Consider the following 52428-nt stretch of genomic DNA (forward strand, 5'->3'; position numbering starts at 1 on the left):
AGCATACCATTCACAGAGTACATGGGGAGAAAGAAATGACAGAGTGCAGAATGTAGTGTTACATTCATAACTAGTCTGCAGCGAAAGATCAATATAAGGTAGGTCCATTCAAAAGTCTGATGGCAGCAGGGAAGATGCGGTTCTTGAGTTGGTTGATACATGATCTCAGACGTTTGTATCTTTTTCCTGTTGGAAGAAGATGGAAGAGAGTATGTCTGGGGTGCGTGGGGGTCTTTGATTATGCTGGCTGCTCTTCTTATTCGTGATGGGAAGTGCAGACGGAGTCAATGGATGGGAGGCTGATTTGTGTGATGGACTGCGCTACTATAAGAACTGTTCGTAGTTTAAGGCGGTCTTGGTAAGAGCAGGAGCCATACCAAGCTGTGATACATCTGGAAAGGGTATTTTCTTTGGTGCATCTGAAAAACTTGGTGAGAGTCATAGCGGAAATCATAGAAATTATAGAAACCCGACAGTGCAGAAAGAGGCCATCTGGCCCATCGGGTCTGCACCGACCACAATCCCACTCAGGCCCTACCCATATCCCTACACATTTACCCGCTAATCCCTCTAACCTACACATCTCAGGACACTAACGGGCAATTTTAGCACGGCCAATCAACCTAACCCGCACATCTTTGGACTGTGGGAGGAAACCGGAGCACCCGGAGGAAACCCACGCAGACACGAGGAGAATGTGCAAACTCCACACAGGCAAGGCTGAATTTCCTTAGCCTTCTGAGAAATTAGAGGTCTTACTTAACTATAGTGTCAGGGTGGAAGGACCAGGACAAGTTATTGGTGATCTCGACACCCAGAAACCTGAAGCTCTCAACAATTTCCATTTCATCCCCATTGATGTAGACAGGGGCATGTCCTCCACGATGCTTCCTGAAGTTAATGACAATCCCCTTTGTTTGGTTGACATTGAGGGAGAGATTATTGTCGTTGCACTAATTTACCAGATTCTCCATCGCATTCCTATAGTCCGTCTCATCATTGTTTGAGCTCCGATCCACTATGGTGGTACCATCAGCAAACTTGAAAATAGAGTTGAAGCGGAATTTGGCCACACAGTCATAAGTGTATAAGGAGCATCATCAGGGGTTGAGGATACAGCCTTGTGGGGCACTGGTGTTGAGAATAATCGTGGAGGAGGTGTCGTTGCTTATCTTTACTAATTGCGGTCTGTGGGTTAAGAAGTCTAGGATGCAGTCGCAGAGGGAGGAACCAAGCCCTAGCCATGGTGTTTGAAGATGGGTTTTGTAGGAATAATGGTGTTGAAGGCTGAGCTGTAATCAATAAATGGGAATCTGACATGTGTCTTTGTTATCCAGGTGTTCCAGGGTTGAGTACACGGTCAGGGAGATGGCATCTACTGTGGACCTGTTGCAGCAGTAGGTGAACTGTAGTGGATTCAGGCAATCTGGGAGGCTGGAGCTGATCCATGCCATGGCTAACCTTTCGAAGCAGTTCATAATGATGGATGTCAGAGCTACCAGGCAATAGTCATGAAGGCATGATGCCTGGCTTTTCTTTGGTACAGGGATGATGTCATCTTCTTGAAGCAGATAGGGACCTCAGACTGGTGAAAGGAGAGGTTAAAGATGTCTGCGAATACCCCTGCCAGCTGGTCTGCGCAGGATCTGAGTGCCTGTCCCCGTACCCCATCCAGGCCAGTTGCTTTCCGCGGGTTGACTTTCAAGAAGGCTGATCTGAAGTCTGTGATGGTGACCTCGGAGACAGGTTCGGCCAAGTCTCTCAGAGTGGAGGGCAACCTCTCTCTTCCTCAAAACAGACATAGAATGCATTGAGCTCATCAGGGAGAGGGGCATTGTCGCTGGCAATTCTACATTCCTTCATCTGGTAGCCTGTTATGTCTTTCAGACCTTACCATAAACGCTGGGAGTCCATGTGGCGAGCCGAGGACTCTAGCTTGGTCCGGTACTGGCACTTGGCATCTTTGATGATTCCCTGTAAATCACATCTGGATTTCTTTACAGTTCAGGGTCCCCTGACTGGAACCCCTCGGACCTGGACTTCAGGAAGCAGTGGATATCCCTGTTCATCCATGCTTTCTGGTTGGGAAAAACATGGATTTGCTTCTTTGGCTCAGTCTTCTCTGCAATTACTAATGAAGTCAGTTACTGTAGTGACGTACTCATTCAGGGTGCTTGCAGAGTTTTTAAATATTGACCAGTGCATTGACTCGAAGCAGTCACCTAGGAGATCATCCGATTCCTCAGACCAACAATGCGTGACTTTCTTTAATCGGATTCTCCTGCTTCAGTTTTTTGCTTGTAAGCTGGGAGCAGGAGCACAGCCTTGTGATCTGATTTGCCAAAGTTTGGGCGGGCGATAGAACGGTAGGCATGTTTGGTTTTTGTGTAACAGTGGTCGAGGATGTTTGGGCCTCTTGTGGGACAGGTGACATGTTGGTAGTACCTTGGTAAGACACTCTTGAGATTGGCCTGGTTGAAGTCCCCGGCCTCGATGAACAAGGCCTCGGGATATTTTGTCTCAAGGCTGTTTGTGGTGGTAGATATTTAATCCAGCGCGACCTTCATGTCTGCCTGGGGTGGAATGTAAACTGCTGTCAGGATAACAGAGGTGAACTCCCGTGGAAGGTTGTCGGGGCAGCATTTCAGCGTCAGGTATTCTAGGTCCGAGGAGCAGAAACTCGCCAGTGTTGTGACACCGGAGCACCAAGAGGTGTTGATTAGAAGGCAGACGCCACCTGCGCAAGCCTTATCTGAGGCCGCTGTACGGTCCATTTGGTGGATGGAGAAGCCCTGTGGTTGTAGGGCACTGTCCGGTGAAGCAGGTGTGGTCTGTGTCTCCGTGAAACAGAGCACACAGCAGTCTCTCAGTTCCCTTTGAAAAGTGAGTCTGGTTTTAAGTTCATCTAGATTGTGTTCCAGAGATTGATCATTTGCCAGGAGTAAGCTGGGGAGGGGGGCCTTGGAACCACATTGTTTCAGTCTCACCTGCAAGCCTGCGCGTTTCCCACGCTTCCTGGGGTGGCTGCTTCCTGTCGTGCCTGTGAGACGGTGTTTAGTCTGTGGGATCAAGGGTGTAGCTGTATCCTGTTTCCGCTTTGGTTGGTGTGTGGGTGGAGGATTTGTTGCCATGGTCACGGTTTCTGCGTCGGCAGTCGGGTCTGAGCGGTCGGGAGTTCCGGGTCGCTGTCGGGCTGCGGTTTGAGTTTGGAGGGTGTTCACACCACACTCCGGCGTGGACGGGTTGAAGGTCGGTTAGTGGATGGGGTCTCGAGTCATGGCTGGGTCCACGTGTTCGGGTTCTCCGGGTCACTGCCAGGTTGGGGTCTTCCTTCCGAGGTCAGAGGATCTCTAGTCTTGCAAATAAATTTAAAAGAGCAGTTTTAGTAATTTATAAATCTCACTACATAATCATAATGAACAGCCACAAAGGAACCCCAGTGATACAAACATTGTCAATGTGTGACTGCAGGCCTCAGTGTCTGTGTACGAGATGCATGATCAGTGGCGGTAGGCGCTATGACAATTCAATGACATTCAGATAGAACTGAAACCCTGCACTGCTCCATGAATGGGATAACCGGATGGAGCAGGGACATTTGTAATGTTCATATTTCCATTCATTGCTCCCGTGTGATTAACCAGATCGTAATCAAAACCAACCAGTCTCTGTTTAAAATGTGTCCATCCTCGTTCTCACCTGGTGCCTGCAAGAGCTGCTCTTTGTCTAACTCCCCACATCCTGACTGTCTGCCTCTGTTTCCAATCTTCACTGTCCAATAACAACACTCACGTTGTTTTGTTTCTTAAAGACTTGATTAGCTGTAAGTATTTGCATTCCAACCATTATTCATGTAAATTGAGTTTGTGTCTTTATATGCCCTGTTTGTGAACAGAATTCCCACTCACCTGAAGGAGGGGCTTGGAGCTCCGAAAGCTTGTGTGGCTTTTGCTACCAAATAAACCTGTTGGACTTTAACCTGGTGTTGTTAAACTTCTTACTGCAATAACAACAAACCAGGGGAGACTGGAACTAGAGTCATTACCGTATGGAAGGAGGCCATTCGCCACATCCAGTCCATGCTGGTTCTCCGTGGAGCAATCCAGTCAGTCCCATTCACCTGCTCTATCCCCATCGCCCGACAAGTTTATTTCCCTCAAATGTCCCTCCAAATTCCTCTTTGATATAATTCATCGTCTCGGCTTCCAACCTCAGAGACAGCAACTTCCAGGTTGTCACTCGCTGCATGAGAAGTTCTTCCACACATCCCCTTTCTGACTCTTCCAAAACCTTCAACTTGTGCCCCCTAGTCCTTATACTATCAGTGAATGGAATCAGCTTTTCTTTGTCTACCTGAACCACACCAGCCATAATCCTGTCCACCTCGATCAGATCTCTCTCTCAATCTGCTTTGCTCCAAAAAGATCAACCCCAGCTTCTGCAACCTAACTTTGTGGCTAAAACCCCTCATTGCTGAAACCATTCTGGTCAATCTCCTCTGCACCCGCTGAACCACCGTCACATGTTTCCTCAAGTGTGCTGAGCAGAACTGGACTCAATGCTTCAGCTGTGATCCAATCAGAGTTTTCTAAAGGCTCAGCATAACTTGCATGATTCTGTACTCAATGCCTGTGTCCTCATGGAGAGGGTCACTCATGTGGACGAGGAGGGTTTGAACTAAACTGGCACGGGATGTGCACCATTATATAGAAGTGGAAAAGAGGAATATCTGGAGAAAGAAAAAGAAAATCACCGGCTCCAACGCACGCCTCCCTGATGAGCTCAATGCATTCTGTGCCCGCTCTGAGCAAGAGGTCAGCGAGAGCACGCCCTCCACCCTGGAAGCCTGAGATGAATCTGTATCCGAGGTCACCATTGCAAATGTCAGAGCAGCTTTCTCAGAGGTCAACCCAAGGAAAGTGACTGCCTCGGATGGGGTACCCGGACAAGCACTCAGATCCTGCCTGGATCAGCTGGCGGGGGCATTCGCAGACATCTTCAACCTCTTTTTACAACAATCTCAGGTCCCTGCCTGCTTCAAGACAACGAGCATCATCCCAGTACCAAAGAAAAGCTAAGCAGCGTGCCTCAATGACCATTATCCAGTGGCTCAGACATCCATCATTAGGAAGTGCATCGAAAGATTAGACATGGCACAAATCAATTCCAGCCTCCCAGACTATCTGGATCTACTACAGTTCGCCTACCAGCGCAACAATACACAGCAGACGCCATCTCCCTGCCCCTGCACTCAGCCCTGGAACACCTAGATAACAAAGACACTTACAGCAGACTTCTATTTATTGACTACAGCTCAGCCTTCAACACCATTATTCCTGCAAAACTCATCTCCAAACTCCGTGGCCTGGACCTCGGCTCCTCCCTCTACGACTGGATACGGAACTTCCTAACCCACAGACCACAATCAGGAAGAATAAGCAACAACACCTCCTCCACGATCATCCCCAACACAGGTGCCCCACAAGGCTGTGTTCTCAGCCCCCTACTATACTCCTGATACGCCTGTGACTGTGTGGCCAAATTCCCCTCCAATTCGATTTTCAAGTTTGCTGACGACACCACCGCAGTGGGCCGGATCGCAAACAATGATGAGAGAGTTCAGGAACAAGATAGAGAATCTCGTGAACTGGTGCGGTGACAATAATCTGTCCCCCAATGTCAACAAAATGAAGGAGATTGTCATCTACTTCAGGAAACATAAGAGAGAACATGCCGCTGTCTACGTTAACGGGGACGAAGTAGAAATGGTCGAGAGCTTCATGTTTTTAGGTGTCCAGATCACCAACAACCTGTCCTGGTCCCCTCATGCCGACACTATAGTTAAGAAAGCACCACCAACGTCTATACTTTCTCAGAAGACTAAAGAAATTTAGCACATCAGCTACGACTCTCACCAACTGTTAGAGATGCACCATAGAAAGCATTATTTTTGGCTGTATCACAACTTGGTTTGGCTCCTGCTCTGCCCAAGACTGCAAGAAACTACAAAATGTTGTGAATGTCGCCCAATCCATCACGCAAACCAGCCTCCTATCCATTGACTCTGTCTACACTTCCTGCTGCCAGCCAGCAGAATTCAGGACCCCACTCACCCCAGACATTATCGCTTCCACCTTCTTCCGTTGGGAAAAAGATAGAAAAGTCTGAGGTCACGTACCAACCGACTCAAGAACAGTTTCTTCCCTGCTGCTGCCAGACTTTTGAATGGACCTACCTTGCATTAAGTTGATCTTTCTCTACACCCTAGCTATGACTACATTCTGCACTCTCTCCTTTCCTTCTCTATGAAAGTTATGCTTAGTCTATATGGCGCGCGAGAAACAGTAATTTTCACTATATACTCATACACGTGAAAATAATAAATCAAATCATATAAGGTAGGAGTATATGAAGAAGGAATCTCAGTGGAATACAAGGATAGGTTTGGAAAGCATGTGTGTAATCACACAAAGTGTCATCGAGTCAGAGGTTTACAGCATGGAAACAGGCCCTTTGGCCCAACTGGCCCATGCCACCCCGTTTTTTAACCCCTAAACTAGTCCCAATTACCTGCATTTGGCCCATATCCCTCTATACCCATCTTACCCATGTAACTGTCTAAACACTTCTTAACAGACAAAATTGTACCCACCTCTACTACTACTGTGGCAGCTTGTTCCAGACACTTATCACCCTCTGGGTGAAAACATTGCCCCTCTGGACTCTTTTATATCTCTCCCCTCTCACCTTAAACCGATGCCCTCTCGTTTTAGACTCCCCTACCTTTTGGAAAAGATATCGACTATCTCGCTGCCCCTCATTATTTTATAACACTCTATAACATCACCCCTCAGCCTTGTATGCTTCAGAGAAAAAAGTCCCAGTCTATTCAGCCTCTCCTTATAATTCAAACCATCAGGTCACGGTAGCATCCTATAAATCTTTTCTGCACTCTTTCTTATTTAATAATATCCTTTCTATAATGTGACCAGAACTGTACACAGTATTCCAAGTGTGGCCTGATCAATAGAACCATAGAACCATAGAAAATTACAGCTCAGAAACAGGCCTTTTGGCCCTTCTTGTCTGTGCCGAACCATTTTTTGCTTAGTCCCACTGACCTGCACTTTGACCATATCCCTCCACACCCCTCTCATCCATGAACCCGTCCAAGTTTTTCTTAAATGTTAAAAGTGACCCCGCATTTACCACTTTATCCGGCAGCTCATTCCACACTCCCACCACTCTCTGCGTGAAGAGGCCCCCCCCCGTGGGGCGGCACGGTAGCACAGTGGTTAGCACTGCTGCTTCACAGCTCCAGGGACCTGGGTTCGATTCCCGGCTTGGGTCACTGTCTGTGTGGAGTTTGCACATTCTCCTCGTGTCTGCGTGGGTTTCCTCCGGGTGCTCCGGTTTCCTCCCACAGTCCAAAGATGTGCGGGTTAGGTTGATTGGCCAGGTTAAAAATTGCCCCTTAGAGTCCTGAGATGTGTAGGTTTGAGGGATTAGCGGGTAGATATGTGGGGGTAGGGCCTGGGTGGGATTGTGGTCGGTGCAGACCCGATGGGCCGAATGGCCTCCTTCTGCACTGTAGGGTTTCTATGATTTCTATGATTCCCTTTAAACTTTTCTCCTTTCACCCTTAACCCATGCCCTCTTGTACAACTTCGACAAGACGGCCCAATGTCTTGTACAATTTCAACGACCCAATGTCTTGTACAACTTCAACAAGACGTCCCAACTCCTGTATTCAATATTCTGACCAATGAAACGAAGCATGCTGAATGTCTTCTTCACCATTCTGTCCACCTGTGTCTTCACTTTCAAGGAGCTATGAACCTGTACCCCTAGATCTCTTTGTTCTATAACGCTCCCCAACTCCCTATTATTAACTGACTAAGTCCTGCCCTGGTTCGATCTACCAAAATGCATCACTTTGCATTTGTCGAAATTAAACTCCATCTGCCATTCGTCAGCCCACTGGCCCAATTGATCACAATCCTAGATAACCTTCTTCACTGTCCACTATGCCAGCAATCTTGGTAACATAGTGGACAGTGTGGTGAATAAGGTTGGTGAGTTAGAAGCACAAATAGCCACATAGGAACACAAGAGAGTGTCAATGTTGAAAATGTGGTCTGGAAATGGAGAGAACCGGGCGATTACTATTCAATACAATGTGAACAGAAAAGAGAGAAGGGTAAAAGGTAGGTGTGGTGAGAAGGAAATGGAGCAGCAAATCTCTAGGCAGATCATGCATTGTAGATACAGAATTAATTCCATTCTCACACAGACTGACAGGGAGGTTGACCACATGATCCAAGTGTCTGGAGGTGGTCACTTGAGTAACAGTGATCATTGTATCACAAGCTTGATATTAGCAAGGAACAATCTAAAGTAGCACTTCTGAATGGGAAGAGGACTAACCTCAATGGGAGGAGCTGGGATTGAGCCAGAGTAACCTGGAGCCAAAATCTGACAGGAAAAGCTGTCACAGAACAATGGGTGATCTTTCAGGAGATGTTTCAGGTACAGACTCGGTACATTCTAACCAGGGTGAAAGGGAGGGGAACCAAAGCCAGGGCTCCTTGGAGGATGAGGAAGATAGAAAGTATAATGAAACAATGAAGAGGCCATTTGATTGAGTTTTTTGAAGGGGTAACCAAGAAGGTAGATGAGGGCAGTGCAGTTGATGTTGTCTACATGGACTTTAGCAAGGCCTTTGACAAGGTACCGCATGGTAGGTTGTTGCATAAGGTTAAATCTCACGGGATCCAGGGTGAGGTATCTAATTGGATACAAAATTGACTTCTTGACAGAAGCCAGACGGTGGTTGTAGAGAGTTGTTTTTCAAACTGGAGGCCTGTGACCAGCAGTGTGCCTCTGGGATCTGTGCTAGGTCCACTGTTATTTGTCATTTATATGAATGATTTGATGAGAATATGAGGAATGGTTAGTAAGTTTGCAGATGACACTACGATTGGTGGCAGAGTGGACAGTGAAGAAAGTGATCTCCAATTGCAAGGGGATCTTGATCAATTGGGCCAGTGGGCTGACGAATGACAGATGGAGTTTAATTTAGATAAATGCGAGGTGATGCATTTTGGTAGATTGAACCAGGGCAGGACTGACTCAGTTAATAGTAGGGCATTGGGGAAAGTTACAGAACAAAGAGATTTAGGGGTACATGTTCATAGCTCCTTGAAAGTGGAGTCACAGGTGGACAGAGTGGTGAAGAAGGCATTCGGCATGCTTGGTTTCATTGGTCAGAACACTGAATACAGGACTTGGAATGTCTTGTTGAAGTTGTACAAAACATTGGTAAAGCCACACTTGGAATAGTGTGTGCAATTCTGGTCACCCTATTTTAGAAAGGATATTATTAAATTAGAAAGAGTGCAGAAAATATTTACTGGGATGCTACCGGGACTTGATGGATTGAGTTATAAGGAGAGGCTGGATAAACTGGGACTTTTTCTTCTGGAGCGTAGGTGATGATCTTACAGAGGTCTATAAAATAATGAGGTGGATAATCAGCTGGATAGTCTATATCTTTTCCCAAAGGTAGGGGAGTCTAAAACTAGAGTGAAGAGATACAAAAGTGTCCAGAGGGGCAATTCTTTCACACAGAGGATGGTGAGTGTCTGGAACAAGCTACCAGAGGTAGTAGTAGAGGCGGGTACAATTTTGTCTTTTAAAAAGCATTTAGATAGTTACATGGGTACAATGGGTATAGAGGGATATGGGCCAAATGCGGGCAATTGGGATTACCTTGACTTTTTTTTTTATAAAAAGGGCGGCATGGACAAGTTTGGCCGAAGGGCCTGTTTCCATGTTGTAAACCTCTATGACTCTATGCATATCAGAAGAATTCTTCAAGTGAGAACCATTAGAGTGTGGAATTCAGACTCTATCTGTCCATCTCTGTTGCTGTATGAGAATGTGGAGTTAACTCATTCCCGCTATCTGTCAATCTGTACATGAGAGCACGATTCACTCTGTCAGTCTCTGTTACTGTATCTCAGGGTGGAACTACAGTGAATTTCTTTCTGTCAGTTTATTTGAGGATGGATTAATTCTCTGATGTGTCAGCCTGTATTCGTGCAAGTGAGTGTGGAATTAAATTGATTCGCCAGTCTCAGTTCCTGTGTTTCAGTTTGCAATTACCTCTCTTGGGGCATCTTGACAAGTACATGAATGAGATGGGAATAGAGGGATATGGTCCCCGGAAGCGTAGGGGGTTTTAGTTAAATCAGGCAGCATGGTTGGTGCAGGCTTGGAGGGCCGAAGGGTTTGTTCCTGTGCTGTAATTTTCTTTGTTCTCTGTCCTACCCTGGGGGTTGATTTGCTCAGTTGGCTGGACAGCGGGACCGTGATGCAGAGTAACCCCAACAGCGTGACTTCATATTCCTGTACCAGCTGAGGATATTCATGAAAGGAGAGAGCAGCCTATGATCATCTGGGACTGTGCTGAATTTAGCCATTACCTTTCTGTCCATCTTTGTTAGCGTATGTGAATATAGAATTAATTCTGTATCTGTTATTCTGCATTACTGTATGTGAATAGGGCAATAACACTGTTCGTCTCTGATTTGCACATGAAGCTGGCATTACCTCTTCTCTATTCTTTATCCTTTACTGCAGTGTGGCATTAACACTCTGTCAATCTCTATCGCTGTATGTAGATGTGGAATTGACTCAATCAATTGATAATAATGTCTGTGTCAGTGTCTGTTAGTGTATGGAAGTGGGTCACTGTCAGCTTAGCAAACTGCAGCGAGTGGAGGCTGATTCCTGAGATGAAGGAGTTCCCTTATGAGGAAAAATTAAACAAGTCTGGCCAATTTTCAGTGGAGAAGAATGAGCGAGGATCGTACTAAAACATATAGGATTCTCAAGGGCTTGACAGTGTAGATGCTGACTGGGATGTTGCAATGTGTAGGGGGAAACTGGAACTAGAGGCACCGTTTAAAAATAAAGCATCTCCAATTTAAGATGGAGATTAGGAGGAATTACTTATTTTAAGGGTACCTTAATTTTTGTCATTGAATAGATTCAATCTTGAGTTAGACAGATTTTTGAGTTACAAGAGAATCAAGGGTTGTGGGGACAGGTACTGAAGTGGAGTGGAGGCCACAATCAGATCAGCCATGATCTTACTGAATGGCAGAACAGGCCTGATGGGCTGAATGGCCTTCTCCTGCTCCTTTTTCTTATGTTCTGGTAGTGTGTGTGTGGGACTAACTCCTTTTCTCAGTCTCTGTTACAGTTTTCAGTGTGGAATTAACTCAGTCTGATACTGCATTTCAATGTGGAATTGATTCTCTGTCCGACACTTATTGTATGCGAGTGTGCAATGTTTCTTTAACTGTACAAGACACAGTTAATGATCTTTGATCAGAAGTGTTTTGACCCTACTGCTCTCAAATTTACTCAGAATTAAACCCATCACTTTCTCCTGCTTCTACAGACCAAAGTCACCCAAACAAAAACATACCTTCACAGAAACTGAGGGGCCGAATTCCAAAACCAACATCCAGCTTGATTCAAAATCGCTCTTAATTTGTCTATTTCAGGCCTCAGTTTTCTGAGCAACAGCTGCAATAATTCACAGGTAAAATCATGTGGACGCTGGACATCTGAAACAAGGTGAAAATTCTGGAATACACAACAGGTCAGGCAGCATCTGTGGAGAGAGAAACAGAGTTCATGTTTCAGCTCACTGACAATCAGCCTACAATAAACTACTTGCTGATATCTGCTCGTCGCGGCCACAGTTCCCACGTGAGGAGGTAATGGTGTAGTGGTATTGTCACTGGACGAGTGACCCAGAGGTCCAGTGCAATTCAATGGGACCTGATTATCACCTCAGCACAGTGTGCAATTTGAGCTCAATTAAAATCTGGAATTAAAGGTCTAATGATGGCCGTGTTGTAAAAACCCATTTGGTTCTCTGATACCCCTATAGGAAAGGAAACCCACCCACATTACCTGTTCTGGCCTCCCTGTGACTGTGCACAAGCAGCGCCTGAGTTCATTGCAGCGCTTTAAGATCTGCCTCACCCCGGCGCTCCCTATTCTCCGGGCACAAACCTGCCTGTTCCACCGGCGGGATTGAGTCAGGAATTCTCTCCACACCTTCCATTGGAACATTCCCGACAGCTTTCAGGGGAGAGGATCAGAAATCAGCCGTTTCCCTCTGTCCCTGTGAAGCCTGTGTGAAGGGGTTGGTTGGTAATCTCTCTGTTTCTGCTTTTCCACTGATCTGAGATTTGCTCCGTTTTAAATTGCTGAACGAGGTCTGATTCGCGCCGGTTACAGATAAGAGATTGAGAAGTTCAAACTGTTCCTAAAATAACGCCAGGATTCTGTGAGGGAAAATACAATAAACAGATTATAAAGTGTGAGATTGAAATAGTTTCCTGAACATTCAGGCGTTCCGTTATTTTGTATTTTTCCTGCACTGAAATTGGCGGGTTTTTCCAATTTGAAAATGTGAACCAATCAAAACCTCCCATTTCTTCTCCCTGGCTCTCCGATTGGTGAAGAATTGGATTGACATGAGGTTGTCCAATCAGAGCTGGAGTCTGGCTGCAGCCTCACAAACCGCTCACAATGATTATTAATAGAGATTAAACTGACGGAATCTGGATTTGAGATATTAAATGTACTTTGTTTCCACAGATAAATATTTGAAGAAACCAGATATTTCCTCCACAGGAATTACAGGGAAGAATGTCCCAGCTTCTTCTCACAATTCCACAGTCTCCGAGAACAGAAATGAGTCCAGAGGCACATTTTTAATCCAGCAATCAAACAGCAGGAATGGCAGACGCTGTGTCTCTATCACGTCTAGTTTTCGTACCAGGATGGCCGAGTGGTAAAGGCGTTGGACTTAAGATCCAATAGACATATGTCCGCGTGGGTTCGAACCCCACTCCTGGTAGAAGGATTTTTAACACTACATTCTGCACCCTCTCCTTTCCTTCTCCCCTGTATACTCTGCGAACGGTATGCTCGGTCTGTATAGTGCGCAAGAAACCAGAGTTTTCACAGCAGAGTAATTATTTCTTGTCACAATAAGAAATCAAATCAATCTCAATACCGCTGACAGGGTGATCCATAAATCCCAGTCCAAACCATTATCAGATCATCACTGTGTCAATCCCACAATAGAGCAGCCTTAGCTCCAAATTAAGTATCTGATAAAACCGTAAAATGGTTTTTTGGTTAAATGTTACACAATTAACCTTAATAATGTACTTTGAGATTCCAGTTAAATACCAGTCATATCACCCACATCAGGGGTTTGGAAGTGACAGTACTAATCGCCATGGTGAGTTCTCACAAATACATTAGATACAAATCTGAAAGACAATCTCAGATTGAGGTATTCTGAAAGCGAGTATAACCTGAGATACAAACTCAGGTTCCAGTTGAAAACTCACCCAGATTATGAAACTAAAAGTTACAATATCAGTTTGATGACTATGAACTGAACCATAAATTATAAACTAATCCTCACTCACACTGAGCCAGATGGAAGACACTGTACCAATTCCAGACTGAGCTCCATTTTACACTCATGTCAAAATTCTTACTCAGAATCAGACTGTCACAGATCAAATCAATGCGAACAACCTGAGTGAAACTTGCATAGCAATCTAGTATCAGATTGAAGGATACATTATCTTTCACAATTGTGTTCACAGTAACAGAGATTTATTGCTGGGCCGAAACTCACTCACATTATTTGCTTCATACCTACTGCATCAGTGGCCTATTTCTGTGTTGGAAAGTTATTTGGAATTAATCCAAATAGATAACTTGTCCCAGAGATTGAAGGTTATTTAATTAATCCCATACTCACACTAAATACCAAAGACTGATAAATAAGAGAATAGTTCTAATCACATGTTCAGCATCAACAGCTGAAAAGTACAGGCTGTTTACTGCACTCACTCACAGGAGCTGAGTCTGAGTGATATGAAATAAATCACACACACACCAATTGTATCACTGAGGGATTTGGAAACAACCAAAGGCTCACACAGAGTAACGGAAACAAATGGAAGATTAGATAGAGAGAGATGTGAGTGAAAAATCCCAAATGAGACACACAATTTTAAACAGCATCATAGATTTACATACATGATTAATTCCACTGACAGGAACAGCATGAAGCTGATGTTCTGCAAACAGTACCAGGGGAATTAAAGCATATGTTCCATAAACAGCAGCAGGGGATTTAAAATTACTGATGTTTGCCACACTTATATAAAATGCTCACAGATATAGAGGCCATTGACAGGTCTAGAATGATCCGACACTCACACACTTTATAAGTGTCTGCCAGATATATATAACTGGCACCTTCAGAAATAACACCAGACAAATTCAGATTCAGAATGGAACCAGATACTGAAACATGTGAATTGATTCCAACACTGATTGTCTTGGGCAGCCCATACCTACGGGGATATGATGGATCATGACGACAATTCCTACCATACACATCACCAGGCAGGTCTCTATTGCACAAATAAAAGCAAATTACTGTGGATGCTGGAATCTGAAATCAAAAGAGAAAATTCTGGAAAATCTCAGCAGGTCTGGCAGCATCTGTAAGATGACAAAGGTCTTCGACAAAGGGTCATCTGGAATCGAAACGTCAGCTCTTTTCTCTCCATACAGATGCTGCCACACCTGCTGAGATTCTCCAGCATTTTCTCTTTTGCTACTGCACAATGTGATTCTGCAATGGGGCAACACTTACTAAATAATCCTGATTGTGCTCAGAATTACACTGAAAATGTGACCAGAAGAGCAGAATTTTTTTTGAAAGATGTGACCTCCCCTTTAAGGCAGAGGTGAGGAGGAACCTTTTTGATCAGTTGTTTTTTTTTACTTTATCCATTCATGGGATGAGGGCATCACTGGCTCGGCCAGGATTTATTGCCACCCATAATTGCCCTGGGGTAGGCGGTGCTGAACTGCAACCTTCAACTGCTGCTGCCAATGCCATATAGGTACACCCACAGTGTGTTTTTTTTGGGGGGGGGATGTTGGGGAGTGGGAAGTTCCTGGACTCTGACCTACTGACACTGAAGGAACGGCGATATATTTCCAAGCCCTGATGATGAGTGGCTTGGAGGGAGATTTCCAGGTGATGTTGTTCTGATGCATCTGCTTTTCCTTTTCCTTCTCGGCTATAGTCATGTTGGGTTTGGAAGGTTCTGTCAAATAAACCTTTGTGAATTCTGGCAATGCATCTTGTAGATGGTGTGCACTGCTGACCCTGTCTGTCAATGGTAACATAAGCCTTATTGTGACTAATAAATACACTTTAACTTTAACTTTTGGTGGAGGGAGTGACTCTTTGTGGATGGGAAACGAATTAAGTCAGATGCTTTGTACTGGATAGTGTCAAACTTCTAGTGTTGTTGGAGATGCATTCACCCAGGCAAGTTACATCTGGAAACCGGGTACTCCGGCTTCCTTCCACAGTCCAAAGATGTGCAGGTTGGGTGGATTGGTCATTCTAGATTGCCTTTGTGTGGTTAAAAAGTGAAGGTCAGGGAGATTAGCGGGGTGGGTGCGTGGGACTCTGGCTATAGGACATGGATGGGATGCTCTGTCGGAGAGTCAGTGCAGTTTCAATGGGCCAAATGGTCTCCTTCAGCACTGTAGGGATTCTGTGATTTAAAGGTCATTTGACTGTCAGGACTGCCCTGAGGAAAGTGTGAAAGCTGTTTGTAGCATTTGCAGCAGTGAGCTTGTTGCAGATCAAATGGTTGATTGCAAGCGAGAGTCGATGAAAATAACTGTTTCCTGCAAAGAAATAGAAGAGACACTTGTGGGGAACTGCAAAATGTTTTTCTTTCAAACTGCTCCTGAAAAGGTGAATAGCAGAAAATGGTTTTGATCCATCGACTTCTGGGTTACGGGCGCAGCACGCTTCCGCTGTGCCACTCTGCTATTACCTAACAGCTTCTTGCTTATTATTGCTGAGCTGTAGTAGGACAAAATGTCACTGTTGCATTGCTGTTTAATGTCAGAAAATGTGCTCAGCAGCTCCGCCTGGCGGCACAATTCCATGCTTAACACACCAAGAATGGAACACACATAAAAGCAGCAAGAGACTGACAGGAGGCACAGGCAAAGGAGAATGGACCGACTGATCATTTGTGTAAAGTGTTCATGAAAAGATCAGCCATGATCTTATTGAATGGCGGTGCAGGCTCGAGCTGACAAATGGCCTACTGATGCTCCACGCTTTTATAATCTCATATTCTTCTTTGGATCCAATACTATTTAATTTATTTTGTTAGCCATGATTGGGGCACTTTCCGGTTATGTTTACGTGCCAGAAAGGAATGTATAACTCTTCCATTACATACAACTATGCCTTAAATATTAAACATTAAATATTAGCCATTGCCTATCGACCGTTATGCCATTTTATGAATCTATTAATCCGTAATCTATCTGTAATTCTGTAATTACATAACAAGTGAGCTGCTGCAGAGACAAACAGTTAATAGCAAATATTTCAGATCAACATCTGCCCATCAGAACTGTTTGAAGTTAGAAATGTAATACATTACAGGCAAATGGAGAGGAGAGGGGCTCATGTGAAAAAGAACGAAATGGAATATCTGTGACATGCACACATGCATTAAATAGTAAGAATTAGTTACACAGTGAAAGGGATAATCACCAGATACATAAAGTAAGAAAAATCTGAAAGGAGGAGAGGTGCTCTGAACACCAGGAAAGACCCAGGACAGAATAATCCGTGTGAGAGTGAGATGCAGAATGAAAATGGCAGGTGACTAGAAACTCTTCTCAGAAATTCAATCATCATTGTGAACTGATTGGAAATGTTCCAAGTGTGGGACATGGGAGCGACACACTTGTGAACCCTGCCTGCCACAGAGCGGTGAGAAGATTGGTTGAGGAAAGGGAAGAAATACCAGAAGTTCCTGAATGGAAGGCCGCATTACCTTTCCTCACAGTTCAGTGTCTACATGCAGGAGAATTAGCTTTTGCAACATTATATTTTTTCTAAAATTTCACTGCTAATGATGTGCTCTGCATTGGTAGATTGAGTGACTGCTTTGTGGAACATCTCCCATCAGTCCAGAAGCATGACTCAGATCCAATCCTGAACGAGAATCCCAAACCTAAATAACGTAAACTAGGAAGTTATGAGAGGTGAGTTTGCTAAAATAGATTACGGATTAATACATTCATAAAATGGCATAACGGTCGATAGGCAATGGCTAATATTTAAGGCATAGTTGTATGTAATGGAAGAGTTATACATTCCTTTCTGGCACGTAAACATAACTGGAAAGTGGCCCAATCATGGATAACAAAATAAATTAAATAGTATTGGATCCAAAGAAGAATATGAGATTATAAAAGCGTGGAGCATCAGTAGGCCATTTGTCAGCTCGAGCCTGCACCGCCATTCAATAAGATCATGGCTGATCTTTTCATGAACACTTTACACAAATGATCAGTCGGTCCATTCTCCTTTGCCTGTGCCTCCTGTCAGTCTCTTGCTGCTTTTATGTGTGTTCCATTCTTGGTGTGTTAAGCATGGAATTGTGCCGCCAGGCGGAGCTGCCGAGCACATTTTCTGACATTAAACAGCAATGCAACAGTGACATTTTGTCCTACTACAACTCAGCAATAATAAGCAGGAAACTGTTAGCTTATAGCAGAGTGGCGCAGCGGAAGCGTGCTGGGCCCATACCCCAGAGGTCGATGGTTCGAAACCATTCCCTACTATTCACGTTTTCAGGAGCAGTTTGAAAGAAAAACATTTTGCAGTTCCCCATAAGTGTCTCTTCTATTTCTTTGCAGGAAGCAGTTATTTTCATCAACTCTCGCTTGCAATCAACCATTTGATCTGCAACAAGCTCACTGCTGCAAATGCTACAAACAACTTTCCCACTTTCCTCAGGGCAGTCCTGACAGTCAAATGACCTTTAAATCACAGAATCCCTACAGTGCTGAAGGAGATCATTTGGCCCATTGAAACTGCACTGACTCTCCGACAGAGCATCCCATCCATGTCCTATAGCCAGAGCCCCACGCACCCACCCCGCTAATCTACCTAACCTTCACTTTTTACCACACAAAGGGCAATCTAGAATGACCAATCCACCCAACTTGCACATCTTTGGACTGTGGAAGGAAGCCGGAGTACCCGGTTTCCAGATGTAACTTGCCTGGGTGAATGCAGCTCCAACAACACTAGAAGTTTGACACTATCCAGTACAAAATATCTGACTTAATTCGTTTCCCATCCACAAAGAGTCACTCCCTCCACCAAAAGTTAAAGTTAAAGTGTATTTATTAGTCACAATAAGGCTTATGTTACCATTGACAGACAGGGTCAGCAGTGCACACCATCTACAAGATGCATTGCCAGAATTCACAAAGGTGCATTTGACAGAACCTTCCAAACCCACAATGACAATAGCCGAGAAGGAAAAGGAAAAGCAGATGCATCAGAACAACACCACCTGGAAATCTCCCTCCAAGCCACTCATCATCAGGGCTTGGAAATATATCGCCGTTCCTTCAGTGTCAGTAGGTCAGAGTCCAGGAACTTCCCACTCCCCAACATCCCCCGCCAAAGAAAAAACACACTTTGGGTGTACCTATATGGCATTGGCAGCAGCAGTTGAAGATTGCAGTTCAGCACTGCCTACCCCAGGGCAATTAAGTGTGGGCAATAAATCCTGGCTGAGCCAGTGATGCCCTCATCCCATGAATGGATAAAGAAAAAAAAACAACTGATCAAAAAGGTTCCTCCTCACCTCTGCCTTAAAGGGGAGGTCACATTTTTCAAAAAAAAACTCTGCCCTTCTGGTCACATTTTCAGTGTAATTCTGAGCACAATCAGGATTATTTAGTAAGTGTTGCCCCATTGCAGAATCACATTGTGCAGTAGCAAAAGAGAAAATGCTGGAGAATCTCAGCAGGTGTGGCAGCATCTGTAAGGAGAGAAAAGAGCTGACGTTTCAAGTCCAGACGACCCTTTGTCGAAGACCTTTGTCATCTTACAGATGCTGCCAGACCTGCTGAGATTTTCCAGAATTTTCTCTTTTGATTTCAGATTCCAGCATCCACAGTAATTTGCTTTTATTTGTGCAGTAGCGACCTGCCTGGTGATGTGTATGGTAGGATTTGCCGTCATGATCCACCATATCCCCGTAGGTATGGGCTGCCCAAGACACACAATCAGTGTTGGAATCAATTCACATGTTTCAGTATCTGGTTCCATTCTGAATCTGAATTTGTCTGGTGTTGTTTCGGAGGGTGCCAGTTAGAAATATCTGGCAGACTCTTATAAAGTGTGTGAGTGTTGGATCATTCGAGACCTGTCAATGGCCTCTATATCTGTGAGCATTTCATATAAGTGTGGCAAACATCAGTAATTTTAAATCCCCTGCTGCTGTTTGTGGAATATATGCTTTAATTCCTCTGGTACTGTTTGCAGAACATCAGCTTCATGCTGTTCCTGTCAGTGGAATTAATCATGTATGTAAATCTATGATGCTGTTTAAAATTGTGTGTCTCATTTGGGATTTTTCACTCACGTCTCTCTCTATCTAATCTTCCATTTGTTTCCGTTACTCTGTGTGAGCCTTTGGTTGTTTCCAAATCCCTCAGTGATACAATTGGTGTGTGTGTGATTTATTTCATATCACTCAGACTCAGCTCCTGTGAGTGAGTGCAGTAAACAGCCTGTACTTTTCAGCTGTTGATGCTGAACATGTGATCAGAACTATTCTCTTATTTATCAGTCTTTGGTATTTAGTGTGAGTATGGGATTAATTAAATAACCTTCAATCTCTGGGACAAGTTATCTATTTGGATTAATTCCAAATAACTTTCCAACACAGAAATAGGCCACTGATGCAGTAGGTTTGAAGAAAATAATTTGAGTGAGTTTTGGCCCAGTAACAAATCTCTGTCACTGTGAACACAACTGTGAAAGGTAATGTATCCTTCAATCTGATACTGGATTGCTATGCAAGTTTCACTCAGGTTGTTCACATTGATATGATCTGTGACAGTCTGATTCGGAGTAAGAATTTTGACATGAGTGTAAAATGGAGCTCAGTCTGGAATTGGCACAATGTCTTCCATCTGGCTCAGTGTGAGTGAGGATTAGTTTATAATTTATGGTTCAGTTCATAGTCATCAAATTGATATTGTAACTTTTAGGTTCATAATTTCGGTGAGTTTTCAACTGGAACCTGAGTTTGTATCTCAGGTTATACTCGCTTTCAGAATATCTCAATCTGAGATTGTCTTTCAGATTTGTATCTAATGTATTTGTGAGAACTCACCATGGCGATTAGTACTGCCACTTCCAAACCCCTGATGTGGGTGATATAACTGGTATTTAACTGGAATCTCAAAGTACATTATTAAGGTTAATTGTGTAACATTTAACCAAAAAACCATTTTACGGTTTTATCTGATACTTAATTTGGAGCAAAGGCTGCTCTATTGTGGGATTGACACAGTGATGATCTGATAATGGTTTGGACTGGGATTTATGGGTCACCCTGTCGGCGGTATTGAGTTTGATTTGATTTCTTATTGTGACAAGAAATAATTACTATGTTGTGAAAACTCTGGTTGCGTGCGCACTTCGCAGTGTATACAGAGGAGAAGGTGCAGAATGTAGTGTTAAAAATCCTTCTTAAGTCCAACGCCTTAACCACTCGGCCATCCTGGTACGAAAACGAGACGTGATAGGGACACAGCATCTGCCATTCCTGCTGTTTGATTGCTGGATTGAAAATGTCCCTCTGCAATCATTTCTGTTCTCGGAGACTGTGGAATTGATGAGCTGTCTGTGTCCTCTTTTTAGGTCAAACCAAACCAAGTAAACAAACACAGATTAAATCAGGACAAAGTAAAAGGGGCAGCTCCCCAAAAAGGAGGGGGAACAGCCCGAACAGAAATCAAAGTACAAAGGAAACTTAAAAACATCAAATTAAAATGTGATTATTTCTCTGAGCTCGGAGAATGTGTGAGAAGGAGCTGGCGACATTCTTCCCTGTAACTCGTGTGGAGTTCTTCAAATATTTATCTGTGGAAACAAAGAACATTCAATAACTCAAATACAGATTCCGTCAGTTTAATCTCTATTAATAATCATTGTGAGCGGTTTGTGAGGCTGCAGCCAGACACTAGCTCTGATTGGTCACTCTCATTTCAATCACATTCTTCACCAATCGGAGAGCCAGGGGGAAGAAATGGGAGATTTTGATTGGTTCACATTTTCAAATTGGGAAAAACCCGCCAATTTCAGTGCAGGAAAAGTATAAAATAACGGAACGCCTTAACGTTCAGGAAACTATTTCAATCTCACACTTTATAATCTGTTTATTGTATTTTCCCTCACAGAATCCTGGCGCTATTTTAGGAACAGTTTGAATTTCTCAATCTCTTATCTATAACCCGCGGTAATCAGTCCCCGTTCAGCAATTTGAAACGGAGCAAATCTCAGCTCAGTGGAAAAGCAGAAACATAGAGATTGCCAACCAACTCCTTCACACAGACTTCACAGGGACAGAGAGAAACGGCTGATTTCTGACCCTCTCCCCGAAAGCTGTCGGGAATGTTACAATGGAAGGTGTGGAGAGAATTCCTGACTCAATCCCGCCGGTGGAACAGGCAGGTTTGTGCCCGGAGAATAGGGAGCGCCGGGGGGAGGCAGATCTTAAAGCGCTGCAATGGACTCAGGCGCAGCTTGTGCGCAGATCTCGCTGATTCCGTCCTCTGGGAAAACTGCGGAATAAACAGATCAGCCCGAGAATAACCTTTTCATTCCCGCCTTTATTCTGTTCCGGGAGCGGTGCCCAGATAACTCGAGTGAAAAAAAAATCTTATTCTGAAACTGAATATAGTTATACATAGAACATAGAACATAGAACAGTACAGCACAGAACAGGCCCTTCGGCCCACGATGTTGTGCCGACCTTCATCTGAAACCAAGATCAAGCTATCCCACTCCCTATCATCCTGGTGTGCTCCATGTGCCTATCCAATAACCGCTTAAATGATCCTAAAGTGTCTGACTCCACTATCACTGCAGGCAGTCCATTCCACACCCCAACCACTCTCTGCGTGAAGAACCTACCTCTGATATCCTTCCTATATCTCCCACCATGAACCCTATAGTTATGCCCCCTTGTAATAGCTCCATCCACCCGAGGAAATAGTCTTTGAACGTTCACTCGATCTATCCCCTTCATCATTTTATAAACCTCTATTAAGTCTCCCCTCAATCTCCTCCGCTCCAGAGAGAACAGCCCCAGCTCCCTCAACCTTTCCTCATAAGACCGACACTCCAAACCAGGCAGCATCCTGGTAAATCTCCTCTGCACTCTTTCCAGCGCTTCCACATCCTTCTTATAGTGAGGTGACCAGAACTGCACGCAATATTCCAAATGCGGTCTCACCAAGGTCCTGTACAGTTGCAGCATAACCCCACGGCTCTTAAACTCCAACCCCCTGTTAATAAAAGCTAACACACTATATGCCTTCTTCACAGCTCTATCCACTTGACTGGCAACCTTTAGAGATCTGTGGATATGGACCCCAAGATCTCTCTGTTCCTCCACAGTCTTCAGAACCCTACCTTTGACCCTGTAATCCACATTTAAATTAGTCCTACCAAAATGAATCACCTCACATTTATCAGGGTTAAACTCCATTTGCCATTTTTCAGCCCAGCTTTGCATCCTATCTATGTCTCTTTGCAGCCTACAAGACCCCTCCACCTCATCCACTACTCCACCAATCTTGGTGTCATCAGCAAATTTACTGATCCACCCTTCAGCCCCCTCCTCTAAGTCATTAATAAAAATCACAAAGAGCAGAGGACCAAGCACCGATCCCTGTGGCACTCCGCTAGCAACCTGCCTCCAGTCCGAAAATTTTCCATCCACCACCACCCTCTGTCTTCGATCAGATAGCCAGTTACCTATTCAATTGGCCAACTTTCCCTCTATCCCACACCTCCTTACTTTCATCATAAGCCGACCATGGGGGACCTTATCAAACGCCTTACTAAAATCCATGTATATGACATCAACCGCCCTACCTTCATCAACACACCTAGTTACCTCCTCAAAAAATTCTATCAAATTTGTGAGGCACGATTTGCCCTTCACAAATCCGTGCTGACTATCCCGGATTAATCCGCATCTTTCTAAATGGTCGTAAATCCCATCCCTAAGGACCTTTTCCATCAATTTACCAACCACCGAAGTCAGACTAACCGGTCTATAATTACCAGGGTCATTTCTATTCCCTTTCTTAAACAGAGGAACAACATTTGACACTCTCCAGTCCTCTGGCACCATCCCCGTGGACAGTGAGGACCCAAAGATCAAAGCCAAAGGCTCTGCAATCTCATCCCTCGCCTCCCAAAGAATCCTAGGATACATTTCATCAGGCCCAGGGGACTTATCGACCTTCAGTTTATTCAAAACTGCCAGTACATCCTCCCTCCAAACATCTATTTCCTCCAGCCCATGAGCCTGTAACACCTTCTCTTCCTGAAAAACATGGCCCCTCTCCTTGGTGAACACTGAAGAAAAGTATTCATTCATCACCTCGCCTATCTCTACTGATTCCATACACAAGTTCCCACCACTGTCCTTGACCGGCCCTAACCTCACCCTGGTCATTCTTTTATTCCTCACATAAGAGTAAAAAGCCTTGGGGTTTTCCTTGATCCGACCCGCCAAGGACTTCTCATGTCCCCTCCTAGCTGTCCTCAGCCCCTTTTTCAGCTCATTCCTTGCTAACTTGTAACCCTCAATCGAGCCATCTGAACCTTGTTTCCTCATCCCTACATAAGCTTCCCTCTTCCTTTTCACAAGACATTCCACCTCTTTTGTGAACCACGGTTCCCTCACTCGCCCATTTCCTCCCTGCCTACATCATTAAATGTAAATAATTACGTCCTGATATTGTGCTGGGCCTCATTGTCCGTCACAAATCCCAGACGGGTTGAAAATCTGCTCTCAGTTCAGTTTGATTGTTCCTTCAATCTGAGTGTGTGTGTGAGGGGCGGATATGAAGTCCCATTCACAGCATTCCGGAACGGGACAAATCTCTATCCTCCAGAAAGAGATTTCTCATTCACTCAATAAGGGAAAAGATGGCGCAGATTTTTCAGATTGTGGGTGGCTCTTAAAAGAGCCGTTGAGTTTGAGGTGCTTTTCAGCCATCAATCTTTGATGCTGTTTCTCACTCTGGGGCAATTGTGTACCTGAATTTAAATAATTACCTCAGACATGGTGCTGGAAATGATATTTCCAACATATGTAAAATGTTCTCCAATAAATAGCATAAATTTACATGCATTAAAACACCTGGGTCAGTAATGTGCACAGGGCGAACTACGGATTGATAAAGCAAAGCGAGAAACAGCTCTACTGTGAAGAGCAGTACAGTGTCTCTGACGGTTAGACAACAGATCACCCTTTTTCAGATAAAGTGAGTGGCTCTGAAAAGAGCCTTTGGGTTATCAGATTAAAGAATGGTCGCTTCACTTGCTCTTGGACGAGGCCGCAGAAGTTTTCTTGGGCAGCAACACGGCCTGGATATTAGGCAGCACCCCGCCCTGAGCCATGGTCACTCCTCCCAGCAGCTTGTTGAGCTCCTCGTCGTTGCGGACGGCCAGCTGCAGGTGTCTGGGGATGATGCGGGTCTTCTTGTTGTCCCGGGCCGCGTTCCCGGCCAACTCCAGGATTTCAGCGGTCAGATACTCGAGCACAGCAGCCAGATAGACCGGGGCTCCGGCACCCACACGCTCAGCATAGTTGCCCTTTCTCAGGAGCCTGTGAACACGGCCCACCGGGAACTGCAGTCCAGCCCGGGAGGAGCGAGACTTGGCCTTGGCCCGAGCTTTCCCGCCGCTCTTTCCTCTTCCAGACATCTGCACAATCTCACAAACACTTTCACAAAGAATGCTGAAATCCACTCCCTTTCGCTTCTCTTATAGCTCCGGGAGGAATGGAGGTGCGGACATTGCAAAGATGTGCGGGTTAGGTTGATTGGCCAGGTTAAAAATTGCCCCTTAGAGTCCTGGGATGCGTAGGTTAGAGGGATTAGCAAGTAAATATGTGGGGATAGGGCCTGGGTGGGATTGTGGTCGGTGCAGACTCGATGGGCCGAACGGCCTCCTTCCGCACTGTAGGGTTTCTATGATTGCTGATTGGTCACTTTGTTGCTGCCTCTCAGCATCTTGTTCATATGACCAATCAGAAATCTGCCTAACTCACCAATCCGGGGAGCCCACGGAGTGATAGCGGAAAATAACGGCGCCAAAATCTCAGATTCCAACCGATTTCATTTCAAACCGTAAAAGCCGCCAAAGCGGAAAATAACAAGAGTTTCGGAAATTATTCTAATCGGTAATGGTGAATTCATTTTGAGGAATGTAAGAATCTCCCTTTCTCTCTTCCCCAGTCTATAGTTAACCTATATCTGGCAGTTTCTGATTTTCAGTCTGGGTTTATCTGAAAACAAGCCGAAAATAAATTGTTCAACTTTGGAAAGTTCGCAGATATATTTCTCAAACAAGAAATACGGTTAATACCAAATCCCATCAATAATTAACTATCTATCAACAACGTTTTTAAAACATCAGTCTGTGTTTGCACAATTTCACATTTTATCCCAAGTTGCAGATTTGCTTTTAGAATGCGGGATACATTCGGGGTTAATCTCTTTCTTTTTAAAACTCTCGAACCAGCCGCCAGAAAGTTTCATTGACATCGTTCTGCAAACGGACGGGCTGTTCTCCATCTTCGTCGAGACTGAGGGTTCCTGCACAACCGGGGCTTATAGGGAATAAACTAATCGATCATTGAGACCAAACTGGAAACTGAGGAGTTTGCACTTTTTCCCCCGATTCCGCGTGGTTTTCCTGCGGGCACTCCGCTTTCTTCACACAGCCCAAAGATATGCGGGTTGGGTGGATTGGCTATGCTAAATTGCCCCAGTGTGAGAGGGATTAACAGGGTAAATATGTAGGGTCACGAGGATGGGTGAGGGATTGTTGTAGGTGCAAACTCAATGGGCCGAATGGCCCCCTGTACTGCAGGGATTCGATGATTCTGACACATTTGCTCCATTCGCTCTCTCTCTCTAAAGCCTGGGAAAGGGACCTAATATCAACGCGTCTGAGATCTAAACCCAGAGGGTCAGGAACGAGTTAATTAATTTTAAATATTACTCAGACCCAATGATCCACCGGGCGGTTGACTTACATTACTCCGTGTCTATCATTGATAACCAGAAAAACAGCAATTATGATTGTTCGAGACGCTGCGTCGTAAAATAATAAATGAAACTAAATGGATGATACAGCCTTTTCCCAGAGATTGTGGATGGCTCTTAAAAGAGCCGTTGTGTTTGGAGTGTTTTTCAGTCCATGGGGAGTTTTACTTGGAGCTGGTGTACTTGGTCACCGCCTTTGTCCCTTCCGACACGGCGTGCTTGGCCAGTTCCCCGGGCAGCAGCAGGCGCACGGCGGTCTGGATCTCCCGGGAGCTGATGGTGCTGCGCTTGTTGTAATGGGCCAGGCGGGAAGCCTCACCCGCGATGCGCTCGAAAATATCGTTCACGAACGAGTTCATGATGCTCATGGCCTTGGAGGAGATGCCGGTGTCGGGGTGAACCTGCTTCATCACTTTGTAGATGTAGATGGAGTAACTCTCCTTCCTCGACTTTCGCCGCTTCTTGCCGCCCTTTGCTGGCAGCTTTTTTTGCGTTTTTTTGGCGCCCTTCTTGGAAACCGGCGCTTTCTTCTCATCCACCATTGTCACAGTTAATTTCAGACACAGAATCACTGAGTCGCGCTCGGAACTCCTCTTTTATAGACCAAAGCAGAGGCCTATGCTAATGAAGGATTGCTGAAAGCCCTGTTCCCCATTGGCTCATTCACAATGATGTCAATTCGTGATGCTGTCTCTGATTGGTTAGTTTAGATACCCAAACACATGGGCCTCTTTTTGGGTCAAACCAAAGAAACAAACTTAAATTAAGTCAGGACAAAGTAAAAGGGGCAGCTCCCCAAAAGGAGGGGAAACAGCCCGAACAAAAATCAAAGTACAAAGGAAACTTCAAGACATCAAATTAAAATGTGATTATCAGGGTCGATAACGCACCCCAACCCCTGCGGTGCCCAACGGGCACGGCCAAACACATTGGTTGCTGCTCAAATCCACAAACTTGTCAATCCGTCCTTTCCCCTTGTCCGCCCCGATCCACCCACCCCCTGACCCTCTCACTCCCTCTGCCGCACCAGCGCATTTCTCTCTGCTGCTAATCCCACATCACTCTATCAGACTGTTGATACTGTTCATACATTTCCCCTTCCTCACCAGCACCAACTGCTCTGCTTTACTTCCGCCCATCACCGGGAGCTGGCAGTGCAGAATATCTGGGCTCAGACAGGGGTTAATGCGAGCTCTGCTGTGCGTGTTAAAGGGGAATAAGTTTGATGAGCAGCAGCCACAAGTCCCACATGTGACACTAACATTGTGGCTAAAACAGAAAACTGACTGAAAGAAGGAGTGGAATGAGAGTTGGACATTACTGGCTGCAAGGTGTTCAGGGACGATTAGTCAAACAATCCCGGAGGGTGATTTACTGTGATCTCTGATATATGTCCGTGTGTTTTATTTTCTCTATAACATTCAGTATTTAAGAGAGTGTGGGCTTTACAGTATGTTGGTTCCGGGATGTTATTCTGTATTTCATTTGGCACCTGTTGGTTTCTGGAATGGAAAATCTTGCGATTTTTTTCTAGCTGCGCTTCTCAGTTTTGGATTTGTTTGTGTTATTTCACTGCACACTTTAATTTCTGCCATGTGAGTAGGTTTTTAATCTACGCATAACAGTCTATGGTATAAGTGTGTTGGTATTTTCCCAAACATGCTGTTCTATTATTTGGAGTGTGTCTCTACCACTAATTCTCAAGGTCTCAGTTATGTGTGATGTTACAGTTCCCATTGAGGTTGATATTGCCCAGTGATCATCTGAAAGGGTCACATGACAAAGGTTCACAACTTGTACTGTAACAAATTAAAGTCAACACTAACCAACGAATCAACATTTGCCCCTTAGCGTCATGGGATTGAATGATAAATACATGGGGTTCCGGGGAAAGGGCCTGGATGGGACTGTGGTCAGTGCAGGCTCGATGGGCCGAATGGCCTCCTTCTGTACTGTAGGGATTCTATGAAACGTCACTTAGCCACTAATGCACTAAATAGAGATGAGACACCATCCTGCCTATCATGACTATTAACTTATGCATGTTCTTTATTCAACATCTAGTACACTCTGCTAGCGAGGTGTGGATTGCTTATAAGTTCCTGAAACATAAATATGGATTTCAGTCTGTGCCAGTCATTTTCTGCTTTATTACAACGGGCTTTATTCTGTCCCTCTCTGTTTCTGGCCTGGAAGGAGTTCAGGTAGGTCCTGCTGTCAGTGTGTGGTAGGTCTGCGTGTCTTTATGCAGAATCTGTTAATTGTTGCAATGTGAGTATTATTTTTCCTGTCAGTGTGAGGAAGATGTGGGTTGTACTCTGTAGCTGCTGTATTTTATGAGTAGGTCATATCAAGTTGGCAGACAATGACAAGTAGGGTACAACAAGGATCACAATCTATATCAATCATTGGGATGCAGCGATTAAAGGCAATAGTTCCAACTTTGGAGAATGCACAAAAAAGGTGGAAGTGTGAGTTGTGAGGAGGAGGCAAAAACTCCTCAAGGGGATTTGAAGTGGCTAAAAGAGTGGGCAACAATTTTGCAGATGGAATGCAATGTGCAGAGTATTCCTTAAATGATGAGGGGCTTGAAAGTGTTGAAATGCAAAAGCACTTGACTGTTCCTATTCATGAGTCACAGAAAACTAATCTGCAGCTAGAACAAGCAATTAAGAAGGAAAAGCCTTTATTACAAGATGTTTTGAATATAGGGGTAAAGATGTTTTACTGTACAAAGAACAAAGAACAAAGAAAATTATAGCACAGGAACAGGCCCATCAGACCTCCAAGCCTGCAGCGACCATGCCGCCTGACTTAACTAAAACCCCCTACGCTTCCGGGGACGATATCCCTCTACTCCCATCTCATTCATGTACTTGTCAAGACGCCCCTTAAAAGGCACTACCGTATCTGCTTCCACTACCTCCCCCGGCAACGAGTTCCAGGCACCCACCACTCTCTGTGTAAGAAATCTGCCTCGTATATGTCTTTTAAAACTTGCCCATCGCACCATAAACCTATGCCCCCTAGTAATTGACTCTTCCACCCTGGGAAAAAGCTTCTGACTATCCACTCTGTCCATGCCTCTCATAATCTTGTAGACTTCTATCAGGTCTCCCCTCAACCTCCGTCGCTCCAGTGAGAACAAACCAAGTTTCTCCATCCTCTCCTCATAGCTAATGCCCTCCATTCCAGGCAACATCCTGGTAAATCTTTTCTGTACCCTCTCCAAAGCCTCCACATTCTTCTGGTAGCGTGGCGACCAGAATTGAACACTATATTCCAAGTGCAGCCTCAGTAAGGTTCTATAAAGCATCAACATGACTTGCCAATTTTTAAACTCAGTACCACGGCCGATGAAGTTAAGCATGCCGTATGCCTTCTTGACTAGTTTCTCCACCTGCATTGCCGCTTTCAGTGACCTGTGTACCTGTACACCCAGATCCCTTTGCCTATCAATACTCCTATCTGTATTAGACCTTCCAAAATACATTACCTCACATTTGTCCGGATTAATCTCCATCTGTCATCTCTCCGTCCTAGTCTCCAACTGATCTATATCCTGCTGTATCCTCTGATGGTCCTCATCGCTATCCGCAAATCCACCAACCTTTGTGTCGTCCGCAAACTTACTAATCAATCCAGTTACATTTTCCTCCAAATCATTTATATATATTACAAACAGCAAAGGTCCCAGCACTGATCCCTGAGGAACACCACTTGTCACAGCCCTCCATTCAGAAATGCAGAGTATTCCTTAATTATATAGAGTCTTGCTGAGACAGCAGCTGGACTATTGTGTGCAGTATTGTTCTCCTTACCTAAAGAAAGATATGATTGCCATAAAGAGAGTGGAATGAAGGTTTACGAAATGAATTCCTTGGTTGGAGGGATTGTTGTATGAGTAAAAACGAGAAACACCAGGTGTTTATTTTCTGGCATTTAAAAGAATGAGAGTTGCTGACATTCAAACATACAACAATCTTACAGGGCCCAATAGGGTAGAAGCAGGAAGTCTGCTTTCCGTGGCTGGTGTGTTTGGAACCAAAGGATACAGACTCAGAATAAGGGGCAGCTCATTTAGGACTGAGATGAGGTGGAATTGTTTCCCTGAGTGGGTGATTCTTTGGAATTATCAGTCCAATGGGCTGTGGAGTCCTACTTGTTGATTAAGTTCATGAGTGAGATGGATAGATTTCTACGTATTAGTAACATCAAGGGATATGGCGACAGAGCAGGGAAATGGTGTTGAAGTGGAAAATCAGCCATGACCTCATTGTGTGACAATATGGGCTCAAAGAGCTGAATGGCCTACTCTTACTCACAATTCACATCTTTAATAATGTTTCAGCATGGTCATCATTTCGTGACTGTAATTAATGAGAAATGACTCCAAGCTTCTTTTTGTATCCTGTCACAATGTGACTGTGGCTTTAAATATAGAGCAGAGCATGTCCACAGCTACTGACTGACCCTTTATTTCCCCAAAGACTTTCCACAATTGAAAAGTCGCATGTCAGGTCAGAGATGGAATACTCTCCACTCACTGGGTAAGTGCATCTCCAACAACATGAAAGAATCTCAAAAACAAAATAATATTTTGGGTTTCACTTGCACACCAGCTTCAGCATTTAATTCCTCAGCCACTGGTGCACAATGTGGACCATCCGTGAGATACACTGCAACAACTCAGTGAGGCTGAGTGTGGGACTCAATCTGCATCTCTCCATCTCTTATAAAGAATGAGATTAATTTTGTGCCTATAAGTATTGGACACTGTTGTCCGTCTGCATGTGTGAGATGAGATGAACATGATTTTGTGACTCTGGCAGTATGTCAGTCTCTGCTGTTGTATGTTAATATGGGGTTAATTCTGTTCCTCAGTTTGCCATGAAGTCAACATGAGTTTGATTTCAGTTTTGCAGTCTTCAGATTTTGAGTAAGAACATGAGTGTGTGATTCATACTGTTTGTATCCATCCCTGGTACAGCAGCTCAAAGTTATTTTCCTTCTGTATCTCTGTTCCTGTGGTGCTGTGTATGACTACAGGATTCATTCTGTAAATGTTACTTTGCTGATACCGTGTGAGTGTGGAGTTCATTTTGTTTCACTTTTCCTCTGATGAACGTTTGGGTGTAAGAATCATTCTGTAGTTGTCATTCCCGAGTATGTTATGGAATTCCTTGTTCTTCCATCTGTCTCTTGGGAATTTGTGAATGTAGGATTAAATTTACAACTGTGATTCTCTCGTTATCTTTGCAAGTGTAGCAATCAATCCTCCTACAGTTGTTCCTTGTGATGTATTGAAATGTGGGATACTTTTGCACTTTAAATTTACATGCATTTCAGGCACTGTGTTAGAAACTATTTATTTAAAACATAATGCATTGATATTTGTTTGCCATTTGATTCAATTTATCATATGGATTTGGGTACATTTTACAGTCATGGGTTATATTCGGTAGCTGTTTTTAAGTTGTGCAAATGGTATTCAATTAGCTCTGTGAATGGTAACATTTGGATACATAACCTGGTAATTAATTACTGCAGTTTGTAGTAACAGAATTGTCATTGCATCTTTCAGTTTGACTCATTGAGAGTTTTGGATTGGTTTACAAAATGTATCAATGCCTATATTCTGAGGTAATTAATTGCAATTTCTTTTAGTATCACAACATCATTTTTTGTCTATTCTGGCTATGAATTCTTATTGAATTTGTGACCAACATGACACAATGTTTTATATCTGTGAGTGGTGTGTTTTGTTGAAATCCTGTGATTGATGTATCTACCTGTCAGCCAAATGTAATATTGAGGAGTTTGCACTTGACACAAAGCTCAACGCGAATGTGTGTTGGGAGAAAGATACAAAGCAGCTTCAGGAGGATTTGGACAGAAGTAATGAGAGGTTCAGAACATTGCAGATGGAATATCATGTGGAATGTGTGAGATTTTCCATTTTCGCAGAAGGAACAGATGTTCAGAGTATTTCTTCAATGCTAAGAGGTTAGAAAGTTTGATGTACAAAGGGACATGGGCATCCTCATTAATAAGTCACTGGAGGTAACAAGGAAATAAAGCAGGTAATTTGGAAGATTAATGGTGCGTTGGTCTTTATTGCAAGAGGATATGAGTACAGGAGGAGTAGTGAAGCCTTGGTTTAATTGTATAGCAGTGTTATTAGATTGCATCTAGAATACTGTGTGCAGTTTCGGTCCCCTCACCTTACGAATAATATTATTGCCTCAGAAGGAGTGCAATGACTGTTCAGCAGATTTGCGCCAGGAATGGCGGGACTGTCTTATGAAGAAATCCTGGGGAAACAGGGCCTGTAGTTCACTGAAAACAACAAAGTATTTAAAAGGGTATACATGGTAGATGCAGGCGAGATGTTACCCCTGGTTGGGAGTCTAGACACAATTTTAAAATAAGGGCAAATCCTCTTTGGACCGAGATCTGCATTTTTCTTTACTCAGCGTTGTGCTCCTTTGGAATTCTGTAGCTCAGAGGGCTGTGGAAGTTCACACACAGAGTAAACATTCATGTAGACATTGACAGATTTCTAAATCTCAATGTCAAAAAGGGAAATTGGGGATAGAGAGGGGAAAGGGCATTGAAGGAGATGGTCAGCCATAATCAGATTGAATGGTGGTGCAGCCTCAATGGGCTGAATGGTCAACTCCTGATCCTAAGTCCCACATTTGTGGGGAAGGAAATTAAAAAAAGCCTCTTTTCCTGTTCAACTCTTGGATTGAAAAGTTGTCTCTTACCTTGCAAACAGTGTGGGGCTGAATACTTCTCTTTGTGACAGTGAACCCAATGAGTTGGCAGTATCACTGTGCTCTGTGAATGGTACTGAAACTGCTTTGTGTTGGAACTGGCTTGATGAAATTGTGCTTGTGCCAAGGAATCATCTGAGACCTTCAAATATCTGCCTGTAAAAAGAAAAATAACTAACTTAACTGAGGAACAGATGAAATAAAAGGTACAAAAGTTTCGATATAACTTCACAAATAACAATTATTTAGGAACCTGGGTAAAAGGAAAACCATGAGCACAAACAATATTTGAGATCACTTCACTAATACACCAAACTGCTTTTGCTCACTGGGTGTTTGGGGCGAGTTTAAAACAATTTTGTGACATTCAGAAACAGCCCAATCCATGCACTGCTGATTGAGTTGAGCTGTGCGAAGCAGCAGTAACTTTTGCACAGGTCAGATATCTATTTCCTGCTCCCACTTTAAACAAATATCGAAAAATAAACAAGCAGCCACTTTGTAAACCCTCTCCTTCCCACTCCAAACCTGCTGCCTACAGTAGAACTTGTTTGTACGGCTGCTCTCGTGGTTATTGTGCAGTTACATTTCCGCTCTTCATTGTACAATAATAATAACAAACATTGGGAGATGGGAACTAAATGAGGCACCTTCCCGGCGGTTTGGGAGTGAAAACAGCAACAATGTTGAATAATGAGTTCTTGCCATTGTGTCCCCCATGCCTTGTTCAGAACCTGTCTGTGAATTGCCTCCCCCGTTAAGAACATGGCTTTGACATTGCCTCCCCCTTCTCTCCACCTCCCCCAATTCTCTCCACCTCCCACTTCTCTCCATTCCCCCACTTCCAATGGCTGGACTTGCAGATAGTGAGGAACATTGTCAGAGGCTACAGAAGGATATAGATAGACTGGAAATTTGGGCAAAGAAATGGCAGATGGAGTTCAATCCTGATAAATGCGAAGTGATGCATTTTGGTAGAACTAACGTAGGGGGGAGCTATACGATAAATGGCAGAACCATAAAGGGTGTAGATATGTAGAGGGACCTGGGTGTGCAAGTCCACAGATCCTTGAAGGTGACGTCACAGGTGGAGAAGGTAGTGAATAAGGCATATGGCATGCTTGCCTTTATAGGACGGGGCATAGAGTATAAAAGTTGGGGTCTGATGTTACAGTTGCATAGAACGTTGGTTCTGGTCGCCACACTACCAGAAGGACGTGGAGGCTTTAGAGAGAGTGCAGAGGAGGTTTACCAGGATGTTGCCTGGTATGGAAGGGCTTAGTTATGAGGAGAGATTGGGTAAACTGGGGTTGTTCTCTCTGGAAAGACAGAGGATGAGGGGTGACCTAATAGAGGTGTATAAAATTATGAAAGGCATAGATAGGGTGAATGGTGGGAAGCTTTTTCCCAGGTCGGAGATGACGTTCACGAGGGGTCATAGGTTCATGGTGAGGCGGGGGTGGGGGGGAGGTTTAACACGGATATCAGAAGGACGTATTTTACACAGAGGGTGGTGGGGGCCTGGAATGCGCTGCCGGGCAAGGTGGTGGAGGCAGACACACTGGGAACGTTTAAGACTTATCTAGATAGCCACATGAACGGAGTGGGAATGGAGGGATACAAAAGAATGGTCTAGTTGGGACCAGGGAGCGGCGTGGGCTTGGAGGACAGAAGGGCCTGTTCCTGTGCTGTATTGTTCTTTGTTCTTGCCCCCGCGCCGCCCCCCCCCCCCCCCCCCTTCTCTCCGGGTCAAAGGTTTGACAAACGGTCATCTGGACTCGAAACATCAGTTCTTTTCTCTATTTACAGATGCTGCCAGACCTGCTGAGATTTTCCGCATATTTTCTTTTGGGACCAAAGACTGACAGATACAGAATGAACTCCACACACCCATTCAGCACCAGAGACTGACGGATACAGATTGAGATCCGTGCACCCTTACAGCAGCAGATGTTAACAGGTACAGAGTTAAACTCACATTCCCACACAGTACCAGGCACTGACAGTGGATGAGAAGTTCACACTCAGACAAAGAAACCCAGACTGAATCAATTTCACACTGACGTACAGTGTTAGAGAATGACAGTGACAGAGTGAATCTCTTTTACATACAGTTCCAGAAAGTGACAAGTACAGAATAAGTCCAGCATGGTGTATGTGACACATGCACAGTTAATTCAGCACTGCCTTCTATCCCCAGGGAGAGAATCAATACACTCACTCACATGCCTCACTATCGAACAGATACACAATGAATCCCCAGAAACAAATGAGTCCAATACTCAAATATAGAATGAATCCAACACTCAAACATGGTCAGAGCAAGTCAGATACATGATTTCCAAACTCACATAATGTACTCCATACTTACAAACAGTGAATTAATCCCATGCAGACACACGCTGTATCAGAGAGTAAATCCCACACATACACACTGTATCAGAGAGTGAGTAAATCCCACACACACACACTGTATCAGAGAGTGAGTAAATCCCACACACACACTGTATCAGAGAGTGAGTAAATCCCACACACACACACTGTATCAGAGAGTGAGTAAATCCCACACTCACACACTGTATCAGAGAGTGAGTAAATCCCACACTCACACACTGTATCAGAGAGAGTGAGTAAATCCCACACTCACACACATTACCAGAGATTCACAGTTCCGGAAGGAATCCCACACTCCCGCACAGTCCCTCTGTGGAGAAGGGTCCCTCACACCGACAGCCAGGCGACATTTCCCGGTGGATCTTTCCACACTGAGAAACTGGCGCTGGAGATTCTTTGTGAAATGTATTTCCTGATTGTGGTAAGGAGGCTTGTGATTGGCGGAAACTCCTCAATCTGATTGGTCTGTTTTCATATCCACTCAATTGAATCCCTGATAAGTGACTGTAATAACTTTCAAAATGTCCAATCACAATCATTGCTTTCCCAATTCCTCATTAGCATAGATCTGTGGGACTGTCTATTTAATCAGCGCTCGGAAAGGGTTTGCTTTATTTCTGTGTGAAATTGAAGATGGCTGATGAGAAGAAACCAACATCAAAACCAGCTCCCAAGAAGGGAGCGAAGAAAGTGATTAAGAAACCGGGAACAAAGGGCGGGAAGAAGCGGCGAAGGTCGAGGAAGGAGAGTTACTCCATCTACATCTACAAAGTGATGAAGCAGGTTCACCCCGACACCGGCATCTCCTCCAAGGCCATGAGCATCATGAACTCGTTCGTGAACGATATTTTCGAGCGCATCGCGCGTGAGGCTTCCCGCCTGACCCATTACAACAAGCGCAGCACCATCAGCTCCCGGGAGATCCAGACCGCCGTGCGCCTGCTGCTGCCCGGGGAACTGGCCAAGCACGCCGTGTCGGAAGGGACAAAGGCGGTGACCAAGTACACCAGCTCCAAGTAAAACTCCCCATGGACTGAAAAACACTCCAAACACAACGGCTCTTTTCAGAGCCACCCACAATCTCTGTGAAAAAGCTGCGCCATCTTTTCCCTTATTGAGTGAATGAGAAATGTCTTTCTGGAGGATAGAGATTTGTCCCGGTGCTGAATGCTGTGAATGGGACTTCATACCCGCCCCTTACACACACTTTCACATTGAAGGGACAATCAAACTGAACTGAGAGCAGATTTTAAATCCCAGTCTGGGATTTATGATGGACAATGAGGAGAAACACCACATTGGAAGGTAGTTCTTTGGATTTAATGATAACTATATTCACAGTTTCGCAGCAGCAGAATTAAATTCATAATACGATTATTTATTCGTTATTTCGGGTCATCTGGGAGTCGCTCCCGGAACAGAGTACAGACGGGAATGAAGAGGTTCTTCTCGGGCTGATCTGTTTATTCCGCTGTTTTCCCAGAGGACGGAATCACTGAGATTTCTGCACACACAGGACCTGAGTCCATTGCAGCCCTTTAAGATCTGCCTCACCCCGGCGCTCCCTATTCTCCGGACACAAAGCTGCCTGTTCCACCGGCGGGATCGGGCCGGGGATTCTCTCCGCACTTCCCATTGTAACATTCCCGGCCGCTTTCAGGGGAGAGGATCAGAAATCAGCCGTTTCCCTCTGTCCCTGTGAAGTCTGTGTGAAGGAGTTGGTTGGTGATCTCCATGTTTCTGCTTTTCCACTGAGCTGAGATTTGCTCCGTTTTAAATTGCTGAACGGGGTCTGATTACCGCGGGTTACAGATAAGAGATTGAGAAGTTCAAACTGTTCCTAAAATAGCGCCAGGATTCTGAGGGAAAATACAATAAACAGATTATAAAGTGTGAGATTGAAATAGTTTCCTGAACATTCAGGCGTTCCGTTATTTTGTATTTTTCCTGCACTGAAATTGGCGGGTTTTTCCAGTTTGAAAATGTGAACCAATCAAAACCTCCCATTTCTTCTACCTGGCTCTCCGATTGGTTAAGAATGTGATTGAAATGTGAGTGACCAATCAGAGCTGGAGTCTGGCTGCAGCCTCACAAACCGCTCACAATGATTATTAATAGAGATTAAACTGTCGGAATCTGTATTTGAGTTATTGAATGTACTTTGTTTCCACAGACAAATATTTGAATGAACCATAATAAATGTGATATTTCCTCCGCACAAGTTACAGAGAAAAGAGTCGCCAGCACCTTCTCACACACAGTCCGTACATTGTCACTGACGGAGCTCATCAGTTCCACAGTCTCAGACAGCAGAAATAATTCCAGAGACGCCTTTTCAAGCCACTGCTCAAACAGCAGCAGAGACAGGTGTTGTGGCCATATCATGCCCAGCTCTCGGACCAGGATGGTCGAGTGGTTAAGGCGTTGGATTTATCGATCCAATGGGTTTGAACCCCACTCTTGGCAAATGGATTTTTAACACTACATTCTGCACCCTCTCCTTTCGTTCTCCCCTATCTACTCCATGAACGGTATGCTTTGTCTGTATAGCGCGCAAGAAACAAGATTTTCACTGCATACCAATACATGTAACAAGAAATAATCAAATCAAACTCAGTACCATCGAGTCATAGAGGTTTACAGCATGGAAATAGGCCCTTCGGCCCAATTTGTCCATGTCACCCTTTTTTAATGGCTAAACTAGTCCCAATTGCCCGCACTTGGCTCAAGTCCCTCGATAGCCACTTACTCATGGAACTGTCTAAACGCTTTTTAAAAGACAAAATTTTATACTCCTCCACGACTACCTCTGGCAGCTTGTTCCAGACACTCACCACCCTCTGTGTGAAAAAAATGCCCCTCGCTTCCCTTTTGTACCGCTGCCCTCTCACCTTAAACCTATGTCCTCTAGTTTTAGACTCCCCTACTTTTGGAAAAATATATTGACTGTCTAACTGACCTGTGCCCCTCATTATTTTCTGGACCTCTAGAAGATCATCCCTCAGCCGACTATGCTCCAGAGAAAGAAATCCCAGTCTATCCAGCCTCTCCTTATAACTCAAACCATCAAGTTCTGGTAGCATCCTAGTAAATCTTTTCTGTGCTTTCTATATTAGGGTGACCAGAACTGTACACAGTATTCCAAATGTGGCCTTACCAATGTCTGATACAACTTCAAAAGACGTCGCAACTCCTGTATTCAATGTTCTGACCAATGAAACCAAGCATGCCGAATGCCTTCTTCACCTCTCTGTCCACCTGTGACTCCACTTTCAATGAGCTGTGAACATGTACCCCTAGATCTTTTTGTTCTATATTCTCCCCAACGCCCTACCATTAACTAAGTAGGTCCTGCCCTGATTCAATCTGTGAAAACGCATCACCTTGCATTTATCTAAATTAAACTCCACTGATAGGGGGATCCATAAAGCCCAATCCAAATTGTCATCCACAATCAGATCATCACTGTGTCAATCCCACAATAGTGCAGCCTTAGCTCCAAATTAAATATCAGATAAAACTGACAGATGGTTTTCGGTTAAAAATTAGACAATTAACCTTAATAATGCACTCTGAGATTCGAGATCAATACCAGTCATATCACCCACATCAGGGGTTTAGAAGTTACTTGAGATTTTTCAGTCACGTCTCTCTCTCTGATAGTCCATTTGTATTCATTACTCAATGTGAGACTGGGATTCTTTCCAAATCTCTCAGTGATACAATTGGTGTGTGTAATGTTTTTCGTGAGGACTCATAGTGAGTCCTCACAAATATATTCAATACAAATCCAAACCTGAAGTACAGATTCTCAGATTGGGATATTCTGAAAGCTCGTCTAACCTGGGATACAACTCAGATTCCATTGAAAACTCACCCAGATTATGAAACTAAAAGTTGCAATATCAATTTGATGACTATGAACTGAAATATAAATTATTAACTCATCCTAAATCCTCACTCACATTGGGCCAGATGGAAGACACTGTCCAATTCCAGGTTGGACTCCATTTTGTATTCATGTCAAAATTCTTATTTGGAATCCGACTGAGTGTCACAGATCAAATCAAGGTGAACAACCTGAGTGAAACTTGCATAGCAATCCAGTTTCAGATTGAAGGATACATTATCTTTCACAATTGTGTTCACACTGACAGAGATTTAATGCTGGACCGAAACTCACTCACATTGTCTGTTTAAAACCTACTACATCAATGGCCTGTTTCTGTGCTGGAAAGTTATTTGGAATTAATCCAAACTTATAAATAGTCCCAGGGACTGAATGTGATTTAATTCATTCCCAAACTAACACGAAATAGCAAAGACTGATAGATAAGAGAATCGTTCTCAATCACGTGTTCAGTGTCAGGAGCTGAAAAATACAGGCTGTTCACTGCACTCACTCACTGGAGCTGTCATGAGTGATACGAAAAACATTACACACACCAATTGTATCACTGAGAGATTTGGAAAGAATCCCAGTCTCACATTGAGTAATGAATACAAGTGGACTATCAGAGAGAGAGAGAGAGACGTGACTGAAAAATCTCAACTGAAACCATCAGTTTAAACAGCAGTATAGACTTGCAAACATAATTAGTTCCGCTGATAGGTACAGCATTAAGCTGATGTTCTACAAACAGTACCAGGGAACATAAAGCATATGTTTCACAAACAGCACCAGGGGACTTAAAGGTATTGATGATTCCAACATTTATATAAAATTATCACAGACATAGAGAGGCATTGGCAGATCTAGAATGATCCCACACTCACACACTTCATGAGTGTGAGACACCCTCAGAAACAACGCCAGGCAAATTCAGATACAGAATGGTACCAGATACTGAAACATGTGAATCGATTCTAACACTGATTGTGTGACTTGGGCAGCCCATATCTACGGGGATGCAGTGAATCATAGGGACAAATCGTACCATATACACCACCAGGCAGGTCACTACTGCACAATATGATTCTGCAATGGGACAACGTTGACTAAACAATCCCGATTGTGCTCAGAATTACACTAACAATGGGACCAGAAAAGCAGAGTTTGTTTTGTAAATGATCTCCCAGTTAAGACAGAGATGAGGAGGAACCTTTTTGATCAGTTGTTTTTATTTCATTTTGTGCATTCTTCGGATTCGGGCATTGCTGGTTTGGTCAGGATTTATTGCTCATCTGAACTGCATGCTTCGACTGCTGGCATCAATGTCATGCAGGTACACCCACAGTGCTGTTTGGGGGGAGGGGGTGGGGTGGGTGGAATGCAAACTCCCTGGATTCTTATCTGCTGACGCTGAAGGAATGACAATATATTTCCAAGTCCGGATAGTGAGTTGTATGGAGGGAGAATTCCAGGTGGTGTTGTTCTGATGTGTCTGCTGCCCTTTTCCTTTCAGACCATTGTCAAGGTGGGTTTGGAAGGTGCTGTCAAATGAGCCTTTGTGAATTCCTGCAGTGCATCTTTTGGATAGTGCACACTTCTGTCCCTTTTTGTCGGTGTTAGAGGGATTGAATGTTTGTGGATGGAAGCAAATTATGTCAGATATTTTGTACTGGATGGTGTCAAACGGCCAGTGTTGTTGAAGCTGCATTTACCCAGGCAAGCTATGTCTGGAAACCAGATATTCTAGTTTCCTTCCACAGTCCAAAGATGTGCAGGCTGGGTGGACTGGCCATGCTAGATTGTGCCTGGTGTCGTAAGAAGTGCAGGTTAAGTAGATTAGCGGGGTAGATGCGTGGGGCTGTGGGTACAGAGCCTGAGTGGGATGCTCTGTCGGAGAGTTGGTGCAGTCTCGATGGGGCCCCATGGCCTTCTTCAGCGCTATAGGGATTCTATGATTTTTGGGTCATTTCTCTGTGTCATAAATGCCCTGAGATAAAAAGAGAAAACCTGTGTTTGTGGCATTTACAACAGTGAGCATGTTGCAAACTAAATTGTTGATTGCAAGCGAGAGCTGATGAAAATAACTGTAGCCTGTAAAGAAATAGCAGTGATACTTGCGGGGAGCAGCAATTTTTTTTTTACTGATCCTGAAAACGTAAATAGCAGAGAATGGTTTCGATCCATCGACCTCTGGGTTATGGGCCCAGCACGCTTCCGCTGCGCCACTCTGCTATCTACCAACAAGGTTCTGTTTATTATTGTTGCGCTATAGCAAAACAAAAAAAAAACTTTCGTATTGCTGTTTAATGACAGCAAATGTGCCCAGCAGCTCCGCCTAGCGGCACAATTCCACTGTCGAAACACCAAGAATGGAACAACAACAGAAATACACACAAAAACAGCGAGAGGCTGTCAGGATACACAAGATCACACACAGGCAAAGGAGAATGCACCGACTGATCATTTGTGTGAAGTTTTCCTGAAAAGATCAGCCATGATCTTATTGAATGGCGGAGCAGGCTCGAGGGGACAAATGGACCACTCCTGCTCCAAGTTCTTAAGTTCTTCTTTGAATCCAAGACTATTTAATTTATTTTGCTCGCCATGGTTGGACCACTTCACCAGTTATGTTTTCGTGCCAGAAAGGAATAATGCAAGGAAAGAAGCAATTATTTATTAGTAAAAAGTAGGCTTACATTAACACCACAATGAAGTTACCGTGAAAATCCCCCAGTCACCACGCTCCAGCGCCTGTTCAGGTACTGAGGTAGATTTTAGCATGGTCATTGCAGCTAACCAGCACGTCTTTTGGACTGTGGGAGGAAATTGGTGTACTTGTAGGAAACCTGCACAAACACAGAAAGAACATGCAGACTCTGCACAGACAAGGACACAAGATCGGAATTGAACCCAGGTCACTGGAGTTGCGAGTCAGCAGGGTAACCAGTGTGCCACCGTGCCGCCCTTAAATGTGAGTAAATCTTGTCCCTCAGAATTTTTTTTCCAATAATTTCCTGTTATGTTTACGTTCATTGCATACAACTATGACTTAAATACTAGCCATTGCCTATCCACCGTCATGCCATTTGATGAATCTATTAATCCATAACCTATTTTAGCAAATTCACCCCTCATACCTTCCGAGGTTACTTTGTTCAGATTTAGGATTCCAGTTCAAGATTGGGCCCTCAGAAGCACTTTCCCAGGGTAGAAGAGTCAATTCCCAGGGGGCATAGATTTAAGGTGCAAGGGGCAACGTTTAAGAGAGATGTACAATGCAAGTGTTTTTACACAGAGTGTGGTGGGTGCCTGGAACTCGCTGCTGGGGGAGGTAGTGGAAGCAGATAAGATAGTGACTTTTAAGGGGCGTCTTGACAAATATATGCAGAAGATGGGAATAGAGGATTATGGTCTCCGGAATGGGAGGGGGTTTTAGTTCAGACGGGCAGCATGGTCAGTGATGGCTTGAAGGGCCGATGGGCCTGTTCCAGTGCTGTCATTTTCTTTGTTCTTTGTTGATGTTTATGGACTGATGGGAGGTGTTCCACAAAACAGTTACTCAATCTACCCAATGTAGAGCACATTGCATTCACTCAATCGACCCATCATTAGCATTGAAAAATTGGACAAAAAAAATGTTGAAAAAGCTATTTCTCCTCCATTGTATGTATCTAAACACTGAACTGTGACGAGAGATAATGCGACCTTCCATTCAAGAACTTCTGATATTTCTTCCCTTTCCTCAATGAATCCTCTCACCCCTCTGTGGCTGGCAGGGCTGTCAAGTGTGTCATTCCCATGTCCCACAGTTGGAACATTGCAAACCAGTCCATAAGGATGATTCAATTTCTGATCAGAGTTTCTGCCAGCCTGTCATTTTCATTGTGCGTCTTACTCTCACATGATCACTCTGTCCTTGGTCTTTGCTGGTGTTCCAAGGAAGAAGTTTAACAACACCAAGTTAAAGTGCAACAGGTTTATTTGGTGGCAAAAGCCACGCAAGCTTTCGGAGCCCCAAGCCCCTTCCAAGGAATCTGTATAGAGCACCCCTGCTCTATACAGATTCTTCCACGTTTATGTGTCTGGTGATTATCCCATTTGATTGTGTCACTAACTCTCCTTATTTAAAACATGTTTGGTCCAAACGGTCACAGACCTTCCATTTTGTTCCTTTACACATGAGCCTCTCTCCTCTCCATTTGCCTGTAATGTTTTACATTTCTAACATCCACCAGTTCTGATGAAAATACATTGATCTGAAATATTCGCCATTAACTTTGTTTGTCTCCGCAACACTGACGTGTTATGTAATTCCAGAACTTCGAAATTTAATTCATACTTCCTGCATTCATACTATGTGGCGTCAGTGCTGAGATTCCGAGGAGTTTTGAGAGAGGTTATTAAAATCATGATCAGTTTCAATAGAGTAATTGGGAATCAATTATTTATGTGAACCAACGGCACAGATTCCTGGTGAATGGTACAAAATAAGAAAACCGTCAGGGAACATATTTGACGTTACATTGGGCAGCGAGACTTATGATCCTGAATAAATTGCCTGTAATCCAAGCGAATCAGAATGAACAGTAAATTAAAAATGTCATTGGACAAATAAGATAGAAATACATTTTGAGGTTGAATTTTTAGACAAGCGGAAGTATTGCTCCAAAGCGATACCAAATCTCAGGTGGAATGCGGATGATTTGAAATATAATTCCATGTGCTGTTTTATTCAATGCAATGGTGGCCTGTGTAACCCAGGATACAGCGCGGGGGTGAATTTCGTCTATCTCATTCAGAATGGTCCGCACAGCGCAGGCTCTATTAGGCCGCGCCCCCGGGAACCGTGTGGCTCGCGCGGAGCATGCGCGGTGCGGCTCCCGGAAGGTCGGCGTGGCCGCGCGCAGCCGCAGTAATACCGAGTCAGAGGCCGGAGCAGAGGCGCCCGGCGGCGAGAGCACGGCACCATAAAGCGGATGGTGCAGCGAGGCCATCCTCACCGCCCCATATGGAACAGTGTGAGTGAGAGGAAACAGAGAGCAGTGGTTAATGGTTGTGTTTCAGACTGGAGGAAGGTTTCCAGTGGAGTTCCCCAGGGCTCGGTGTTTGGAGCCCTGCTCTTCCTGATATATATTAATGACACACACCTTGGTGTACAGGACACAAGCTCAACATTTCCACACGCCACCAAACTTGGAGGCATTGGCAACTGTGAGGGGGAAAGTGGGAAACTTCAAAAGGACACAGGCAGCTTGGTGGAATGGGAGAGAAGTGGCAGTGAGGAAAGTTCCAGCACCGATTCTCCCCAGGCTACTGGGGAGAATTTAAACTAGATAGGTTGGGGGGAGGGGAGCTAGAAGAGTTGACTAGGATCAAGGAACTAATTGATGGGGGGGAGGATGCAGGGGTAAGGGGAATTACAAAATTAATGGTAGAGGAGAGGGTGCAAGTGAATGAAGGCGGTAATTTAGATAAGGGAGTAGAGGGAGAGGGTGTTCGCGACTCATCAAAGCGGGTCCAGATAAAAGCTGGAATAAGGACACTTTGCCTGAATGCACGAAGCATTCGGAACAAGGTGAATGAGTTGATGGTGCAAATCAGCACAAGTGGGTACGATCTAGTGGCCATTACAGAAACGTGGCTGAAAGGTGACCAGGACTGGGAGATGAATATCCAGGGGTATCAGGCGTTTAGGAAGAATAGACAGGAAGGAAAAGGTGGTGGGGTCGCGCTATTAATAAGAGATAATATCAGGGTAGTACTGAGGGATGACATAGGCTCTGAGGAACAAAACGTGGAATCGTTATGGGTAGAGATGAGGAATAGTAGAGGGAGAAAGACACTAGTAGGTGTGGTATATAGGCCCCCAAATAATAATGTTGAGGTGGGGAGGGCTATAAACAAGCAGATAAGGGATGCGTGTAAAAACGGAACGGCAATAATCATGGGGGACTTCAACATGCACATTGACTGGCAGACTCAAGTCGGTAAGGGTGGAATGGAGGAAGAGTTCTTAGAATGCTGTCGGGATAGTTTCCTTGAACAGCATGTTACGGAACCGACGAGGGAACGAGCTATTTTGGATCTGGTATTGTGTAACGAGGTAGGTAGAATTAAGGATCTTATTGTGAAGGACCCTCTTGGGTCTAGTGACCACAATATGGTTGAATTTCTGATTCAGATGGAAGAGGAGAAAGTTTGGTCTCAAACCAGTGTCCTCTGTTTGAACAGAGGGAAATATGATAGGATGAGGGATGAATTGGCTAAGGTAGACTGGGAGAGCAGGCTGGCAGGTAGGATAGCTGAGGAACAGTGGAGGATTTTTAAGGAGATCCTTTTCAGTTCTCAGCAAAAATATATTCCAGCAAAAAACAAGGATTGTAAGAAAAGGGAGAACCAGCCGTGGATAACGAAGGAAATAAAGGAGAGTATTAAAATAAAAACAGCTGCGTACAGAGTGGCCAAAAATAGTGGAGAAACAAGTGATTGGGAAAAATTTAAGAAACAACAAAGAGAGACTAAGAAAGCGATAAAGAAAGGAAGGATAGACTATGAAGCTAGGCTAGCAATTAATATAAAAAATGATAGTAAAAGTTTTTATAAATATATAAAAAGGAATAGAGTGGCTAGAGTGAATGTTGGACCCTTGGAGGACGAGAGGGGGGAGTTAATAGTGGGAAATGAGGATATGGCTGAGTCTTTAAATAAGTTTTTTGTGTCGGTCTTCACGGTGGAGGACACAAATAGTATGCCAAATATTAACGATAGAGGGTTGGCAGCAGGAGAAATACTTAATACGATTAATGTTACCAGAGAGGCAGTGCTGGGTAGACTAATGGGACTGAAGGTGGACAAGTCCCCGGGTCCGGATGGAATGCATCCCAGGGTATTGAAAGAAATGTCAGAGGTAATAGTGGATGCGTTAGTGATTATTTATCAAAACTCGTTGCATTCTGGGGTAGTGCCGGTTGATTGGAAAACGGCTAATGTTACGCCGCTGTTTAAAAAAGGAAGGAGACAAAAGGCGGGTAACTATAGGCCGGTCAGCTTAACGTCTGTAGTAGGGAAAATGCTGGAATCCATTATTAAAGAGGAGATAGCAGGGCATCTGGATAGAAATGGTTCGATCAATCAGATGCAGCATGGATTCATGAGGGGAAAGTCGTGCTTGACGAACATGTTGGATTTTTATGAAGATGTGACTAGGGCGGTTGATGGAGGAGAACCGGTGGATGCGGTGTTTTTGGATTTCCAAAAGGCGTTTGATAAGGTGCCCCATAAAAGGCTGCTGAAGAAGATTAGGGCACACGGAGTTGGGGGTAGTGTGTTAAAGTGGATTGGGGACTGGCTATCCGACAGGAAGCAAAGAGTCGGAATAAATGGGTGTTTTTCCGGTTGGAGGAAGGTAACTAGTGGCGTGTCGCAGGGATCGGTACTCGGGCCGCAACTGTTTACCATTTATATAGATGATCTGGAGGAGGGGACGGAGTGTAGGGTAACGAAGTTTGCAGACGACACAAAGATAAGTGGAAAAGTGAATCGTGTGGAGGACGGAGAAGATCTGCAGAGAGATTTGGACAGGCTGAGTGAGTGGGCGAGGATATGGCAAATGGAGTATAACATTGAGAAATGCGAGGTTATACACTTTGGAGGAAATAATAACAAATGGGATTACTATCTCAATGGAAACAAATTAAAACATGCTACCGTGCAAAGGGACCTGGGGGTCCTTGTGCATGAGACGCAAAAGCCCAGTCTGCAGGTACAACAGGTGATCAAGAAGGCAAATGGGATGTTGGCCTATATTGCGAGGGGGATAGAATATAAAAGCAGGGATGTCTTGATGCACCTGTACAGGGCATTGGTGAGGCCGCAGCTGGAATACTGTGTGCAGTATTGGTCCCCTTATATGAGGAAGGATATATTGGCATTGGAGGGAGTGCAGAGAAGGTTCACCAGGTTGATACCGGAGATGAGGGGTTTGGATTATGAGGAGAGGCTGAGGAGATTGGGTTTGTACTCGTTGGAGTTTAGAAGGATGAGGGGGGATCTTATGGAGACTTATAAGATAATGCGGGGGCTGGATAGGGTGGAGGCGGAGAGATTCTTTCCACTTAGTAAGGAAGTTAAAACTAGAGGACACAGCCTCAAAATAAAGGGGGGTCGGTTTAAGACAGAGTTGAGGAGGAACTTCTTCTCCCAGAGGGTGGTGAATCTCTGGAATTCTCTGCCCACTGAGGTGGTGGAGGCGACCTCGCTGAATATGTTTAAAGCGCGGATGGATGGATTCCTGATCGGTAAGGGAATTAAGGGTTATGGGGATCAGGCGGGTAAGTGGTACTGATCCACGTCAGATCAGCCATGATCTTATTGAATGGCGGGGCAGGCTCGAGGGGCTAGATGGCCTACTCCTGCTCCTATTTCTTATGATTGCCCCGCAGCTGCCCCTGGGGAGCGTGCCCACTCTCAGTGCCTGGGCAAGTCAGTGTGTTGGATAGAGCGCTTTCTGGGTGCAGAGAATTATTTTATTCATTCATGTGATGTGTGCGTCACTGGCTTGGCCAGCATTCATTGCACTAATTACCTTTGAACTGAGTGGCATCTTCGGCCATTTCAGGGGGCATTAAAGCGTCAAAAACATACTGGGGGTCTGGAGTCACATGTGGGCAGATATGCTTCCCTCAAGGGGTATCAGTGAACCAAGTGCGTTTTTTACAACATGCCCTTCATTAGACCTTTAATTCCAGCTTTTTATTGAGTTCAAATGTCACACTCTGCTGTGGTGATATTCAGGTCCCAATGCATTACAATGGATCTCTGGATCACTAGTCCAGCGATAATACCAGTACACCATTACCTCCCCATGTGGGAACTGTGGCTGCCATTAGCCGGTATCAACAATTGTTTTATTGCAGGCTGATTGTCAGAGAGCTGAAACGTGAACTCTGTTTCTTTCTCCACAAATGTTGCCTGATTTATGTATTTGCAGAATTTTCATCTTGTTTCGGATTCCCAGTGTCCACCAGTGAAATATTGCAGCTGTTGCTCAGAAAACCGAGGCTTGAAGGAGCCAAATGAAGAGCTCTTGAATCAGGCAGAATGTTGTTTGTGGAACTCAGTCCCTCAGTTTCTGTGAAGGTATGTTCTTGTTAAAAGAGTGACTTTGGTGTGCAAAAGCAGGAGAAAGTGGCGGGTTTAACAGTAACCTTAACATCTGAGAGCAATAGGGTCCAAACACTTCTGATCAAAGGTCATTAACTGTGTCTTGTACAGTTATAGAGACATTGCACTCTGACATACAATAAGTGTTGGGCAGATTCACATGGGCACATTCATATGCAGTATCAGACTGAGTTAATTCCACACTGAAATACTGTAACAGAGACTGACAGAAAAAGATTAATATCAGAACGTAAGAAAAAGGAGCAGGAGAAGGCCATTCAGCCCATCAGGCCTGCTCTGCCATTCTGTAAGATCATGGCTGGCCTGATTGTGGCCTCAACTGCAGTGTCTGTCCCCATAACTCTTGATTCTCTTGTAGATCAAAACTGTGTAACTCAGGATTGAATCTATTCAATGCCAAAAAGTAAAGATCCATTAAAAGAAGTAATTCCTCCTCATCGCCATCTTAATTTGGATATGTTTTATCTTTAAACTGTGCCTTCAATTTTAGTTTCCCCAACACATTGCAATATCCCCCTCAGCATCTATCCTGTCAAGCCACTCAGAATCTTGTATGTTTTAGTACAATCGTCTCTCATTCTTCTCCAATGAGAATTGGTCAAACTTGTTTAAATTTTCCTCTTAAGATAACTCCTTCATCTCAGGAATCAGCCCAGTGAATCCTCACTGAACTGCCTCCGATGCAAGTATATCCCTCCGATAGTAAGAAGATGAAAACTTTACACAGTACTCTAGATGTTGTCTCACCAATGCCCTGTCGTTGTAACAAGACTTTCCTACTTTTATACTCCAGCCCCTTTGGAATAAAGATCAACATTCCATTTGCCTTCCTAATACTTGCTGAACCTGTTCATTAACTTATTATGATTCGTGTACAAGGACAGCCAAATCCATCTGCACTGCAACATTCTGCCGTCTCTCTCTATTTGAATATTTTATACTTTTCTATTCTTCCCACTTCACTGGAAAACCTCACATTTTCCCACGATGTGGAGATGTCGGCGTTGGACTGGAGTGGGCACAGTAAGAAGTCTCACAACACCAGGTTAAAGTCCAAATGGTTCATTTGGTAGCACAAGCTTTCGGCGCACTGCTCATTCATCAGATGAGATTCACCTGAAGAAGGAGCAGCTCTCCGAAAGCTCATGATACCAAATAAACCTGTTGGACTTTAACCTGGTGTTGTGAGACTCCTTATTGTGCTCACATTCTTTCAGATTGTATAAAACATCTGCCAAATTTGTGTCCACTCACTTAACCTATAGAGATCCCTTTGCAGACTCTGTGTCCTCCTCACAACCTGCTTTCCCACCTATCTATTGTCTGAAAATTTGGTGACGGTCTGTCCCTTCACCTGAGTCATTAATATAGATTGGAAATAGCTGAGAACCCAGCACTGATCCCTGTGTCTCTCCACTCGCTTCAGTTTGTGAAGCTGACAGTGACCCACTTCCATACAGTAACAGGGACTGGCAGATAAATTGTTATGAATTGATTTAGAGTCAATTCCACTCCTAGGTACAGTAACAGAGATTGACAGTGTTAATGCCTCACTGCAGTGAAGGATAAAGAATAGTTACTTCCAGCCTCACATGCAAATCAGAGATGAATAGAGAGTTAATGCCCCATTCACATACAGTAATAGAGAGTAACAGATACAGAATTAATTCTATATTCACACATGCTAACGAAGATGGACAGAAAGGTTAAAACTAAATTCAGCACAGTCCCAGATGACCATAGGCTGCTCTCTCCTTTCATGACTAACCTCAGCTGGTACGGGAATTGAACCCACGCTGTTGGGGTTGGTCCGCATCACAGCCCTGCTGTCCGGCCAACTGAGCAAATCAATCCTCAGGATAAGACAGAGAGGTAATTGCACACTGAAACACAGGAACAGAGACTGACTGATCGAGTTAATTCCACACTGACTTGCACTAATAGAGGCTGACACATCAGAGAATTGATTCCATTCTCAAATAAACTGACAGGAAGAAATTCACTGTAATTCCACCCTGAAATACAGTAACACAGACTGACAGAGAGTGAATTGTGCTCTCATGTACACATTGACAGATAGCGGGAATGAGTTAATTCCACATTCACATACAGTAACAGATGGACAGATAGAGAGTGAATTCCACACTCTCACTCTATAGACTCCAGGATGGCAGTTTGCCTCCCTGGTGCCAGGGTCCTGGATGTCTCTGAGTGGGTACAAAGCATCCCAAAACAGGAGGGAAATCAGACAGATGTCACGAATGACATAGGTAGAAAGAGTCACAGCAATCTAGGGAGTTAGGTAGAAGATTAAAAACAGGACCTCTCGGAGAGTAATCTCAGGATTACTCCCTGTGCCACGTGCTAGTGAGGCTAAGAACAGGGAGATAGTGCAGCTGAACACGTGGCGAAAGAGCTGGTGCAGGAAGGAGGGCTTCAGATTTTTGGATCATTGGGATGTCTTCCAGGGAAGGTGGGGCCTGGCCAAGAAGGACGGGTCACACCTGAGCTGAAGGGGCACCAACATCCTGGCTGGGAGGTTTGCTGCTATGGTTCAGGTCGGTTTCAACTAATGTGGCAGGGAGTGGAAATCAGAACAGTACGGATGAACATGGGACTATGGCCAGGCGAGCTAAAAGGAACAGCAGGCTGGGGGACGTCGAACTCAGTGGACCTGGAGGTCAGGAGTTGAACTGCTTCAATGTAAGGAGTATAACGGGTGAGACAGATGAACTTAAAGCCCTGATTCATGAGCAGAACTTGGATGTAGTTGCAGCAACGGAGACTTGGTTAAAAAAGGGACAGGACTGATTGCTAAATATTCCAGAATATAAAGTGTTTTAGGTGAGTCAGAGGGGAAGGTTAAAGAGGTGTGGGAGTTGCAATACTGGTGAGGGAACATGTTACACCTGTACAGAGGGAGGACAACTTGGAAGAATCATGTAATGAGACACTGTGGGTAGAGCTCAGAAACAGGAAGGGGGAAGTCGCTATGATAGGGGTGTACTACAGGCCTCACAACAGCCCATGGAAGTTGAACGGATATATAAACAGATTCTGGACAGATGTAGAAATAAAAGGTTTGTTGTAGTGGGAGACTTTAATTTTCCTCATATTGACTGGAAATCCCTTAGTGCTTGGGGTCCGGATGGTGAGGAATTTAAGAGTGTTGAAGGGTTTTTGGAACAATATGTGACTAGTCCGACTAGAAAAGGGGCTATACTGGACCTAGTACTGGGGAATTTGCCCAGCCAGGTCATCAAAGTTGCAGTGAGGAAACATGCAATGGACAGTGATCACAATTCCGGAAGCTATCAGATACTCATGGAAAAGGGCGAGTGTTGTCCTCGGGTGAAAGGTGCTAAATTGGGGGAAGGCTCACTGCAACCAGATTAGGCCGGATTTGGAGGCTGTTGTTTGGGAGAGGCTCTTTGAGGGTAAATCCACATCTGGCATGTGGAGTCTTTTAAGGAGCAGTTGATCAGAGTGCAGGACTGGAATGTGCCTGTGAAAAGGAAGGACAGGAAAGGCAGGATTCGGGAACCGTGGATGACCAGGGAAATTGTGAATCTAATCAAAAAGGAAAAGGATACATACATGAGGCCTCGGCAACGAAAAACAGATGAAGCACTTGAAGAATATAGGGAAAGTAGAAAAGAACTCAAACAGGGAGCTAGGAGGGCAAAAAGGGGTCACGAAATATCCTTGGCAGACAGAATTAAGGAGAATCCCAAGGCATTTTGTACAGATATTAGGAACAAGAGGGTAGCTAGAGAAAGAGTTGGTCCGCTTAAGGATGAAGGAGGGAAATAATGCGTAGAACCAGAGGAAATGGGTGAGATC

General features: G+C 44.4%; 2 protein-coding genes, 2 non-coding genes and 1 pseudogene across 4 annotated transcripts; 2 read left to right on the forward strand and 3 right to left on the reverse strand.

The window, feature by feature from the left end:
• Positions 1 to 12863: 12863 nt before the first annotated feature.
• Positions 12864 to 12946, forward strand: trnal-uaa (transfer RNA leucine (anticodon UAA)). Its single transcript has one exon. It is a non-coding gene; the product is annotated as a tRNA-Leu (tRNA).
• An 11655-nt stretch (positions 12947 to 24601) lies between these two features.
• LOC144484730 (histone H2A-like) lies at positions 24602 to 24991 on the reverse strand. Its single transcript, XM_078203163.1, has one exon. It carries the CDS (start codon positions 24989 to 24991, stop codon positions 24602 to 24604), a length of 390 nt encoding a protein of 129 aa, XP_078059289.1.
• A 1510-nt stretch (positions 24992 to 26501) lies between these two features.
• LOC144484709 (histone H2B 1.2-like) lies at positions 26502 to 27476 on the reverse strand. The gene is made up of 2 exons (XM_078203150.1): positions 27444 to 27476; positions 26502 to 26930 (listed from the first exon to the last, which is right to left on the reverse strand). The coding sequence occupies exons 1-2, from the start codon at positions 27474 to 27476 to the stop codon at positions 26502 to 26504; spliced, it is 462 nt and encodes a 153-aa protein (XP_078059276.1).
• An 8667-nt stretch (positions 27477 to 36143) lies between these two features.
• Positions 36144 to 36530, forward strand: LOC144484710 (histone H2B pseudogene; annotated as a pseudogene).
• Positions 36531 to 41562: 5032 nt separating this feature from the next.
• trnam-cau (transfer RNA methionine (anticodon CAU)) lies at positions 41563 to 41634 on the reverse strand. Its single transcript has one exon. It is a non-coding gene; the product is annotated as a tRNA-Met (tRNA).
• Between the last annotated feature and the right edge of the window lie 10794 nt (positions 41635 to 52428).

Source organism: Mustelus asterias, unplaced genomic scaffold (assembly GCF_964213995.1).
Source record: "Mustelus asterias unplaced genomic scaffold, sMusAst1.hap1.1 HAP1_SCAFFOLD_124, whole genome shotgun sequence".
Classification (NCBI taxonomy): Eukaryota; Metazoa; Chordata; class Chondrichthyes; order Carcharhiniformes; family Triakidae; genus Mustelus; species Mustelus asterias.

Bases quoted from the DNA above. Each gene is read 5' to 3' on its own strand.
- LOC144484730 (XM_078203163.1), bottom strand. From the start codon at position 24,991: ATGTCTGGAAGAGGAAAGAGCGGCGGGAAAGCTCGGGCCAAGGCCAAG.
- LOC144484709 (XM_078203150.1), bottom strand. From the start codon at position 27,476: ATGGGCGGAAGTAAAGCAGAGCAGTTGGTGCTG. The intron at 26,931-27,443 runs GTGAGGAAGGGG...GGTCTATAAAAG, and splicing joins AAGCAGAGCAGTTGGTGCTG to AGGAGTTCCGAGCGCGACTC.